The sequence below is a fragment of the Erinaceus europaeus genome, chromosome 12, assembly GCF_950295315.1.
Source record: "Erinaceus europaeus chromosome 12, mEriEur2.1, whole genome shotgun sequence".
In the NCBI taxonomy this organism is placed as follows: domain Eukaryota; kingdom Metazoa; phylum Chordata; class Mammalia; order Eulipotyphla; family Erinaceidae; genus Erinaceus; species Erinaceus europaeus.
This window is the reverse complement of record NC_080173.1, coordinates 96,212,976-96,282,851: the sequence shown is the minus strand read 5'-3', so window position 1 is coordinate 96,282,851 and position 69,876 is coordinate 96,212,976. Positions and strand designations below refer to the sequence as shown.

Sequence of the window (69,876 nt, the reverse complement as noted above, 5' to 3'; positions counted from 1 at the left end):
ACTTCTCTGTTCCAGTCTCTTGGAAACAGAGTTGGCAGTCAGATGAGGTAAAGAACAAACACCTCATCACAGACCCCTGCAAGCGTCCACCCGGCTTTGACCTAGCACGTTATGATTGGGCCCTCCTCAATCGCTATCGAACAGGCCATGGCCGGTGCGCCGCTATGTTCCATCGCTGGGGAGCCAGAGACAACCCGAACTGCCCCTGCGGCCACAGACAGACTATGACCCACATAGTCAACGACTGCCACCTCTCCAGATTCAAAGGAGGTCTCAAAACTTTACATCAGGCTCAACCTGACGCTGTTGACTGGCTACGGAAGAAGGGCAAACACTAGAAGAAGAAGAATAAACCTGTCCAACCTTTGCCCTGGAGGGAGATGATATCCTTATTGCACCAGATATTAAACAAATCTTCTAAGACTGATCATTAGAATAATCACTCTTGAAAGGATTGTTTGGAAAGGGAGCAGTTAGTGTCTCTGCCAGCACCTGTCTCCTAACTCCAGGCTGATGCTCCAAGGCCCCTCCACCCCAAATAGATGATTTATATTCAGGACTCCTGCTTCTGAACAAAGCACTCAGCAGGCATCCATGGATTTCTGATGTGTTTCCCCTCTAGATTTGCTCCGCAAATGGTGGAGGAAGAATTTTAGTTCTGGTTTTGTTTGTTTGTTTTGTTTTTTCACCTAGAATTGAAGCTGGTGAAGTGCTCTAAAGGACTCTGAGGGTTTAAGTATGGAACCTATCCAGAAATCCTGGTGGTTGCCTGAAATGGACTCACTTTTCCCCACAGATACGCAAATGACCAGTTCAGTGATAAATGTGATAAGGAGTGTTAACCTCACTGGAGACCCAGCCCGGTTCTAACACAGCATGACAAGCCCTAATGCCCACTCAAAACAAAACTATTCAAAGTCCACAGAAGTGAAGGGAGGTTATGAAGCTGCTTAAGGGTTTGTTGGATTTAAATGAGAATTGGGAAGGTTTATTTCTTTAAAAGTATTTCAAATAGTTAAGTAAAAATTAGTTTTACATCCTTTTGACCTAAAAATTGACAGTTCTCTGTAACTTATAATCTGTACTTGCCTTTTAGTTTTTTCTTTAAAACTAATTTTTGGCTACTTGAGAATCACTTTTTGGAATGTATTTAAAATACTTTAAATGTTTAAGTGCTCCCCACCTATTTTATTTTATTTTATTTTATTTATTTATTTTTTTTATAAATATATTTTTGATTTTTTTATATTTATTTTATTTATTTATTCCCTTTTGTTGCCCTTGTTGTTTTATTGTTGTAGTTATTATTGTTGTTGTCATTGTTGGATAGGACAGAGAGAAATGGAGAGAGGAGGGGAAGACAGAGAGGAGGAGAGAAAGATAGACACCTGCAGACCTGCTTCACCGCCTGTGAAGCGACTCCCCTGCAGGTGGGGAGCCGGGGTTCGAACCGGGATCCTTATGCCGGTCCTTGTGCTTTGCGCCACCTGCACCTATTTTATTTTATTGTGCTCTTTTTTAAACCATTACTGCCAATGGAATAATAGCTATGTGAAAATATTTATAATGCCAACATAATCAGTGGTTTTCCTACAATAAAAGTAAGAATAGTCAATGTTACAGAATAGATGTATAATGCCTTTTGAACCTAGGCTTGTCTTTCTTTGCTTTTCTTTTCTTTTTTCTCCAGGGTTATCACCTGGGCTCATTGCCTGCACTATGAATCCACTGCTCCTGTGGCCTTTTTTTCTTGATAGGACAAAGAAAAATTGAGAGGAGAGGGAAGACAGTAAGAAGAGAGAAAGATAGACACCTGCAGACCTGCTTCACTGCTTGTGAAGCGACCCCTCTGTAGGTGGGGAGCCGGGGGCTCGAACCGGGATCCTTGTACTTCTACTATGTGTGCTTAACCTGGTGCACCACCTCCCGCCCCCTGTCTTTATTTTCTTGCCCCCCTTTTTAAAATGTTTTTTAAATTATCTTTATTTGTTGGATAGAGACTACCAGAAATCAAGAGGGTGATAGAGAGGGAGAGAGACAGACAGAAACCTGCAGCACCACTTCACTACTCGCAAAGCTTTCCTCCCGCAGGTGGGCACCGAGGGCTTGAACCTGGGTCTTTGCGCATTGTCATACATGCGGTTAACCAGGTGCGCCACCACTCGGCCCCTATTTTCTTGCCCCTTAAACCTTGGGTTCATCAGTGGGTTCCTGGACTCATGACCAAGTCATTAAGCTCAGTCATCTCTGACGCGCGACTTACTCTTCTCCCTTCTTTCTTTCTCTTCTTCTTCTTCCTCCTCCTCCTCTTCCTCTTCCTCTTCCATAAAACACTGCTCAGTTCTGGGCTAGAGTGGTGCTGGGAATTGAACTTGGACTTCAGAGCCTCAGGCAACATAGTCTTTCGCTGATTCACTATGCCAGCCTCCCCACCCTCTAATATTTCTAAATTACTTTCAGATATATAAAGATTTTATATTTATAGATCTTGATTCTTATAAAAGTGTGTTTGCGGAATGAGAGAATAGAACATATTGTATTAGCAGTGTGTAGCTTGCTTTAAACTTTAAAAAAAATCTAGCGGGCCGGGTGGTAGTGCAGCGGGTTAAGCGCACGTGGGGCTAAGCGCAAGGACCAGCGAAAGGATCCCGGTTCGAGCCCCCGGCTCCCCACCTGCAGGGGAGTCACTTCACAGGCGGTGAAGCAGGTCTGCAGGTGTCTGTCTTTCTCTCCCCCTCTCTGTCTTCCCCTCCTCTCTTCATTTCTCTCTGTCCTATCCAACAACAACAACATCAGTAACAACAATAATAAAAATAACCACAACAACGACAAAAAAAAAAAAAAAAACTAGATTCGAGAGTCGGGCCCTAATGCAACAGGTTAAGTGCAAGTGGTGCAAAGCGCGAGGACCGGCAGAAGGATCCTGGTTTGAGCCCCTGGCTCCCCACCTGCAGGGGAGTCGCTTCACAAGTGGTGAAGCAGGTCTGCAGGTGTCTGTCTTTCTCTCCCCATCTGTCTTCCCCTCCTCTCTCCATTTCTCTCTGTCCTACCCAACAATGACGGCACTAATAACAACAATAATAACTGCAACAATAAAACAACAAGGGCAACAAAAGGAGATAAATAAATATATATATTTTTAAATCCAGATTCAATCCCTAGCACCACCAGAAACCAGAACTGAGCAGTGCTCTGGACTCTCTCTCTCTCACCCCCAATCCCCGTGTGTGTATCTGTCTCTTATTAAAACAAAATAAGTAGGGAGTTGGGCAGTAGCGCAGCAGGTTAAGCGCATGTGGCGCAAAGGACCCACATGGGGATCCTTGTTTGAGCCCCCGTCTCTTCACCTGCAGGGGAGTCGCTTCACAGGCGGTGAAGCAGTCTGCAGGTGTCTGTCTTTCTCTCCCCCTCTCTGTCTTCCCCTCCTCTCTCCATTTCTCTCTGTCCTAGCTAACAACGACGACATCAACAACAATAATAACTACAACAACAATCAAAAACAAGGGCAACAAAAGGGAAAATAAATAAATAAAATAAGTAAAATATTTATTTGTTATTTTTGCTTCCAGGTTTTTTGCTGGGGCTCAGAGCAAGCACTATGCAGGGGCTTTTGCTGAGATAAGAGCCAAAGAAAACGTGCTCCAAGGGGGAGTTGGAGAGGTGCGGTGAGACCTAAGCTGTGCTAAGAAAAAAAGATGCTAAAAAAAACCCCACCAAATCTACATACTTACTCCATACAATAGACCCATAAGGTAAGTGATAAGATCACTCCCATTATCAGAGGGGCCTCTTGTGAGAGGCCTCGTGACACAGATCATGGAGATTAAGTTCAGACCCACCTATGTCTCGGCACCAGCAGCCCCTGAAATCCCAGTGCAATGGAAAAACAAATGAACACAGAGCGCACACTCTCCTGATTCACCCTATGTAGGTATTTTAACCTCTGTGCCTGGTAGAAATTGGTATGTCCTCTGTGATATAGGGCCATTTAGCTTAAGTCTGTATTTCCTCTGTGCCTGATGGGTCTCACAACAATCAGTGACTGCAGCTACCTTACCGCCTCCCTCCACATTACTAAGCAGGACAGCTAGGGAGGAATCCAGCCTAGCTGGAATAGATAAGAACCCCGTTTCCAGGAGTCAGGCGGTAGCACAGTGGGTTAAGCGCAGGTGGTGCTAAGCGCATGGACCGACTAAGGATCCCGGTTCAAGCCCTCAGCTCCCCACCTGCAGGGGCTTCGCTTCACAGGCGGTGAAGCAGGTCTGCAGGTGTCTGTCTTTCTCTCCCCCTCTCTGTCTTCTCCTCCTCTCTCCATTTCTCTCTGTCCTATCCAACAAGGACATCATCAATAACAACAACAATAACTACAACAATAATAAAAAACAAGGAAAACAAAAAGGAAAATAAATAAATAAAATAAATAAGTTAAAAAAAGAACCCCGTTTCCAGCTAGCACCAGGGCCCAAGAGCATGTGCCTGCATTGTGCCAGTGTCTGCATTCTCTTTGCTCGGGGCAGAGAACTTCCTGGAGAGATCCAGATCTCTTACCTACCGGTGTATTAAACTCCTCTTATTCACCACACCCAGTTCTGGTCTCATGTTTGGGGGTGATTTCTGCAACACCAGGAGATGTGACCCATATCGTGCTTCTTCCCACTCAGGCTGTGTGGGCTCTGGGTTCAGTTCTTCCCATGCAAATTCTTTCCAGTCAAGGTCAACTTATCCTAGTTTGGGTGCCAGGGACGCTAAGTAACAGAGAATACAGCATTCCCACCCCCTGCCTGCCGCCTCAGGTCCCCAGAGAACTGGGGCTGCAGCGTGTATGGGCAGTGACAAGCCTTGTCCCTAGGCTGTCCCACCATCCTCCTGTAGGGCCCAGAGGATCTCTGTCATAGCCCAGACAGATGCTGGGTCTCAGCCTTTCGCAGCCCCAGGCAGACCCCTGAAGAGGGGCTGAGAGCCCCTCTCTCTCTAGCAGTTGGGGTTGGGGAGAACAGACTTGAAGCTGGATTCAGTGAGAGCCAAGGAGTCACCTAAGGGCATGAGGAGAGAGGCAGGTCTCTGCCTATCCTCTGTCCAGTCTCAGCCTCAGCCAGGGAGAGCCTCTGTTCCTATGGAGACAAGCAGGTGCTGAGTGTCCCAGGGCCACTTACCCACAAGCCAGGGAGGAGACCGATCTTACCTTCAAACCCCAGTCATTTCAAGCCCTTAATGATACTGCTCTTGGTGCTTTGAAAGGAAGACTAATAGCTACTCCCCCAGAAGTGGTGCTGGGCTCTAACTCAGACTCCAAGCCACACCCCTCACAGGGTCTCTAGGGGTCCCCAGGAGGCAGATGTAGACTCAGTACCCACCCACATGCAGACTCTCCTCTGGATTCTTCTAATGGGAAAACACTCCATCTTGCTCAAGGTCCTCACAGCTGGGCTATGCACAGGAATACCCTGATGGGGCTTGTGCCTTAGCTGTTCCTTTTCTCAAAAAAGATTTTATTTATTTATTTATTTATTTATTTATTTACTTACTTACTTATTATTAGATAGGGACAGAGAGAAATTGAGAGGGGAGGGAGAGATAGAAAGGGAGAGAGACAGAGAGACACCTGCAGACCTGCTTCACCACTTGTGAAGCTTTTCCCCTGCAGGTGGGGACCAGGGGCTTGAACCCAGGTCCTTGTACACTTAATGTGTGTGCTTAATCAGGTGCACCACCGCCTGGCCCCTCATACCTTCGCTGTTTTAAAGGGGAGACTCAGCAGGGGAAAGACTGGCCTGAAGGAGCAGCAGACACTCGGGCTCAGAGAGTGGGGCCAGGCATTGCTTATAACCTTCTGTCCTTCAAATCTCAGCATGCACCAGCCTGGACCATACACACTCAGGTCGAACACCCTCCTTTGACCGGATGCCCTCTCCCCTGCCCCTTGGCATGCATCCCCTTTCCCCCACCTTTTCTGCTTTTTCATTCTGTACCTGTCCCTGGGCTGGAAACTGAGTACCATAGAGGCCTGCTGGACGTGAGCCTACCCTGGCAGAGAGCTGGGGGGGGGGGGGGCGGTAACAAACTTGGTGCTGAGATAGGGGAGTCTAAGGAGGCACCTGAAGTAAGGGGGCTCCCAGGTGGCAAGGAACCAAGCTGAGGCCTCAGCAAGCCTCCCTCCTCTCCACCTATAAATCTCTCATCACTGCCTGACCCTTGAGCCTCACTCTTTTGAGTGGTCAAGAGATTCTAAGAAGTGTCCCCTTGTCCAGCAGTGCTGGTTTCAGGAATTGTCACAGCACTTTCTCAGGACCCTTTCTTAGAATGTCAGGCACCAGACTGACTGCAGGAATCTCATTGGACAGGCAATGAATGGATGCTTTGGGAGGGGCCTCTGCAGGGAGCAGGCACTGGGAGGTGGGCCCAGACTGCCAGCGGGGAGGGGATGCCACACTGGGTGGAGGACAGGAGCTCAGCGTACACACAAGAAGGCACTTGCTTCCCGCTAGCCAGGAGGCAGGCCAATACTTAGCAGAGCCTTCCTGAACACAGGAGGTTCAGGCCTGGAGTCCAGCTTGCTGCCCTCTGTCCTCTGTATCTCTCTCCCAGGACTCCAGGGTCCCATCTCCCAGGCAAATAGCAGGCCTTGCTCTAGTTGAGGGCAAGTCTTTCTCAGATAAGCTCCAGACCAATAGACCAGTGGGCAGGAAGGCAGGTCCTGAGAGGGGGAGAGGGAATGGGCCAGTCCTGAGGCCCTTGCAGGACAAGATGCTTTAATCGTCTTATAATTTCCCCCTGGCCTAATTAGGAGGGAGGAAGTAACCCCTCCCCCACCCTCCACCCTGACTAAGTTGGCAGAGAGGAGGTGGGGTTGAAGGTGATAGGTCTTGGTTTATGGTCAAGGACAGGGTCCAACTACCCTCAAGGTTACTGGACCTCCCTCTTGGGTGTGTCCTGTAGACCCGCCACCTCTGAGTTGGCACCAGGCCTGCTCACCCTTCTGGGACCTGCCAGATCAAGTTGAGTAACCAGTTCCTGAGAAGCGTTGAAGGCTGTTTGGTTTAAAATTAACTCCCCCGCTCCCTCCCTCCTCCCCAGCCTGTGGGCCTCCTCTGAGTTCTTGGAAGAGGCACTCTGCTCTTCCTGGGAAGAGGCCTCCAGCCGCAGCTGCTGCGGTTCTAGTGAAAACACCTCACCCGTGGGGGCAGGGATGTCCACGCCTCGCCTCTTTTGCCTTTTGCAAGGCCCAGGGACCCTCTTTGAGTCCAGCACCCTGAAGTTCATCCATTGATACTCAGAGGAGAAGTGGGGTGCCCACAGCCCCCATCGGGGCACTCACTGACTCTGGACAAGGAAGTAGCAGGCAGTAGAGACACTCTCCTGGACACACTGGACAGAAATTTGTCAGAGGGCTCTCCCCACACCCACGTGGGCCAGGCTGAGCCCTTCCTGTCCCCACTGCTGGCTGCTGCTCCTCCAGAGGTGAGGCTGTCCCCCAGAGGCTGGGGTGGGCCTGAGCTCTGTGGTCTGCCCACAGCAGTCCCAGTATCCTGTTGGCTTTGAGCCATGTGACTCCCAAAGCTAAAGTAGCCTGCGAGGGTGCACTGGGCTTTGCCCCCTGAAGCTCAGCCTGTCTCCTCACTGTCGCACGATGCTAACCTGGCAAGGACAGCCAAGGTGCAGCAGGCTGACCCTGAGTTGACAGTGCTCTGCTAGCTGGCCTGTCCTTGCTCTTAGCCACAGTCTAACTGCCCTACGTGTCAGCTCCTTCCGGACAAGCCCTCTTTTCTGCTGTCTCTTTGGGCTCCATGCCTCAGGGACATTGGAGGGAAAGTTTCCTGAGAACCTGCTCTCACAGCAGCTCCTCCCACCCGGAGTTGCTGAGAAAAACAAAGGAATGTTGGCCAAGTGGAAAGGTCAACGCGTATGCTTACACACACACACATGCACACGCACACACAATTTTGTTGCTCCACACTGGATCTGGTAGAGTGGGGAAAGGTACAGTTGCTTCTTGGGAGGAGACTGAGGGCTGAAAAGGAGTTTTAAGAACAAATCTTGGGGAGAGGGAGAGTCGGTGGCACATCCAGTTAAGCACACATAGTACTAAGCACAAGGACCTGTGCAAGGATCTGTGTTTAAGCCCTCACTCCCCACCTGCAGGGGGAAGCTTCACAGGCAGCAATGCAGGTCTGCAGGTGTCCACTTTTATCTCTCCTTCCCTCTCTCCCCCACTCCTCTCTCAATTTCTCTGTCCATTCTAATAAAATGGAAAAAATGGCCTCTAGGAGCAGTGAGTTTGTAGTGCTGGCACCGAGCCCCAGGGTTACATTGGAGATAAACAAACAAACAAACAAAAATACCCAAAATGAGCAAATATTGGGGAAGGGGTGAGGCGGGTAATGGTACACCTGGTTGAGTGCACAATTATTATTCACAAAGAGCCAGGTTGGAACCCCTGCTCCCCACCTGCGGGGTGGAGTTGGGGGGCTTCATGAACAGTAAAGCAGGTCTACAGGTGTCTTCTTCTGTCTCCCTGTCTGTCTTCTCCTCCCTCTCTCAATTTCTTTCTGTCCTATCAAATAAAAGAAGAAGGATGGGAGTCGGGTGGTAGAGAGTGGGTTAAGCGCACATGGCGCAAAGTGCAAGGACCGGCGTAAGGATCCTGGTTCGAGCTCCCAGCTCCCCACCTGCAGGGGAGTCGCTTCACAAGCGGTGAAGCAGGTCTGCAGGTGTCTGTCTTTCTCTGCCCCTCTCTGTCTTTTCCTCTTCTCTCCATTTCTTTCTGTCCTATCCAACAACAACGACATCAGTGATAATTACAACAATAAAACAAGGGCAACAAAAGAGAATAAATAAATATTTTGTTTTAAAAAAAGGAGGAGGAGGAGGAAGCCATGGCTACTAGGAGTGGTGGATTCATATTGCAGGCACTGAGCCCCAACAATAACCCTGGTAGCAAAAAAAATAAAAGCAAATCTTGAGTTCCGACTCTGAGTGCCAGCCCCACCCCTGATGGAGCAGGATCCCAATGCTGGGCACAGGCAGGGCCAGGCTGACTGTGGGGAGAGCCCCTGGAGCAGAGTTCTGCCTGGAGATGATTTTTTCTTTGTTGGGTTCTACTTCTCCTCCCACTTCACCCCGAGAGTCTGGTTCCACTGGTGTAGACTGGTGATAGAACAGTCCTAGAGGACTTCCCAGGGAATTGTGGCAGCCTCAAGTTTCCTCAGAGGTACCGCCTATGCTCTCAACCCTGTCTGCTCCACTCAGTCCAGGTTCATGGAAACAAGTGTCTTTCCATTGAGCATAAATATTAGAAAGACTGAGGCCACAACAGAAAGCCTGCTCTTGCCCTGGGTCTGCCACATCTCCTTGGCTCATAGATGACTGACAGCTTCTACTCACTCTGTGTTTCCCCACAGTCAGTCCTAGCTACTTTCCAACCACCTATAGTATGAACGTCAGTCACTGTCATCTCTGTCAGGTAGATGGGGAAACTGAGGCTCCACGAGGCTAAACTATTTGCCTGACATCTCTGAGTGGTATGAGGGGAAGCTGAGATTGGAATCCTGCTCAGGGGACTTTCATGGAAGGCATGATGTGTGTGCATTGAGAGAGAGAGAGAGAGAAAGAGAGAGAGAGAAGGAGAGAGAGAGAGAACAAGGTGGAAGAAAGGCAGGCAGTTTAGAATCTGTCATGGAAAGTGTCTTTTTTTCTCTCCAGGCTGGAGAGACCCGAGAGAACACAAGTTCTAGGGAAATTCCCCAGGGTAGGGTGGGTGTCTACAGGAGTTGTGACTAAATACTGGGGAAATTAGGGAGTGATTCTTAGAAAAACAATATTTGGGTTAGACTTTGCAGGCTGAGTAAGTATTTGCACTGGCAGAACTGAAGAAGACAAATCACACACAGTGTGTGTGTATGTGTGTATATATGCGTATATGTGTGTATGTGTGTATATGTGTGTGTATACACACATATATGTGTATATATGTGTATATGTGTGTATATATGTATGTGTATATATGTGTATGCATGTATGTGTATATATATGTATGTGTGTATATATGTGTATGCATATGTGTGTATATGTATATATATGTGTGTGTGTATATGTGTATGTGTGTGTGTTTGTATGTGTATGTGTGTGTGTTTGTATGTGTATGTGTGGTGGGATTTTTGGAGAGAAGCAGAGTGGGTTTGGAAGCTACACTCCACATACGCTACACTCCACATACACCAGAGTGCTATTCTGGTGTCTCTTCTGTGGTCTCTTTCTCTCTCTCTCCCTCCCTCCTCCCCTCCTTGCCTTGCTGTCTCTCATGAAATTTAAAAAAAATTAAAGGAGTACTCTTTTTAAATTTTTATTTACTTGTTCCCTTTTTTTGCCCTTGTTTTATGGTTGTAGTTATTAATGTCGTCGTTGTTGAATAGGACAGAGAAAAATGGAGAGAGGAGGAGAAGACAGAGAGGGGTAGAGAAAGACAGACACCTGCAGACCTGCCTTACTGCTTGTGAAGCGACTCCCCTGCAGGTGGGGGGGGGGAGCCGGGGACTCGAACCGGGATCCTTGCGCCAGTCCTTGTGCCACCTGTGCTTCACCCACTGCACTATCGCTCAACTCCCCTAAAGGAGTACTTTTAATGACAGCTGCAGCTTTAACAGACTGAGCCGTGTCACACCCTCCCTACCATGTCCCCTTGAGGGAGGCCCTGTCACTGTCCTTACGTCACAGTTGAAGGAATCTGCCTGAGTTCAGTGAGTCTGAAGGAAACTCCCCAGAATTGAGCAGTCCGGTCTGGAAGAAAGGTTGGGGAGAGTGGGGTGGGGCAGATGCTAAGTAGGATTAAACTTCAGATACCCCTTTAATCTTGAACCCCAGATAAAAGGCCCCGCCTCCACCCAGCCCTCCCCCACCCGTGCATGCTGCCCTAGAATGACCCTTGGGAGGTTGTGACACCGGCATAAGCTGAGGAGGGGACCCGGGCCCTGTGCTTGGGGCTGGAGAGTTCATGCTGGCAAAACCCAAACCTTTAAACTAAACTGGTTGAACAGGTCGGTGCCCAAGAGCTGCCCAGGCCTGCACACACACCCCACCCCGCCCCCAGGTCCTGCCTTTTTGCTCAGCCTTTTTTTAGGCCTCTTGCCTCTCCATGTCGCCTCGGACAGCTATGCGTGGTAGGAGGGTTGCCACCTGGGAAAGCAGCCAACCCTGCCAGGCCCCAGCCTCAGTCAGATTCATGCCCAGCACTGGTCCAGCAAGGTTTGCTCCCATTGGTGGAGTGAAAGCTGGTCTGTGAGCAAGGATTACAAAGATCCAGGGGATGTTGGGACACTCAGCGGTCATGGGTGAAGCAGTGAAGCAAGACCTCTCTCTGATGAGAGTCCTGGATGACCAAGTGGCATCTCTGGCCCAAGGTGGTTTCAGGAGAGCACTGTGAGCCCAGGGAGGGCCATCACACAGGATCAACCTCCAAACACGCCTCCCCATGTCCTAGAAAAATCTTCCAGGGTCTAGCCCCAGCAGCAGCCCCTTATCACCCTCTTGCAGAAAGTCCTCCGGCACCCCTCTCTCCTACTGCACACCTGTAGCAACTTGTCACCGGCCACCTAGAAATCAGGCACAACAGTGGTTACCAGATACAGCCTGTCTCTGCTCCCCACAGGCTCTGTGGCCCTGGGCAAGCCACCACTTATCTCTGATGACTCTGCCACTGTGCAGAGAACGCAGAGGGGCATCCCCCCCTCACCATGCTGTAGCTCTTGCCTCCTCTCCCTCCCCGCTCCACCCTTCTAGCTTTTTGCTCCTAAAACTATCCCCACCCAATTCAGGTTCACCCCTTAAAAATGAACATCAGATCACAGCGTTTCTCTGCTAGTCTCTGAAAAGTCATCCCACCATGTGAAGATCAAGCCCACAGCCCCGGTGGCCTCTGTGGCCTTCATCTGTCACTCAGCCCTCCCTGGCATCCAGTGCCAACTCCTCACTGGCCTTTGTGCTTGCCTCAGGGCTGTTGCACTTATGGTTCCTTCCACCTTCCTTTGCTTCCCTGAATTGTCTGTACAGCCAGCTTCCACTTTCTGCTCAGATGCCCAGTCCCTCCAGACCTCTCCCCAATCCTCCTGGCGGTGACAGTGTCCCTTGACCTAGGGCCACTCCTGACTCACCTGGCTTTCCTTTATGTACACTTCCCACACTTGTCCTGAGGGGCGGGGAGTGGCTCAGCAGTTTAGCACACTACTCTGTGCTTCAGGCTCTGGGTTCAAGCCCTAGCACCACAGGGGAGCACCATGGGTGGCTTGGAGCAGCTCCATGGATAGTGGAGTGGTGCTGTGACACTTCTCTCTGTCTCCATCTCCCTCAAAGAAATAAAAATTTGACCTGGGCACCTGTCTGTCCACTTGTTTCTCACCCAGAGACTCCCCACCCATCATCCAGAAGGGCATGATGCCTTGCTCGTTTTCTGCTTTGTCCTCAGGAGGGTCCACTAGTGCCCACGAAACAGCACTGACTACTGCTTGTCTGCCGTGCAGGGTCCTGTGCACCCAACACACGGCTCGTGTCCTTCTCCCTGACCGGTGCAGGCAGGGTAAGCCCCTTACTAACTCAGGACCAGCCTGGGGTGATTACTTAAGACCCGATTTTCTGCCAGGCTTGCGTCTCTGATTTGGGCCTGCAGCTGGTAACATGCCCTGTCTGATCCTTGTTTTTATTTAATCTTACTTTATTGCATGTTATTTTGAGAGGGAGAGAGAGACTGAGAGACCAGAGCACTGCTTAGCTCTTGTTTATGGTGGTGCTAGGGACTGAACTTGGGACTGAAGTGCCTCAGGCACGAAAGTCTTCGGAAGAACCATTATGCTGTTTTCCCAGCCCCCTAGCCCCCTTTAAAGACAGCACCGCACGCTACCCTGGTAGGGAGACTTACAGAGAAAATAGAAGCAGAAGTGTGAAATAGCTAGCAGTTCCCTCAGAGAGGCTGAGATAGACAGTGTCTGAGGCTCCCACCTCATTTGTCAGTCTAGCCTCAGATGGGCACCTCAGATTTAGCTCTGGAGCTCACTTCTTTAGTCAGTTCCTTGACCCTTCTGTACTTCCATTTCCCCATCTGAGAAGTATGGTTTATATTTTGACCTACTGCCCGGGCTGTTAGGTGCTAAGCCCTTGATCAGTGGCAGCACCCAGAGGGTTCCTGTGACCTCAGCCTCTCTGTGACAATAAAGACTTTCCTGGGCTTCCTCTTGCCACAGCAGTCTTTGATTTTTGCCTCCAGGGTTATTGCTGGCACTACAAATCCACTGTTCCTGGCGGCTATTTTTTCCTTTATTTATTTTTCTTCCTTTCATTCAATAGGGCAGAGAGATATGAGAAGGGAGGGTGAGTCCTTCCGCATACTACTCTGTGGGCTTAAGCCGGTTCAGTACCCCTTATGTCCACTTGCGTCCTCACTGGGTGACTCACACCTGGGAGTGGAGCAGATGGGTAGGAGATCACGTCAAGTATTTTGGGAGTCTCAAAGGGACTGAGACCCAGCCACAGGGATGTGGAACGGAGGAACTGCAGTCATCCCCTGGCAGGGTCATGGTGACCTGGAAGAGGTGTGCCATCAGGCCCTGCAGCCAGCAAAGGGAAGGTGCCAGGTTGGACAGCTGGGCCTGGACATCATGCCCAGTCAGGACTGTCCTTCTTCCCTCACCCACACCTTGCTCACTCCCACCCAACCCCAGCTCCATTCTCTGCCACGGCTACCCCTGTGCCCCCCATGTCCCGACCCCCCCTAGCTCTTGCCTCCTTTCCTGCCTCCCTGGATCAACACATCACTCCTCACATCTTCCTGCTCTGAACCTGCCAACATATCCCTCTTCTCATCGGCAACTACTGGCCGTCTGAGGCCGAGGGAAACAGGATGGTGAGAAGTAGCTTCAGATAAGGGTGAGAAGACTATTAATGAGGTTCAGAGGAATCTTCCTGTGAGGTATCCAAACCGAGGTACAGAAAACTCAATTAGTAGACAGAACTCCAAAGAGGCCCACTGAGGGATCCATACACGAAAAGTACACTTTTATTGTCATTACAGAAAAACCAGTGGAATAAAAAAGATGACCAAAAAAAATCTTTTTTTTTTTTTTTTTGGTTATATTAATTCCTCTTTCCCCAGACAGCTTCCTCCTTGGGGAGCAGACCCCGCAGAGATCAAGCAGCCCTGGAGCTAGCAATCCCTCCTGGTAAGCATGGGCTCCTGCAGGGTTTGCGCCACAGCGAGACCAGCTCTGTGCAGGCAGGGCCCCAGGCAGGCTCTGCTGGGAGCTGACTCTTTGGTTCCATTTCATTGTCCACTCATCTACTTTCCCAACCCAGGGCTGGGGGCACAAGACGGTGGACACATCCACGAAGTGTGTGTGTGTGGGGGAAGGGTCAGTGCCAAGACTGTCTTGGACCCTGGCCACATGTTTCAGGATGGGGCTCTCTGCAGGGAGGAACCAGACAAGCTAGGGGTCTCTGGTGCACTCAGGGTTCAGAGCAGAGAGTGGGGTTGGTTCACCCTGAGACCAACCCCAAAGAGAATAAATAAATAAATACTATCTAACTGTGTAGTCCCCAGTCTGGCCTGCTCCCCCACCTGGACACTGTCATTGTCAACCTCAGTTCTCTGGCTGCCATCTTCCCTGAGACAGAGGCTGGCTAGAAGGAGGGGGCCTGCCCCACCCTATGGGCCGAGAAACCAGGGTTGGGGAAGTCTACCTAGATTTAGGGAGACCAGGGCCTGCCTGTCTCCCCCTCATCTGACACATGGCTCACAGTGGAACCGCATGTGTGTGACCCCTCTCAGCCCTGCTCCTACTGGCTCTTGCTGGTCCAGCTGCCAGATGCACGCAGGTTTTAGGAGGGTGGGAGGAGGGGCAGCAGGAGCCCGAGTCCAGTTCATGTCCCCTCCAGGGTCTGGCTGAGTGAAGCTAGGAAGATGCTCAGCTGGCTCAGAGCTGGAAGGGATACTGTCGGAGGTAGTCAGCCATGCGCCGGGGCAGTGGCAGGCAGTCCACGTCAGCCACCAGGCGGTTGATGACGAGGCGGCACAGGTGCTGCAGGCTCCGGGCACTGCTTCTGCGCACAAAGGGCTGCACCAGCTTGAGGTGCACAGCAGTGGCTGCAGGGGCTGGCAGCGCAGGGTCCCCGGGAGCATCTTCCTTGGGGGTGGGCAGGGCTGGGGTGGGCGCAGGGTCAGGGCTGTCGGTTCGGGTGTCAGCAGCACAGGAGGTCACATAGTGCTGCACAAGGCTGACCACATCTGGGAAGGCCAGGATGCGTGGCCTGGACAGGCAGTTGGAGTCCAGCCGGAAGCTGGAGTCGGCGTACTCTATGCGCACGTTGGTTGGGCCGCGGGTGGTTTTGACGGACAGTGTGAACAGGTAGCTGGGGTGGGTGCTGTCACGAACTAGGAATGTGCCCTCTGGCATCTTCTGCAGGTGTTGTCGGGCTTCACTGGCCGTAATAGAACCCCAATACCAACCTAGGCAAGAGGAGGGGTGGGTGGAGAGACTGGTCACAGTGGAAATTAACTGGGGGCAGCCAACAGCCAGGGCTCTGCCTCCCTTCACACTTCACTGAGAAGGGCCATGCCTTCACCAGACTCTCCTAGGCAGGGCCATGCCTCTCAGGTCAGACTCTACTGGCAGAGCTGAGCTCCCCCCTCTCCCCCCCATCAGACTTCCTCGGAAAAAGTCCGCTTTCCTCCTCAGACTCACCAGACTCTCGAAGATAGGAGAAGGTCTTGGCTATGCAGAGCAGATCCTCCTCAGGGTCCAGCTCCTTGGACTCGCTCTCGGGCTGGGCTGGAGTCTCCTCTGCCACCTCCTCCAGCAAGGCCCCAGCAGGTAAAGGCTGCATCGCAGACTCAGGCGGCTCCAGGGACCGGGCCCACAGGGGCCGCTGCCCAGTCCTCTCCACAGCCAGCAAAGGACAAGGTCTAGAAGGAAGTGGATGGGCCATGAGCGAAGGCCCTGCAATCACCCCATTCCTAGCGCTTCTCTGTACTCCAAACCGGCTACCTGATCTCTGGTCAGTTCATCTGTCTATGAACCCCAATTTCTCCTCTGGCCACCCAGGGCAATGAGACCACAACCCCACGTTTCATTTGTCATGACAAAAGGCCCTTTGACTGCTTCCCCCATATGTGGGCCCTCTTTGGAAGGAGGCTTCTCTGTCCTCCTGCTTTTACTAAACAATAATTAATACTTTCCTCTGGCCACTCCCTTCTCCGCATTTCTAGCTCACAGCGGCTGACTGATATCCCCACCACACTGATAAGAGCCACTGCAAAGAAGCCTCACATTTACACTCTGCCTGCTGAGGTGGGCTGACTAAGTGGCTGAGCCATAGGGTGGGTCTGCATGGGGTCCACCAGAGAGGTATCAAGATTGCAGCAGGAGGTCTGAGGTCACAAGCTCCTGCCTCATGTGCAGAAATATTTGGTGGAGGAATCGGGGTGCATGCTGGTTAGGGCTGAGACTGGGACAATCCCACCAAATAGTGTGTGTGTGTGTGTGTGTGTGTGTGTGTGTGTGTGTGTGTGTGGTGTAACTAGGTTACATCATGCTAGGTTACTTTTTTTTCCCATTCAGACAAAGATACAGGGAGAGACAGGGATGTGGAAAGACACTACTGCACTGAACCTTCTTCCGTTGCCATAACACCTTCTGTGTGGTACTGGGGCTCAAACCTGGGTCACATATGTGGCAATGCAGTCAGCCTGCCCGGTGAGCTGTCTCTCTGGTTCTTCAGGCACCTTGTTTTCGCTGAGGGTCTGGGGTGACAATGGCCTCTAAAGGCACTAACAAGTCCCAACTGCCATCCACATTAGCTCCCATCAAAGGGTATTCATTTCAGATCCTTCTCTGGCAAGCCAGCCCTACTAGGCTCTGTGATATGCAAACATTTCTCTTCACCAGGCCTCAATTCCCTCCCCTCACCAAGGGGCTCTACCAGCCCAACACTGAGGGTTTGGGCCATATCATGTTCTTAGATGGCTAGGGATGGGCTGTAGCTTCCCTCAAAGGGAAGTCCAACCAGCATGGTGACCTTGGGCTTCCTGAGGATGAGGAGGGCAGGGTACGACCCTGGGTCCCATGGAACAGACAACTGGTCCTCCCTCAATCCTCACAAAGTCCATTCGCAGGTCTCAGTTCTGGCTCTAGCACACTACTGGGTCACAGGACACCAAGACAATGAAACCTTGGCCCTCAGGGAGAATTTATAACCTAAAGTCATGGAAGTTGAATACCAAGGAGGAATGCCTACTCCTGAACTAAGTCTGCCAGGCTAAAGAAAGGGATAGGCGGGAGGCATTTCAGCTGGAGATGCCAGCACGGGTCAACAGGGCCAGGTGTTGCAGATGAAGCAGAGAGAGAAGGGCAGGAACTGGCAGCAGGAACCAGGTCCAACAGCATAAGCTATCAGCGACCTTCAGAAGGTTCTAACCAATTAGTATCCCACAACTACTCAGAGCGAAGCCACAAAACCCTGGCTGCAACCTTCCTAAAACTCCATCACATCCACCCTGGCTGAAGTATAGGGAACCCCACTCACGGAGCTGGAGGCTCAGTTCCAAGGAACTGGCAGGTAGCCTGCCTTCTGGGGTTCAGAGCACAGCTCGGGACCAGGTGACATCCAGGAGCACAGTAAGCAGCTGGATGGACAGGTCAGAACCTCTGGTGGCCTGGCCAGACAACTTAGTAGGACACGTGTGGGCATGGGCATCTTTGGGGCGACGTGGTGTCTGGGTGTGGATGGATGTCTTGATCCCCACAAGCTCCTGGTGAGAGACTGTGTTTCTGGAGAATGGTGTGCCCATGCTGTGTCATCATCATGTGGGGGTGGTAGACAGGGTGTCTGAGTGTGAGTGGCCAGTGGAGCCCAACCCATGTATCTGCTATGAAACCAAACCCGTAAGTTCTACCTGGGGACACATGCCAGTGGGGCAAATTCAGTCTCAAGAGAGGACACCCTGCAGCACAGCCCAAACTCATAGTTGGGAAATTTTGTTCTTTACCCCCAGGAGGGCATCAGCTGGTCTGTGGAGGTCTTAGAAATCTTGCTTCTTGACAGCTAATACTGACTGGCCCTGAGGTGCTAAGGGGATTTTCAGCTGGAGCCTTAAAGTAAAAGAGAATGTAGGATCCGAGAATTGAGAGGGGTGGGAGGAGAGGCACTGAAGAGGGGTGATGGTTGGGGAGTTCTGAAACTCAGAGGCAGGATGTTAGAGACAGCCAGGGAAACACAAAGGAGTGTGATCTTCCTAGCACCTCTAGGTCTTTTGTCCAGGAGCAGGAGAGCTCAAAACAAGGGACATTTCAACCTTGTCCCACCTTCCACCTTCCCTCACTTGGAATCATGCAGGTTTGATTAACAGCAGTCACCAGGCCACCCAGTGCTCTCTGGTTACAGAGCACCCACTCACATCTCCTGTCTCCCCTCCTGGAGCTTTCTGAGCTGCTGTCAGGTTAGCCTGGAGAGCATCAGACTCGTGGGCTGGAGGGAACACTGAGCTGGGCTGAAGGAATGTGCCAAGAATGCTCAGCTGAAGCCAAGACACTGTCTCATCAGTTTCCACTCCATCCAGACAAGGCTTTGAGAGACTGGGAGAGCGGAAGCAGAACCCGAAGTCCCTCTCACAATGTAATCCCAGGCTGTGCGGAGAGGTGGGGGCGCAGAGGTCGGGAGGGGGGTACCCCAGTCCCCTCACAGACCAAACCCAGTCTCTCCCAAGAGCTACTCGTCAGCAGGCGCCGGCCTGAAGAGAGGCAGGGGAATCAGATCGGTTTCTTAAGAACAGCCTAGTCCCGGCAGGACAGAGAAGACTGAGCAGAGCAGAGGCTGGTCCAAGGTCACCAGCAGAACCGCAGGGACACGGACGAAGGCAGAGAGCTCGCTTCTCAGCCCTGGTCAAGGGGGGATCTGGGCACACGAGCCATGACTTGGAGGCGCACCGTCCAAGACCGGCCGCGTCCACCTGCTCCAGCCAGGACCCAGGCTCAGTCCACTGTCCGTTCCTTCCCTTGCCAAGCTTCCCCTAGTCTCCCGACCCACCTGGGAGCAGACAGGGGAACAGAGTCACCATTCCCAGTCGTCACTCCCGAGATCCTCGCCCCGCTCAGTCACCTCCATCCTGTGCAACCCCCTCACTCCCGGGCAGCCGTCCCGGGCGGGTACTGCCCAGAGTTGGGGGCGCAGAGGCCGGGCGGAGGCGGAGACCTGCGCTTACCCCTCAACGCAGAGGACCATGTCCCGGCAGCGAAGGCGGCAGCTCTGGAGCTAGGACTCGGCCGGACGGCGGCGGCTGCAGGGAGCCAAGGGGCGCGGACCCGTCCGTCCGTCCGTCTGTCCGTCCGTCCGTCCGTCCGCGGGGAAGGCCACCGGGGCGCACGGGCGGCGGGCGGCGACTGAGAAGCCGCGGCGAGGGCTCGGAGGGAGGGCGCAGGGGGCGGGCCGGGAGGGCGGGGCGGGGCGGGGCAAGCCGCCTAATCTTTTGTCCTCTGTGTCCCAGCCCTTCCAGGAAGCGAAGTCTTCCTAGAATTGCCGAGTGTGCAGCGAGGCTCGGGAGGGGGTCGGGAGGGGGCCTATGGCCCGAGTGTCTGGGGCAATCGCGCCGCTAAAGGAAACCCCTTTGACTGATTTCCAAGAACTTTCCAGGAAAGTAGGGCGGGGCCCGGAGCGCAAACCAATCGCAGTGAAGGAGGCGGGACCGAGTGGTCGGAAAAGACCAATCGCAGCGCAAGGACGGGAGGCTGACGCGCCAAGAGGGGCGGAGCTTATTCAAGAGACCTGGAGGGAAAGCTCTGGTTGGAGAAGGCCCGGCTGGAGCCCTGGAGACTTCCTTCCTGCGCTCATTTGTTTGTAGATAGACCAGGTGCTTATGCGAGGGCCAGGTCACCTGCTTTCCTCCCCTGTGCAAGCGCCCCCTGGGGGCCGCACTCTAGACCTCCACCCCCACTCTGCGGGAATTGGGGTGGGAGTGGAAGTGATGTTGGGGTTTGGCGGCTGGACGTGGGGGGTGCGGTGGGATAAGGTTCAGAGGGAGGCCCCAGCAGGTCTGCAGATATAATGAAACCTGAAGCCACTAGGATCCCTGTGAAAACGTTTTCTCTGAAAGAGTTTGAGGGGTGGTGTGGGTGGGTGGGTAATCAGGAAAGTCATCAAACTTGGACAGCAGGGAGGGAGGGAAAGTCAGCCCCAGCCGGTTCCGGACACAAACCACGGGTGTCTCCGGGTTGGTGGGTTTCCCAGAAGTGCCAGAAACTTGGCGCTCGAGATACACGAGAGATGAACTGAAGATAACGTAATCAGGTCAGAACACAGACACCCACTTCCATTCACAAGGAGCATTTACGACATACTGCCCCCAATATGCAGATGCGAAGGCAAGAGTTCTAGGGAACAAGATGCTTTCTTAGGAAATAACAGGGTCAGAGTTTGCAACCCAAGACTGAGTCAGAAGTCTGTGCTCCTCACCCAAACCTCCTCCCCACATCTTGAAAGACCACAGGGACTGTGCACAACCCCTAGTTCAGAAGAGGGTAGGGAGAGTCCATGCCCACTCCACCCCCACTGCCTGGTCTGTACCCCCAGTCTCCAGAAGGAAGGTGGCAGAGTTCAGAGAACTGAATAATACACAGGTCCAATAGTCTAGAGCTTGATTTACCTGGTACAGAGAAAACAAATTGGTCAAGATGAGAAATATCTTCAGGGGACCACTTCTCTATAAAGCCTTCTGAGGAGATCAGAAAATAGTTGCAGGGACGGGAATGGATTCATACTTAGGTCTCCCTGGGGCCCAAATCCCAAACTCTACCCCAAAATACTACTTCTTCCCTCTAACTATGAATACTTTACTATGTATCAGGTGTTCCCAGTAATTTCTAGCTTTAATTGGCTACTCACCACATGTTGTCCCCTCTTTATAGGTAAGGGGACAGGCACAGAGAGTTTGGAACCCTAGGCCCTGCTCCTACATACTTTCTTTCCAGGCCCATGGGACATGGAAGTCCCTGGATATTCTTCAGGTTCTAGGCTTTTTGCTTGTTTGTTTTGTTTTTGATTTCAGAGAGAGTGAGGGAGAGTCGGAGAGTCCATAGCACCACTTTAATGTGGTGAGGGTCCAGCTTAACCTGGGCCAGACACAAGACGATACTGTGTCCTTTGGGATAAAATGGATGGGATTGGAGGTGAGTGAGTATACTTGGAAAAATAAGTAAAGAGATGAAAAGCAACTACCAGATGGTTTCACACATGTGTAGAATGCAGAGAATTGATACACATGAACTCCACACACACACAAGCGAGCCAACTATTTCTAAGACTTGTGGGAACTATGGTGGTTATCTTTGGGAGATGGGAAAGTGGGGACACAGGGCTTTGGTGGCGGGTAGCAACACACTACCTAGGTGAGCTATTCTGCCAGCCCCTTAGGTTCTTGTTTTAAGGTCCTCAGGGAAACTTCCATGTCCCCATGTCCATCAGTATCAGAGCACCATGAGTTTGATATCCCTGGGAAATTTGTGAAGTTTTCCCTGTAGGTTTTACTCCTCAGCCTTCTTATGTGAATATGACCTCCGGTACGCCTTTCCCACACGCTGTAGTGTGCCTTGCCTCACTCCATATTGTAGCTCCCGTTGGACTTCTCATTATCACCTCTTCTGCCCTGGCTGCTTCCCATGAGCCTCTGCTCTGATTGTTGATCCACACCGCCACCCACTGGCAATTCCTCTGGTGGTCTCACTTGCCAAATCATCATAGATTCTTTCTTTTAGACTACTTCCTCTGAACCCCAGGGAATGACTTCCCTGCCCCTCCCCAATCATGACAGTCACAAAAATTCACAGCAGGGCCTTTCTCAAAGTCTAACTCATTTAGTCTTTGTACTCTCACCATATGCAATCTCTCCTCTCCCCTCCTCCGAGGAAGTCAATGAGTGTGTGTGTGTGTGTATTGGGGGGAGAGGTCAGCACATGCACATCCCCAGTATTCCGTCACTGTATACTGTTCCAAAGGTCTTGATCCCTTTACTCCCGGAATCTGACACTCTGAACTCAGCCCAGCCCCCAATACAGGACTCTCACATCAGTGTGCAAGTGGATATGGCAGATGGTTGATGGAGCCAAGGGAAATTGTGTACTGTTACTCTCCTGGGTAACTGAGCAGCCACAAGATATTTATCTGTGATGCATCCATGTAGAGAATAGTGTGCTTGCATAAGCCCTGGAATTGATTATGGAAACTAGTACTTATTGATTATTGAAGAGAGGCATTGCTATTGATTTTTAAAATTTATTTATTTATTATTGAGAGAGGTAGGAAGACAAGAAGAAAAGAGAGAACCAGACACCACGCTGGTACATGAGCTTCTGAGGATCTAACTCAGGACCTCATGTTTGAGAATCCCCACACTTGGGGGCTGAGCAGTGGCACTCAATTAAGGACTTGTAATACTAAGCACAAGGACCCATGCAAGGTTCCTGGTTTGAGATCCTGGTCCCCACTTGCAGGAGGTGGGTCACTGGCACTTCACAAATGGTGAAGCAGATCTGCAGGTGTCTGTCTTTCTCCCTCTCTATCTTTCCCCCTTCCTTCTCAATTCCTCTCTGTTCTATCCGATAGATAGATGTATATATATATATATATACACATATATATATGTATATACATATGTATATATGTATATATACATATATATAGATATATATGTATATATGTATATGTATATATATATACATATATATATGTACATATATATATATATATATATATATAGAGAGAGAGAGAGAGAGAGAGAGAGAGAGATAATCCAACAGTTTACCCACTACTCCACCTCCTGGAACACTTCTTTTTAAAAAAAATTCTGTGTGGTCTGAATTTATTAAAACATAGCAACTTTTTAAAAATGCATTTGACAATTTAGCAAGAGTTCATTTAAAAAAATGCAATAGTTTAGGGAGTCGGGCGGTAGCGCAGTGGGTTAGGCGCACATAGCGCAAAGCGCAAGGATGGGCATAAGGATCCCGGTTCAAGCCCCCGACTCCCCACCTGCAGGGAAGTCGCTTCACAAGCAGTGAAGCAGGTCTCTGCAGGTGTCTGTCTTTCTCTCCTCCTCTCTGTCTTCCCCTCCTCTCTCCATTTCTCTCTGTCCTATCCAACAACGACATCAATAACAACAATAAAAACTACAACAATACAAAAACAACAAGGGCAACAAAAGTGAATAAATAAAGATTAAAAAATGCAATAGTTTAAAAGTAACCTGAAGGAGATAGGTCAGAGTCTCTGCACCCTCACCAAAGTCAGTGCCTGCACACAGCAGCTCATCCTCCAGCAGTGACTGCTGCTTTGAAGAGCGTGAACCCGCACCCCAAGTATCCAAGCGCTTGTGTACTGGGGTATGGTGACTGAAGCCTCAGTGCCTGCAGTCCTGTCTATGGACTGTAGATGGCAGCAGAAGTCCGTTGCAGGGATCCTGTCCGACGTCAGCAATTTTCCAGTTACAACTGAACTATGACATTTGGGTCTCTCAACCTAGGATGGGGGTGGGAATGGGGGGATTACAGAGGTAGTGAAGATTTTTCCACGGAGATAACAACATCTCTGTGATTCTAGACAAGTTTCTTTCAGGAGACTTCAGTTTCCTTGTCTGTTAAATAGGAGCCTGGGAAAACGGACTCACTCAAAAGACCAACACAAACTAGAAATTTGCGTGCGTGTGGGGTGTGTGTGTGTGTGTGTGTGTGTGTGTGTGTGTGTCTGTGTGTCTGTGTGTCTGTGTGTGTCTGTGTGTGTGTAATCTCTGTTACTGTCACTGGGGTGGGAGGAGGAACCTCAAAACACGACACCAAATGCCCAGATCATAAAAAGTTGATGGATTTAACCTAATGGGAAGTTTCTGGTGCAGAATGGAGGAGAGAGCATAATGGTTATGCAAAAAGATGCTCATGCCTGAGGCTCTGAAGTCCCAGGTTCAATCCCCTGCACCACCATAAACCAGAGTTGAGCAGTGCTCTGGTAAAGTAAAGTAAATAAATAAACAAATAAATAGTCTTTGTGTGTGGCACTAGGTTCCTGTGAACCATGGACCAGGTGCAGTCTGCTGTAGCAAAGTCCAGCACAGGGGTGGGGGCTGGGGTGCGTGTTAAGAGGCCACTGGGGACCCAATGCGACATGGTGGAGAAGGACTTTAGCTGGTGGCAGGAGTGGTATGCAGGCACCTATCACGGGGAGATAAGAAACTGTATTCATGTGACAATAACAATCTTGTAAATTATTATTAGTTCTCTTCTTCTTCTAACGTTTGCCCTTCTTCCGTAGCCAGTCAACAGCGTCAGGTTGAGCCTGATGTAAAGTTTCGAGACCTCCTTTGAATCTGGAGAGGTGGCAGTCGTTGACTATGTGGGTCATAGTCTGTCTGGAGCCGCAGGGGCAGTTCGGGTCGTCTCTGGCTCCCCAGCGATGGAACATAGCGGCGCACCGGCCATGGCCTGTTCGATAGCGATTGAGGAGGGCCCAATCATAACGTGCTAGGTCAAAGCCGGGTGGACGCTTGCAGGGGGTCTGTGTTAGTTCTCTAATAAAACAATTTTGGGAAGAAAAAAAAAACCAAAAAACCCCAAACACCTTGGAAGTCTCAGGAGTAATGCTGGAGGGTCCTTGGCAGAGTGCAGAGAACACACGCGGGTGGCAGCCCAAACTTTCAAAAGAAACCAGACTTCTCACGGGGTCCCCCTGCCACCCCCAGGCAGCCACGCTCCCGTACTGTCCCGGCGGCGTGACCGAACCTGCTGGGGCCGCCTGGCCCTTTAAGGCTGACCCGGCCCTGCCCCTCGGCCGGATTAGGGGGAGGGGGCAGTCACGTGGGTCGCCTTGGTCCCCGCCCCTCGCGCCCAGCAGCCGGTGCACGGCGGCCAGGTAGGGCTCCCCGCCCCCGCGCGCGCCCCCGCCCCGCCCTGAGCCCCAGCCCCAGGCTCGGGCCGCGCGCCCCCAGTCCCGCGTGGTCGCCACCCGCCGCCCAGTCCGGCTCCGGGGCGCAGGGCTGGGTGTGTCTGGCAGCCGGGCGGGACTCGCTCTGCCCCTCTCCCCCAGGTGGCCCTGAGCGCGCCAGGCTGGGGCGGCTGCTGAGCGCCCCGCGGGGGCCATGGACGAAGACCCGGCAGAGGAACCGGGGGTCCCCGCGGCCCCGCCAGGTGCACCCTGCGGACTTGGCCCTGAGGGCGCCACAGCCCTCGGGGGGCGGAGGGAGCCCAAGAAGTATGCGGTGACCGATGACTACCAGTTGTCCAAGCAGGTGCTGGGTCTGGGTGTGAACGGCAAGGTGCTGGAGTGCTTTCACCGGCGCACGGGGCAGAAGTGTGCCCTAAAGGTCAGTGACCCCTGCGGGGACTCCCTGTCATCTCCCCCCAAGCTCCTCAAACTCAGCATCGCCTCCCGGTGTATGCACGCGGAAACCAGGGCTTAGCCGAGCTGAACTCAGGATGTCCCAGGGAACTAGAGGTGGAGGCTTTCTGAACAAGTGGTGAAGCTTGAAGTAGCCGCTAGTGGCTCCTGGCTCCTGGGTCCTGGCAGGGCCTTACTGGTCAGGTCCTCTGTCTATCTGACTGCCCCTTCCATGAGGAACTCTCCTGACTCCAGTGAGTCCGAGTCTCACTCCTTATGAGGTTCAGTCCCACTAAGTCTTAGGTTGGGGCTTCTTCATCCTTCATCTTACCTACCTGGAGGGGAGCAGAGGGAATTTGGAGGTGGGGGGGACTGACTTAGTGCCAAGCAAGTCAAATAGTCATCTCAGTTGTGGGAGTGGGAGGCTACTCATGGGCTCTGAGTCATTAGCCCCATGTTGAAAGGGGCAGGAGCTGTTCCAAGCATGACCCACCCTGGTTCCTGGGCAGAAGGCCAGTCATCAAAACATGTCACCCCATGTGCTCCATGGAGACATGGCTGAGCCCTCACTCAAACAGGTCTAATCCTGGGAGTTCTTTGGAGCTAGCTGATGTAGCCATGCAGATCTGACTTAGGGTACATCAGTCTGGGCCCCAGAACCTGGCCCACACTCAGAATCTCTTGAATCTGTCATCACTGGGAACTTGACACAACTGAAGTTCGTGCCACTGGCCAACTGGATGAGTTTAGCATGGAAAGAAGGGTGACTCTCAGAGGTTAGAATACAGCAAAGGATTTTCCCATCTCGTAGGCATTGCAGTTACTAGCCAGAAGAGTCCAAGACATGTGCTCTAGTCATCAGCCTGAATTTGCCAGCTCCATGACCTTAGACTCTTGAGACCGTGTGTCTGTCTCTGTTCAGGGAGAAAGAGCTGTCAGCTCCGGATGAGGTGGTGCACATAGGGTGATAGGTATGGGGGCACGGGCCTGAAGCGGTGACCACACTTGTTTAGGGCATAAAGTCCGAATTATTGAGCAGGGACCTAGTCCTATCTTTCTCGGGGCTCCCAGGGTGGATAGAAAGGATCTGGCTCCCCAGGGTGTTTTCAGAGGGGCACCGTGAAGACAGATGTAGGGAGAGTCAGAGCTGGGCTGGTGAGGCCATGTGTCAGGCATGGCTCTTCCACATAGGAACCCACAAGAGAGTGCAGGTGGGGTTCTGTGAAGCCCTGATGGGTGTTTCTTTTTTTAAAAAAAATTCTCTTCCACTTCCTTTTTCTTTAATCAAACAAATACTTTTTTTTTTTAATTTAAGAAAGGATTAATTAACAAAACCATAAGGTAGGAGGGGTACAACTCCACACAATTCCCACCACCCAATCTCCATATCCCACCCCCTCCCCTGATAGCTTTTCCACTCTCTATCCCTCTGGGAGCATGGACCCAGGGTCGTTGAGGGTTGCAGAAGGTGGAAGGTCTGGCTTCTGTAATTGCTTCCCCACTTAACATGGGCGTTGACTGGTCGGTCCATACTCCCAGTCTGCCTCTCTCTTTCCCTAGTAGGGTGTGTCTCTGGGGAAGCGGAGCTCCAGGACACATTGGTGGGGTCTTCAATCCAGGGAAGCCTGGCCAGCATCCTGGTGGCATCTGGAACCTGGTGATTGAAAAGAGAGTTAACATACGAAGCCAAACAAATTGCTGAGCATCAAACAAATACTTTTAAAATTTTTATTATTAGTGACTTAATGATGAGTAACAAGATTGAAAGATAACAGAGGGTTACTTCCACATAGTTCCCACCACCAGAGTTCTGTGTCCCATCCCCTCCACTGGAAACTTCCCTAGTCTTTATCCCTCTGGGAATATAGACCAAACTTTATTATTTTTATTTTTGATTTTTTTTATTATTAGTGATTTAACATTGATTTACAAAATTAAAAGGTAACAGGGGTATAACTCCACACCATTCCCACTACCAGAGTTCTGAATCTCCAATCTACAGCAGTTCTCCTAAGGTTGCAGATATGGGCTAACTATTATTTCTACAACTATCTGTCAATATTTGTATAGATTTGCCCTATTTAAACTTATTTGTATTTATTTTTATTTTATTTGGCTCCAGGGTAATCACTGGGGCTCAGTGCCTGCACTCGAATCCACTGCTCCTGGAGGCCATTTTTCCCTTTTGTTGCCCTTGTTGTTTATCATTATTATTGTTGTTATTGCTGTCATTGTTGTTGGATATAACAGAGAGAAATGGAAAGAAGAAGGGAGGACAGAGAGGAGGAGAGAAAGATAGACACCTGCAGCCCTGCTTCACCACTTGCAAAGCTTTCCCCCTGCAGGTGGGGACTGGGGGCTCAAACTCAGGTCCTTGCTCATTGTAATGTGTCGCTTAACCAGGTGCGCTACCACCCAGCCCCTGCCCATTTTTTTAAAGGTCCCATCTTCTCCTCCTTTCCAAGCTACACATACACCTGTTACTACATCCATGTATCCTTCCCACTTTCCCCTTCTCTCTCTGGGTCCTGATGGAATTGGAATTCAGAGCCTTCTGGTCATCTATCATTTCTCTCTCACAGGGAGTACGGATCAAAATTCTTTATGGAGGCAGAAGGTGGGAGTTCTGGCTTCTGTAGCTGCTTCTCCACTGGACATTGGCATTGGCAGGTTGATCCATACCCCCAGCCTGTCTCTACCAGGTGGGGGTTTCTCTGGGTCCTTCAGGGGAAAGGTGACTCTCCTGAGGGGTATCGGGTGAAGAGGGAAGAAGTGAGAATTTCTGTCCTCTCAGCAACTGGCCCTTTCTCCTGAGTTGAGGTCAGGAGGCCATCTGAGTAGGTGAGGAACAACTGAAGTCAGACAGCCCCTTCTCAATACCAAGACTTCCACCTTGTAAAGCCAGGAATGAGCTCCCAGAACTCCCTGTGCTGTTCCTGATCAGTGAGGCAGGGATGGAGTGGGAGACCAGAGTTTGCTGGCCCAGACAGCCCTGGTTTTAAGTAGGGCTGGGCCTTGGCTCTTTCCCAGAGGTACTTGTTTGATAAATAACTGCAACAATTTGCAAAGCTCCTCCTCTTGAATCTAGAACCTTAGAGCTTTCTGTGTTCTAAACTAAGAACTGGGGAAAGCTTAGAATAGATTCTTCTGGGGAAGCAATTACAGAAGCCAGACCTTCTACCTTCTGCAACCCACAACGACCCTGGGTCCATGCTCCCAGAGGGATAGAGAATGGGAAAGCTATCAGAGGAGGGGGTGGGATATGGAGATTGGGTGGTGGGAATTGTGTGGAACTGTACCCCTCCTACCCTATGGTTTTGTTAATTAATCCTTTCTTAAATAATAATAATAAAAAGAATAGATTCTTCTGCTGTACTCCACTAGGCTTCAAGGTGAGCATCGCTGGGGCTACTGGCCTGCGGTCTTCAGAACCTGACCCTATGTTGGCCCTCAAGGAACGCATGACTTATCTGTTCCCTCCCACCCCACCCAGCACCTTCCTGTTCTAACACCCCCTCCTCCCATTGCACCTCAAAGTAACCAAGCTATGCAAGTTCCTTCTCATCTAGGTGAGACCTCACCATTTTCCAAGATGAGACTAGTACAATCTCTGGCACATTTTTTAAAATGTCATTAATTCACTTATAAAAAAAAATCAATAAAACCATAGATAAGAGGGGTAGAATTCCACACAGTTTCCACCACCAGAGTTCCATATCCCATCCCCTCCCTTGAACGCTTTCCTACTCTTTATCCCTCTGGGAGCACGGACCCAGGGTCATTATGGGAGGCAGAAGGTGGCAGGTCTGGCTTCTGTAGTTGCTTCTTCACTGAACATGGGTGTTAGCAGGTCGACCCATACTCCCAGCCTGTCCCTATCTTTCCGTAGTGGAGAGGTGCGGTTCCAGGGAACACTGGTGAGGTCCTCTGTCCGGGGAATTCAGGTTGGCATTGTGGTAACATCTGCAACTTGGTGTCTGAAAAAGCACTAAGATAGAAAGCAGAACAAATTGTTTAATAGTCAGGAACGCAAAGGCAAGAACAGAGCAGATGAGTTTTGGGGCTTCCATTTTGGAAAAAGCTAGTAGGTCTATTTTAGTTATATTCCAAGGGGCCTGTGACTTTACTGATTTTTTGATCTCTGGCACATTTTATCTATACTGTGAGTGGTAGCTCTAGCTGTGAGGAGGGAGGTAGCATTTCTCTGCTTGTAGCCTCTGCTGTCTGCCCTGACAACCAAGACCCCAGGATCTCAGCACATGGGCAGGTCTGGACCTGGCCAGGTAGCTCTGCCAGTGTACGTAAATCCGAGCCCTCTCTCTGCTTGGTCCTCTCTTTGTCCCAGGTCAGTCTGGGTGAAGGTCCAGCATTCTGTATCTTACTGCCTTCCCTACTCCATCCCCAGATTTTCCAGCTGGTCTGTCCTCATCCTGTAGCTTGGATGTATTCAGATTCTCTCTCCTTCTTGGTGGTTCAGGTTAAGCACCTTGGGTTTTCTCCATGCTATTCTCCACCTGTTCCTCCTCTTTCTCCTCTTCCTTCTCCTTCTTTCTCCTCCTCCTCTCCCTCCTTTTCTTCTTTCATCCTGCCCATCTTCTCGGTTTTGCTGCCCAAGATGGCAGACAGTGCTCAGCACGAAGTCTGGAATGCAACAAGGACTCATGAAACAGGAAGAACTGTGGTTGCTGTCCCTGTAGCTGCTGCTATTTTATGAGAGCCTTAAAGGAGCAGGCTTCTTTCAAAGGAACTGGGCCTCTTCCCCTTTCCCTCAGCCACTGCTTACTGGGTCCGTTTTGGTCTTGTCCACACTTAGCAGCTTCCTCCCAAGGCCAGCTTCTGCATCTAGTAGGGTCACTCCTCTCTTGATTCAATCTTAAGCTTTCAGGGTTGCATCCTTGGCAGGAACTGGAGAATTACTTGCCAACTGGTTAATTGGCACCCTGGGTTTCATTTCTGCTGGGCACAGCCCTGCAGATCTGTCCCCTGCCAGTCATACTACTACATCAAAGGTCCAGATATCTGAAAATTGGAACCCAGAGGTAGTGGTTAGAATTGGACTATTACACACTGCCAGGCTGGAGTAGTGGCTCTGCCTGTGGACTCTGAGACCGACAGACAAGAGTTTTCAGGTTCAAAACTTGTCCTTCGGGAGTCGGGCTGTAATGCAGCGGGTTAAGTGCATGTGGCGCAAAGCGTAAGGACTGGCGTAAGGATCCTAGTTCGAGCCCCCGGCTTCCCACCTGTAGGGGAGTTGCTTCACAGGCAGTGAAGCAGGTCTACAAGTGTCTTATCTTTCAACCCCCCTCTCTGTCTTCCCCTCCTCTCTCCTTTTCTCTCTGTCCTATCCAACAATGACAACAATAATAATAAGTACAATAAAAAAGGGCAACAGAAGGGAATAAATAAATAAATATTAAAAAAAAAGAAATTCCTAAAAAAAAAAAAAAAAAAACCTGTCCTTCCCAGAAGAAGCTGGTAATTCACTAGAAAAAAAAAAAAAACTCATTCAACAAAGGCAACAAAAAGGAAATAAATAAATACTTTTTTAAAAGAATTGGACTATTAATAACAAGTAAAAAAATTATAAAACTAAATACACAAAAGCAAAGAAAAAATAGAATTGGGGTGATTCTAGCAGAGGCCAGAATCCCTTCCCCTTGTGACTTCCTGCCCAGCCCACTTGTGGTCCTTGACTTCCTGGCAAGCACAAGAGACCATGGCACTTGGATGAATGAAAGCAGTAGCAGATCTCAGGGAGACAGAGACCCTCTGCACATGGGCACAGAGGTGAAGGTTTCTTGCCTCTGCTTTCTGGGCAGTTGGACTGGGGACCCTCATCTCTGCCTCTGACCACTGGAGCATGTTGGAGGCCCCCGGGGGGCATTCTTTCCGTCTTGGTCAAGGAGAGTGAAGGGATGGGGTGCTGTATATACGTGCCCAGGAGATCCTGCCTCGCTCATGGGTGGGGTTGGCCTGTCGGAGCTGGTGCTGCCAAGCTGGATTTGAGGCTGGGTGGGGCTGTCAGGCTGGCCAGGTACTTTCTCACTTAGTACTTCTCAGCCGCCACCCCCTCACTTATCTCCAGACCGGTCAGATCAGTCACTTGGTACCAAGTCAACAAATAGCAAAGAGTGTGGAGGGCTTCGTATACTTGTAGGGAAGTTTCCAACAGTGGTTGCACTGTCCCACCTCACCCCCATCCCCCCAGGTTTCACACCCTGCCTAGTGGGCCTTACTTGCGGCTTTAGAAACTGCATTCCAAACCTACTGTAAGGATCCCCTCTCCTGGGACTGCCAGGCGCTGAAGCCAGCTCTCTAGCCTTCAAGCACTCGCGATATGGCTTCCAACACTTCTGTAAATGGCTAACAGGTCTCCAGAGCACTCTGGCAGGCTCTGTCCGCAGTGCACAGCACAGTGTAACCTTACCTAATTCCTTACCTAACTCCCATTATCTGGATGAAGACCTTGATGTTCAGAGTGGTGGATGACTTAACCAAGGAGCACAGCTGGTGAGTAGCGTGGCTGGGATGAGTCCAAGCAGTGTGATTCCTTGGCCTTAGTACTGAAGTCTCTTCAACCCTCCTGGAAGTCTGTGGGTATATGAGAGGGTCTTAGAGTTTTTCTGCTTGTTTGTTTTTGAAGAATGCTGGCATCAGCCTCTGTGGTTCTGCTAGGAGCCCTGACAGGTCCAGGTGGGCCTCCAGTGACGCTGCTGTTGTTTGCCCGCCGCTGTCAGCTCTCCTCACTGCACAAAACTCTGTACCTAGGAATGAATGAATGGTCTAGCCCAGCATACAAGGACTAAGAGTTGGGGCCACTTAATATTAAGTTTGTGTGATTCATTATAAGCCTTGTGAGTTTCTAATAAACCCAAACTCTCCGCCTCACCCCATCCCACCCAGGAGTCCAGAGTGCCACAGGTAGGAAGTCAGGTTGGCTTGTGGAAAAGAAGAAATGGTATATCACCTGGGCCAGTCAGGGGACCCTTTCAGAAAGAAATTGGCAGCTTTCACCCATGTCTCTGAGAAGGACGTGAATGAGAGAGGAGGACTCAGGGTATGTATGACAATACGCCTGGTGTGTTGAGCTCAGCACCTGCTGTGGGTACCATTTCCTGCCGCACGGTCTGAGGTCCTGGCGGGATGTGGCTGTTCTCAGTGGGGCTAGTGGCCAGGCCCTCACAAACCCTGGGCAGCCATGGCGAGGATGAAGGGCTCTGTGGTGGAAGGAGCGTTTGCATAGGGCGTTGAAGGACAAGGAGAAAAGCCGGCAGTGACTCTCCCTGTTCATCTGCCCACAGCTGAGATTCCTATCTTACCCCCAACAGAAGCCTTTGTCTGTCTTTGGCCCCCCTTGCACTAGGTTTGAAAATTCTCTCTTCTGCCAGAACCATCCTTATGTATTTTCATTTTCCTTCCCTTTTTTTTCTTCACCAGAGCACTGCTCAGCTCTGGTTTATGGTGATAGGGATTGAGGAATTGAACCTGGGACTTTAGAGCCTCAGGCTTGAGAGTCTCTTTGCATAATGATTATGCTATCTACCACCACCTGCTCATTTCCTTTCTTTCTTTCTTCCTTCCTTCCTTCCTTCCTTCCTTTCTGTTCTGGGGAAGGAGCGCAGGGCCTCCTCATGCATGCATAATGCCACCATGGAGTGACCTCAGTACAATTTTTTCTTCTTTTTTTTTAATTTTTATTTATTTTATTTTATTTATTTATTCCCTTTTATTGCCCTTGTTGTTTTTATTGTTGTAGTTATTATTGTTGTTGTCGTTGTTGGATAGGACAGAGAGAAATGGAGAGAGGGAGGGGAAGACAGAGAGGGGGAGAGAAAGACAGACACCTGCAGACCTGCTTCACCACCTGTGAAGCGACTCCCCTGCAGGTGGGGAGCCGGGGTTCGAACCGGGATCCTTATGCCGGTCCTTGTGCTTTGCGCCACCTGCGCTTAGCCCGCTGCGCTACAGCCCGACTCCCGGTGTTCCTCTTTTCTACAGCTGTCCTTCTCCCATCTCAGAAATAAAGAAGAAAAAATTGGGGAGTCGGGCTGTAGTGCAGTGTGTTAAGCGCAGGTGGCGCAAAGCACAAGGACCGGCATAAGGATCCCGGTTCGAACCTCGGCTCCCCACCTGCAGGGGAGTCGCTTCACAGGCGGTGAAGCAGGTCTGCAGGTGTCTGTCTTTCTCTCCTCCTCTCTGTCTTCCCCTCCCTCTCTCCATTTCTCTCTGTCCTATCCAACAACAACAATAATAACGACAACAATAAAAACAACAAGGGCAATAAAAGGGAATAAATAAATAAAATAAATATTAAAAAAGAGAGAGAGAGAAACACCACAGAGCCTTTCCTCCACCCATTGTCATTTTTTGCCGGGCTGGCTTCGCGGGCGGGAGACAGAGATGACCAGAGACTCATGGCTGAGCTGAGAACGCAGTTCAATCTTTATTCATGAGCGGGGATGCAGTCCAAAAAAAACTAATCTAATCACAACCCAATTCTGCCCTCCATCTCTCTTCGCTCCTCTGGAGGCCGAGTCAGGAACCAAGGGAAATATGTACGATAGGGGGGCGGGGACAAGGAAAAAGCTCCAACCAGCGAGGACTAAACCAGTGTCCCAGAGGCAGGGGGAGGAGACCAAACCAATATCCCGGAGGCAGGGGGTGCCCAGCCAGCAGTGGACGTGCAAACAGAACACATAGCAAGCAACACAAGCGCACCCAATGTGATGATCAAATCAGAAGGCTTCACAAGCAGAATCCCAACCATCCACGGAGCTCCTCCCGTTGCATCCACAGTGCTTCCGTACGCTGCCAGGGTTCAAACCCAGGGCCGCACACTCAGCAAGGCATGCACTCTGCTCGATGAGCTGTCTCCCTATACCTCAGGGCTTTCTTTGAAAGCACCACCAGCACCTCTGTGGAGCACTCTTTCTGGGCCTTTCTGTGGAGGCTTCTGTGTCCTGTGGGCTGTTACTGTTCCGGTCAGGTTGTAGAAGGGTCTGGTTTCCCTGATAACAGAGATCTGTACTTCTCTGCTGAGCTTTGCACCCGGGGAAGCTGTTCCCCTACTTGGACCCCTGCCTCCCTCTGCCTGGCCTCCCTGGGACATCACCACGGGGGAGACCTCTGTGGAGACAGCAGCAGGTGGGACATCTGACTCCGCAGTCCCATGGCTTTCCTCGGTCCCAGCTTGGTGGCTGAGTGTGTCTGAAGTTCACATTACCTGGCAAGGGCTGAGAGTGGTGGCCGACCCTAGTGAGAGGTGCTCCCAGGACACTTGGGTCAAGTCCTCTGTGGATGCATGTCTGCTGCTGTCAGGAAGGGAGACCACAGTGCCCACACACTCTTGCACCCGTCTGTCTGTCTGGGATCTTTTGTGGTCCTGCATGGGAGACTGGCTGAGGTGGAGAGAGGAGAGTGAAGCTTGGTTTGAGGCTCAAAATCCTGCTGCTCTCGCCCCAAGTGGCTTTGGATAGCAGGCAAGTTTAGATTCTTCTGTAAAACATCGTCTTGGTGGTACCATTGCGCCCTGGGTTTGAACATATGGTAGATATGAGCAGACTTCAACTGTGGTGGCCAGAGCCATTCCCAGGTCTGTACTCTGTGACAGCACAAAGCAGCAGACAGACCCCTTGAGTGTGTGTGTGGGGGGTGAAGCTCTCTGGGGGCAGTGTAGTTGCAGACACACACCCCCTGTCCCCCCACCCCCCACACATACATTGGCCTTTATGAAGAGTTATGCTGGGCTCTTCCTGCACGGGGAAGCCAGCCCCTTGTGGGGAGGGAAAGGAGCCCTGCAGTTTCCAACCCACTCTCTTACCCTTTTGAAACTAAGTGGATTAGGCCTTGTGTGATTGTGATTAAAATCCTGCTGTGTGGAGCTTTTGCTTAGAGCTGGAATGTGAGGTCTCTGGGGAGTGGGGGTGAACCCCAGGAGGCCTTCTGTTCTAGCCAGATCAGAGATTCTGGGAATACTGATTTTTGTATTGGGAGGGGGTTTACTATCTGGGTTGCCTTTTTCTTTAGACAAGGGCTTTATCCTTCCAGCCTTTGCTCTATTTCTTTTTGTTCCTCTCACTTCTTCTTTGCAGTCTGTTTCTCCTCTCTTGAACCTTGTCGCTCTTTGTCTGTCTTCTGGGTTTCAGTCTTGGCTGTGCCTCTTCTCCGTAGCCTGGCAGGCTGAAGGCAGGTGGAAAACAAATGGGGCTGTCAGGGCAAGGGTGGGCAGGAGGGAGGAGTACTTGGTTGTAACTGTGACAAGGCTCCTCTTGCTGTTAGTCTTGACCAGGATCGTGGTCTTGGCAGCTGGAGTGGTGGAGTCAGGAACATTTGGGCCAGGCTGTAACCTGAGGACTCCCCTGTGGAGTGTGGCAGCTGCCTCTCTTCTCTTGTCTCCTTTTATAGCTCAGTGGGCTGAGATGTTTTCATGGGACACAGGATGGGACCAAGGAGCATTATGACTCCCAAGGGTTCTCTGTCTAAGCCTGGGGGGAGAAGGGGTTGGGGTCTGCCTGAGCTGGGTAGAGCCTGTTGAGGGAGCCTTAGAGGACTGGCTGGTATGTGCGGTGCTGACTGCCTCCGTTTAATAGAGGGAAAAACTGCGTGCGCACTGCCCCCTCCGTTCCTGGTTGAGGACCCCATAGTGACCAAGCCTCTCCCTGTACTCTTTACCTGCGCCCCCCTCACTGGATTGAAGTTGAAAGGTTATTTTCATGGTTGTGAGGGAGCAGAAGCTTGACTTGTCACACCTGTGACTCTTTTTAAAAAGTTATTATTGGGAGTCGGGCTGTAGCGCAGCGGGTTAAGCGCAGGTGGCACAAAGCACAAGGACCGGCATAAGGATCCCGGTTCGAACCCCGGCTCCCCACCTGCAGGGGAGTCGCTTCACAGGCGGTGAAGCAGGTCTGCAGGTGTCTATCTTTCTCTCCCCTCTCTGTCTTCCCCTCCTCTCCATTTCTCTCTGTCCTATCCAACGACAACAACAATAATAACTACAACAATAAAACAACAAGGGCAACAAAAGGGAATAAATAAATATTAACAAAATTAATAAAAAAGTTATTATTATTTATTTTCCCTTTTGTTGTCCTTGTTGTTTTATTGTTGTTGTAGTTACTGTTGTTGTTGATGTCGTCATTGTTGGATAGGACGGAAAGAAATGGAGAGAGGAGGGGGAGAGAAAGACAGACACCTGCAGACCTGCTTCACTGCTTGTGAAGTGACTCCCCTGCAGGTGGGGAGCCTGGGGCTTGAACCGGGATCTTTATGCTGGTCCTTGAGCTTTGCACCACGTGCGCTTAACCTGCTGCGCTACCACCTGACCCCCGTGACTCCATGTCTTAAGGCTCATCCTCCATGAGGGACTCATGGCTTGTTGTGTACATCTCTGCGTCATGAATAAGCCCCTCTGTCTGTGTGCCAGGGGGACTGGCAGGCGTTCTCCATGCTCTCTGCATTAAGTATTGCCACCTGGATGTGGAGGGGGAGATAGAGAGGGAGAAAGACAGACACCTGCAGACCTACTTCACTGTTTGTGTAAGTGACCCCTTACAGGTGGGGAGCCGGGGGCTTGAACTGGGACCCTTGCACTGTCCTTGTGCTTTGTACTGTGTGCTCTTAACCTGGTGTGCCACTGCCCAACCCTCACATTTTTCTTTTTGGTAGAGACAGAGATAAATTGAGAGGGGAGGGGGAAGCAGAGAGGAAGAGAGAAGCAGAGACATCTGCAGTACTGTTTCATGGCTCATGAAGCTTCCCCCTTGCAGGTAGGGACCAGAGGCTTGAACCTGGGTCCTTGTGCATGGTGATGTATGTGCCCTACTGAGTGCACCACTGGCCAGCTCCCTCTCCACACTCTCTGGCAGGCAGTAGCACGGAGTGGGGAGGACGATAAGAATAATCACTTGGGGGTGGGGGGCGTACTGGGCTGTTGCGCACCAGGTTAAGCACATGTTGTACAAAGCACAGGGACCCACTCAGGGACCCTGGTTCGAGCCCCTGGCTCCCCACCCGCATGGGGGTCACTTCACAAGCAGTGAAGCAGGTCTGCAGGTGTCTGTCTTTCCCTCTCCTTTTCTGTCCCCCATCACTCTCAGTGTCTCTCTCCTATCCACTAAAATGGAAAAAATAGCCACCAGGAGCCATGGATTCACAGTGCAGGCACCGAGCCCCAGTGATAACCCTGGTGGCGAAAACCAACCAACAAATCAAACACAAGCACACAGCCCTTCAGCACTTCCTTATATGGTGAGCACAAGGAGGCAGTGTCAGGGTGACTGGCTGACATGTCCAGGTCACAGATGCAGACAGTTCAGACAGAGTAACTGGCTCAGGGTCACAAGTAGTGGAGGCTAGTCTCAGCCACCCCTTCCTGCGAGCCCGGCTCAGGCAGACCACTCTCATAGACTGTAAGGCGTAGGACTCAGCCCTCTGCCTGACAATAACCCCCTTTAGGACAATGACAGACTCTTAAGATATCGGTGACAGCTCAGCCAGCGAAGAGCATGCGTTACCACAGCTGAGGGAGACCCTGTGCTTGCTGGCAGGCACCGCGGACAGCACCAGGGGAACTTCTTAGATGGTAGAATGGCATTTGGTGTCTGTCCCTCTCCCCTTCTCCTTCCAGAAATAGAAGAAATGAGTTAAGTGGGGACTCCGTGATATGGCATGTGCACACGACCCTGGGTTCATTTGAGAACAACACAGACACACACACAGACACACACACACACACACACAGACACACACACACACACACACACACACACACACACACCCTTCAGTGGTAAGCAGTTGTGGGCAGAACCTGGGAAGCAGACAGTTGGGGCTTACCTTGCCTCTTGCTGAGTCAGTTTTTTAAAAAATTGGGTGAGGAGGTTAATGTTTAGAGTGTAGTCTTTGACACAGAGGCATAACCCCTCATGTCCTATGATGGGTGTGTAGGTGTCTGGGAGACATTCGCTCCTCCAACCTAGGGCCTCTTCCCCCATCGTACACCCCAGTGTCCCTTCATCTCATCCGATTCCCTCCTTCCCCAGCGTCTTTTACTTTGATGTCATATACCATACCCTGCCCAAGGTTCACCTTATATTTTACCTTACTGTCCTTTTTCTTAGGTTCTATCTATGAGTAAGATCACTCAGTATTAGTCTTTCTCTTTCCAGTTTATCTCAGTCAATACGATACCTTCAAATTCTGACCAAGACATTGCAAAGGAGACGGCCTTATCTTTTTTAATGGCCACACAGCATTCCACCGTGTAGATACACCACAACTTTCTTTGCTACTCATCTGCCATCGGACATCTGGATTGCTTCCAAATTTGGGCCATTACAGACTGTGCTGCTGTGAACATAGGTGTGCACAGGTCTTTTCAGATAGCTGTTTCTGTTCACCCTGGGTACATTCCCAGGAGAAGGATTGCTGGGTTATAAGGTGGGTCAACATCTTGCATTCTGATGAATTTCCAGACTGTTCCCGCAGGGATTGGAAAACATTCCCTCCAGCACTGTGGGCGAGTCCCTTTCCCCCCACAGCCTCTCCAGTAGTTGTTGTTTCTGTCCTTTTAAATGGATGACATACAGGTATAAAATGGTATTTCATTGTTGCTTTCATTCACATTTTCCTGCTCATCAGTGACTGAGTATTTCTCATGTGTCTGTTGGCCATTTGGACCTCTTCTTTGGAGAAGACTCTGCCCATGTCATACTCCCCCCCCATCTCCATTTTTCAATGGGGTTGTCTGTCCTTTTACTGTTGAGTTTGGTGAGCTGTGTATATTTTGTTATTAGCCCTCTTCTGTCTGATGTATAACGCATGAAGATTTGCTCCTCCTCCACGGGGAGTCTTGCTGGTATGGTGGTGTTTCCTTTTGCATGCAGAGCTTTTCAGTTTGATGTAGTCTGGGTTGCTCTTACCAGTGTGGCTGTTGTCTAGTGGGTGCCCTCAGATGTTTCTCCTAAAGTGGTTTGCAAATGCTGTGGCTTAGGGATCAGTCAGCTGTGGTCTGCCTTGCTAGGGACAGGAGCTCCAAAATTATGCCTTAGGCTTGGAGATGCCTCTGTATTGTACTCCATAGCCCAGCTCAGTCCTTGAATCGGGCTGAACCTCTTTCTTCTAGGAAGACTTGGGGTGAGTCACTGCGGCCAATTCCTATGCTAGGGGTGTCCCTCAGTGCTGCCAAGCCACCACTCTGATGGCCCAGAAGGAAAGGCCTTCCTGTCTCCCCAGCCCCCCCCCCCACTTGCCTTTCCTCACGACTGTGGCTCCATGGCCTGATCAGAGAACAGGAGAGTCACCCAGGAGACGCCTATAGACGCCCAGACCTGGGAGCCCTGTAGATGAACAGAAGCAGGGGCCTGGGGTCAAGGGTTGCTGGGAGCCTCGACAATCAGTGTCCAGGCCTGCACTGGGAAGAGCCTGAGTAGGATGGTGGCTGTCTGTGCTCTGCCAGACCTGTGTGGGGAGCTGCAGAAACGCAGATGAAGCCAAGGGGAGTTGGAGAGACTGAACAGATATTTTGGTTTGGGAAAGAACAGGTCTGGAGTCTGGGAATCAGAAGGTTCCTGAAGATCTCTGCCTGCCCTAAATCAGTCTGTTCTCCTGTAACTCCATTCTTATTTCCTTTTTTTTTTTTTTTAAAGCAATTTATTTATTTATTTATTTATTTATTTATTATTTTGGCCTCCGGGGTTATTGGTGGGGTTTGGTGCCGACACTACAAATCCACTGCTCCTGGCAACCATCTTTTTTCCGTTTTTGTTGTTATTGGATAGAACAGAGAAGTTGAGAGAGGAGCGATAGACAGAGAGGGAGAGAGAAAAACAGACACCTGCAGACCTGCTTCACCACTTGCGAAATGACCCCCATGCAGGTGGGGAGCCGGGGGCTCAAACCAGGATCCTGTGTGTGTCTTTGTGCTTTGGGCCATGTGTGCTATGTGTGCTTAACTCAGTGTGCTACCACCCGACCCCTGACCCCCACTTCTTATTTCTTTGTCATTTTTGTTACGTTTCCTCCAGGGGGGGAAGGCCAGCTGTCATTCTGCTGATTACTTCCTGTTGTTAAAATTCGGAGGCTCCAGCTGGCCGGGCTAGCTTCACGGGTGGGTAACAGAGACGACCAGAGACATACGGCTGGGCAGGGAAGCTGTATATATTTATTCAGGAACAACGATTCATAAACTAAACCAAACTAATCACCAAACAGAACTCTGCTGCCTCTTTCCCCCGCGACGGCGCCAAGCACTCTCTAACTCTCGAACTCTGGAACTCTGGAACCCTCTCGGGGTTCCTAGGGGCGGGGCCAAGCGGGCCTCGAAACTAGCAGGACTGATCCAATTTTCTTGGCGGGGGAGAGCTAGAACAACCCAATGTAAAGCATACAACACTTCCTGTCCTGTCAGGCCTCTCAGCAGAGCTGGCCAGAGGCAGGGTCTGCTAGGTACCGCCACAGGGGGTGCTAGAGCATGACCAGATGGTGCCCACTCCCTGCTCAGAAAAGGTAGTTTTGCCCTCTGTGGCCTGCGATGGCTGCATGAGGATCACTGTGGCACAGCCAGCCAGTTGGGGACACAGACTTCATGGCTCTGCTGGAGGTCTTTTCACAAAGAAGGAGGGATTACTGAAGGAACATCGTTTTTGAGATTAGGACAAAAGACTTGCATTTGCTAAAAATTTCCAGTCTTGTGATGAATGTGTCCTATTTTTATACTGTGGTAGAAGAATCAGAACCAGGAAAATGTTTCACCAATTATATAGCTCATTTTGACAAAAAACAAACAAATAAAACCAAACTCCTTTCCCCCCCTCACCACTTAAAGGAGGATAGCAGGTTTGTACCCCCCAAATATGCACTTGGGGTTCCCTGGGCACCTGCATGGCTTCTCCTTTGCCCCCTAGAAGTCTTTGCCTGGAATGTTATATCTGCCACCTGTCTGAGGCCGAAGGAGGTCTGATCCTGAAGTTTCTGAGGGGAGGGGAGGTCTCACAGTCTTCTGAGCCTCTTTCCTGACTGTAAAGCAGACACTGAGAGCCCCGAATCTGCCTGCCCACCTGCAGTACTGCTATGTGGGAGGAGAGAGCACACCAGCTTCACAGATGAGGAGCTGGTGCTCCCAGAGGATTCACGGACACCAACCACTTTGCAGTAGGAGACATGGGTTCATAAGAGGCCTGAAGATTTGATGAGTGTTTGCCGCCTGAGTGAGTGGGGGCTGCCATGGGTAAGTGGGAATGCACCCCCTTCTCCAGTGACAGAAGTGAGAGCTGGCCTCGTTCGTCCCTCGTTGGGCCCCAGATTGCATTCTTGCTTCCTACTCCCACTACTCCCAGGGCCGTTCCCTGACATTGACCGTATCATCCTCCCACCTCTGAAGGGGCTACCTCCTTCTCACTGAGCCTTTTGCAGCAAAACAGGATCCACAGATTATTGATTTTTTATTTATTTTTTGCAAAGCTTCATCTGATCCCACTCTTCTTAGAATTTGAGACCATTTCCCATGATCCTCTTTATTGGAAGAGGTCTGCCTCCCCCAGGTGCCAGAAGCTGTGCCTGGCATTCCTCATTCTCTGGGGGGGGGAAGGGGGAAGAGGTGGTAAGAAGTATGAAGCCACCTTAGGGCAACATCCTGGGGACTCCTGAAGTCATGAACCCCCTAGTAAACCTCAAAGTTCATTTCCATTGATAGCATAACAGTCTTTCAGTAAACTCAGGATAAGTTTGGTACTGCACCAATCTGATCTCCTTTTTTAAAAATATTTATTTATTCCCTTTTGTTGCCCTTGTTTTATTGTTGTAGTTACTATTGTTGTTATTGATGTCGTTGTTGTTGGATAGGACAAAGAGAAATGGAGAGAGGAGGGGAAGACAGAGAGGGGGAGAGAAAGATAGACACCTACAGACCTGCTTCACCACTTGTGAAGCAACTCCCCTGCAGGTGGGGAGCCGGGGGCTTGAACCAGAATCCTTATGCTGGTCCTTGCACTCTGCGCCACCTGCGCTTAACTCTGATCTCCTTTTATGTTCTCATTCCATCCTCATGGCCACTTGGGAACATGGGTACTGTCACTGTCCCCATTATCCAGATTGGACCAGTGAGACTCAGAGAGGTTGAGTGGCCTGCCCAGTGCCATGTCACAAATGAATGGAGAGTGGGACTGGCCACTGCATCTAATATCCAAGTCTGTTTGGCCTAAAACCCTGTGGCCACAGCTGATTATTCACAGTACATTGTCCCCAACCTGGGGCACTGAGATCTCCCCTCACTCCAGCCCTGAGTCTGTCATAATGTATCAGCTGCCTTACCACCCCCCCTCCCCATGAAACTCCCTGATGTTGGCCTAGAAGGGGAGCAGCTCTTTGGGGCATTCCTTGCTCCTGGGTTCTCTCAGAAGAACTGGCTTCCTTCAGTTTGTCTTCTCTGCAAGGTTCTAGTTCTGGAAAGAAAAAAAAAAAAAAAAAGGATAAGCCAGGACCAGTTCTGCAGAGCCTATGGCCTCACAAAGCATTCCTGGTGAAAGTAATTCCTCTTTACCAAAGCACTACTCAACTCTGGTTTATGGTGGTGTGGGGGATTGAACCTGGGACTTTGGAGCCTCAGGCACAAGAATCTGTTTGCATAACCATTATGTTTTCTACCCCCACCCACTGTTTGCATAACCATTATGCTATCTACCTCCACCACTAAGTAATTCTTTAGTGAGGAAAGAGTGCCTGTGAGGGTAGTTTCAGCCCCAGCTCTGGACCTGGCTTCTAGGTAGGACCAGAACCTTTTTTTTTTTTTTTTCACCAGAGCACTGCTCAGCTCTGTTTTATGGTGGTGCAGGGGGATTGAACCTGGGACTTTGGAATCTCAGGCATGAGAGTCTCTTTGCATAACTATTATACTATCTACCCCCGCCCAACCAGTACCTTTTTGCAGAAATCAGGAAGGAATCTGTAAAATGGGCAGGTTTCCTTGGTTATGAAGGTTGAATCCTGGTTCTCAGAGGCATCTGAACGCAGCAGTGGCCCTGTGTAAATCATGTGATCCAGAGAAGTCACATGTTCCCCCTGAGCCCCAGTCTGCTCAGCTGAGAGTGATGGTTAGTGGTGTGGTTGTGTGAGAGCTGATGGATTAACTTGCCAGGTACATGACAGGGGCTCCAGGAACTTCAACCGTTGTTGGAATAACCACGAAGTTGCAGAGGCCAGTCTAGACCAGGCATGGTGGGGCCAGATTCCTGAATGCTGATGGCATCCAGACAGGTGTCACCTGCATATACAAGAGACCAAGAGAATATTTTCATGAGCCCCCCCCCCCCCCACACACACACACACACAGGTCTGGGGTCTCAGGATCTAGCTGTGTGACTTTTAGCGGCCACTTAACCTTCCAGAGTCAGTGTCCCCCATGATACAAGGATGATGTTGGTTCTAGCTGGGTAAGCTTCCCGTGAGGAGGTGTCTGTGGTTAGCACAACACTGGCCGAACACCACTTATGAGGGGGAGCACAGGACTGACCTCACTCCATTGGTTCCTGAGTATCCAGCCTGTGTCTGGGCATTTGGGGTCAATGGGATCGTGGAAGCTGACCTCCTTGCCATCTAGTCTCTGAGGAGGAGGAGAGGCACATGGATGGGCCAAGGTGGAGGACAGGATCTGGTCAGAAGTAATGAGGCAAAGCTCTGATCTGGCATTAGGCCAGCTAGTCCATAGCTGCAAAATTGGTTCCATTAGCTCCCTTAATGAGCTATGAAAGCTGGAAAATGAGTGTGTGAGAGAATAATGGCACATGTCTGAAACTCTAATTTGAAACTGTGGCTAAAAAGTTAGATTTGACGCTACTGGCAGCTCTCCAAATAGCATCAGGGCCCTTGGGGGAACAAGGGTACTGGAGGCAGTGAGGCAGGGGATGACTGTAGCTTTATAAGATGAGAATATGGCCTTCAGAAGGAAATTCCTGCTTCTGAACCCTGGCCGGTAGCGTCCCATCCCTGCCGTCTCCTCCCTGAACAAAGTCAGAGCCTCTGGACCCTGCTCAGCAAGGATAGCACCGGTTGGCCAGAGGCCAAGGTAAAGTGTGAGAATAGCTCTCATCACTACTAACAGCACTCAGGAGGGGGTCTCAGAAAGTGGCTGCAGAATGAATCCTGCTATTCCAGTGGTGTCTCATAAAATTGGCGGTGTGTCTTGAGGAGGGAAATAATTGCAAATAACCCCAGAACTGGGAGGATAAAAGAATCTTAGCAGGGATGAGTATTGTCAAGGAGGTTGTGTGTCAAGGAGGCTGCAGGTTAATTGTCTGAGAGTGGAGGTCCAGGTGGGGTGAGTTGGGGAAAGCTGTCTGTCCAGGCTGATGGCCCTGGGGCTTTGTGTGTGTGTGTGTGTGTGTGTGTGTGTGTGTGTGTGTGTGTGTGTGTGTGTGAGAGAGAGAGAGAGAGAGAGAGAGAGAGAGGCTGGGGTTTGCTAAAATGAAAATCTTGTGCGAGTTGTGACATTCTGTTGGTTTCTGCTGCCTGAGCACTTGGCCATGAGCAAACACACTGCATTTAATCGCCAGCTGGGCAGTGCCATTCTTCAACATCTGCCCTGCCCTGGCCTGAGGCTGTGATGAACTCTCTTCCCTCTCCACCCTCCCACCCCCTACCCCCCACAACTCACAGGTGGGAGAAAAGGTGTTGGGGGACATTCCAGTCTTTCCTGCATCTCCCATCTCCATTCTGTATCATAAAGTAAAGCGGGAGCCCCCACAATGTGAAGGGTCTGGTGGTATATCTTGGTCCTTCTGGAGGGTATGCTGGGCTGCACTGCTGTCCGAGGGCCTCTGTCTTTCTGGGAGAAGCCATACTAGGTGTGAGAGGTATTCATTTGAATCCATTTATATTTTTTGCAAAATCGCTATGGAAGATGTTACCAGAAGGCTGCACTTTTTCCCTTCATAGAAGGTGTGCAAAGGGGCTGGGGAAACAGCATAATGGTTCTGCAAAAGACTTTCCTGCCTGAGGCTCTGAGGTCCCAGGTTCAGTCCCCAGCACCACCATAAGCCAAAGCTGCAGCAGTGCTCTGGTCTCTCTCTTTAGCTCTATTTGTCTTTCTCTCATTAAAAAAAAAAAGTGCATATGTATATATTAAAAGTTTTGCTAGGAAATCCTTTTTAGACTTTGATCTTGGGGAAGTCAAGTGAGTTTCTTGTTTTCATGGGGTGATAAAAGCAGCAGGACCTACTAGGTTTATCTATTTACCAAAACTTTCAGGAAGCTATTTATTTTCATTCTAAAGAGAATCCTAAGCTGTTTTTTGTTTGTTTTATTCAACTTCTGTCATGCTTTAGAATTATAAAATATCAGGAACCCTAACGATCAGGAGTGGGGAACAGATACGTCCTGCAAAATCATCTGGACTGGTCCTGCCAAGGCAGCTGGAGCTTTTTTTCATAGCAACAGTATTGCTATTTTTTAATTTAATTATTTCATATGACCTGAAATGATGCTATAAATAGCAAAGTGGGGGTCGGGCGGTAGTACAACGGGTTAAGCGCACATGGCACAAAGCGCAAGGACTGGCGCAAGGATCCCAGTTCGAGCCCCCAGCTCCCCACCTGCAGGGGAGTCACTTCACAAGTGGTGAAGCAGGTCTGCAGGTGTCTATCTTTCTCTCCCCCTCTCTGTCTTCCCCTCCTGTCTCCATTTTTCTCTGTCCTATCCAACAACAACAACGACAAATAACAATAATAATAACCACAACAATAAAACAATTCTTCTTCTTCTAGCGTTTGTCAATAAAACAATAAGGACAACCAAAGGAAGAAAAATAGTCTCTAGGAGCAGTGGATTCGTGGTGTAGGCACCGAGCCCCAGCAATAACCCTGGACTCAAAGAAAATAATAAATAATAAATATCGAAGTGACAGAAAAAAAATGTCACACACACACACCCCACACACACACACACACGCACACACACTATAGACAGTGAGCAGAGCTTGTGGAAAAATGGGCTTTGAAGTAGCCTATAGGGTGTGAAAGGTTGTCTTTGCTTCAGAATGATGTGTCTCAGACTACGTGTTTTATGATATCCTTGTGCTTTGCGCCATGTGTGCTTAACACGCTGCACTACCATCTGACTACCATCCGACTCCTGAGTTCACGTTTCCTAATTTGCTACTGCCTCACTGACACGAGGGATGACAAGCAGATGTGTTCCTGCAGAGGCCAACGGGCTGTCTATCCAGGCTGATGGCCTTGGGGCCGTGTGTGTGTGTGTGTGTGTGTGTGTGTGTGTGTGTGTGTGTGTGTGAGAGAGAGAGAGAGAGAGAGAGAGAGAGAGAGGGAGAGGGAGAGGGAGAGGGAGAGGGAGAGAGAGAGAGAGAGAGAGATTGATCTTGACTGACTGATGGAGATACTATGAACACTTTATAACTTATGAAAAGCCCAACCCTGGGTTGAGCTGGGTGTGGATACTGGGTATGTGGGTAGGATACGGGTCTGGATAGGTGGACCTTCCTAGACTCTAGATTACTAGAGAAGGACATTCAGTGTTGCTTCCAATTATTTATTTATTTATTTATTTATTTATTTACCAGACCACTCACTGCTCAGTTCTGGCTTATGGTGGTGTGAGAGATTGAACCTGGGAACTTGGAGCCTCAGGCATGAGAGTCATTTGCATAACCATTATGCTATTCCTCCTGCCCCAGCCATTATATTTTTACTTTTTTTTTTTTTAAATCTAAATCATTTTATTGGGGGATTACTGGTTCACAGTATGGCTATTCACACATAGGGACAGCATCTCCTCTCCCTATGACATCTGTCTACAAAACGCTGTCATGTTCCACATAGGTCTCTTTCCATCATCATGCACCAGGACCCCAAGACCCTCTCACCCTTCCTTCCCCTTCTTCCCCAGAATCCTCTGCTTTGGTGAAATATACCACACCCAGTCCAAGTTTTACTCTGTTTCCCCTCTCTGTCCTTGTTTCTTAAACTCCACCTATGAATGAGATCACAAAGTATTTGTCCCTCTTTTTTTTTACCTTATCTCACTTAACATGATTTTTTTCAAGTTCCATCCAAAATGAGACAAAGGAGATGGCTTCATGATCTTTCACAGCAGAGTATTATTTCATTATATACATAAACCACAGCTTGCTTTCTTTTTATTTTATTCCTCCAGGGTTATTGCTGGGGCTCGGTGCCTGCACCATGAATATACTGCTCCTGGAGGCTATATTTTTCCCTTTAGTTGCCCTTGTTGTTTTATCATTGTCATTGTTATTTATTTTATTGTTGTTGTGGTTATTATTATTGTTGTTATTGATATCATTGTTGGATAGGACAGAAAGAAATAGGAGAGAGGAGGGGAAGACAGAGAGAGGGAGAGAAAGATAGATACCTACAGACCTCTTCACCATTCGTGAAGCGACCCTCCCCCTGCAGGTGGGGAGCTGTGCCGGGATAGCCTGAGGGTGCTTCTTCCCGAGCTAGTGCTCTCTGGGTTGGAGAGAACTCAACTGGAGCTGATCTAGGCTGCTGCGTGGGAGAGGGATCAGGAACTCGTGCCGCACTAACTTCGCAGGAGATACACTCTGGAACTCTCGGAGCCGGAAAGCAATTTCCAAGTGTCTTTAATCAGAAGAGCAGCTGTTTTTATACTCTCCAAGTAGGGTGGAAACAGGATGTGACATAGAGAGGGTGGAGCAAAAAGTGACTGGTGGAAGATCAGGGTGTGACAAGGAGAGGATCAGGGTGTGACAAGGAGAGGGGGTGGAGCAGGTGAGAATTCTACCACTAAACCACCAATGAATGCCCTGGAGGGAGTGTGGTGCTTTATGTAAATATAAAAGTGATTTATGTAAATAGACCAAAGCTTTGAATGGGATCAGATCAATCCCTATATAGGCATATGGTTAAGCAGAAGCCAGGGGGAGCTGGCATACTACCCAACAGAGCTGGGGTGGGGGCTCTAACTGGGATCTTTCCCCGGTCCTTGCGCTTAGCGCCATGTACGCTTAACCTGCTGTGCTACTACCTGACTCCCTAACCACAACTTCCTTAGTCACTCATCTGTATGTCCATCTCTTTGGATGGCTATCTCTGCTTCCTTTGGATAGAGCCCCAGGAGTGAACTGGCTAGCTCAGAAAGCTAGAAGCAGTTCCATTATCTTTAGAGAATAACTGCAAATATCTTGTCTCTGATGCTTTAGGAAGACAGACAATACATAGGTTTTATAGCCCTGGGCAGTGAGCTGTGATGAGGAGAGGAGGTCTGAGTGCAGGGATCAAGGATTGGTCACCGGCTTTGACAAAACTATGACGGGGTGGGGGGCAGGTATGGCACACCTGGTTGAGTGCACATGTTACATGGTGCACAAGGACCCAGGTTTGAGCCCCAGGTCCCCACCTGCAGGGGGAAAGCTCCACAAGTGGTGAATCAGGGCTGCAGGTGTCTCTTAGATAATAGTGGGTGGATAAATGGACAGATGGATTGATCTCCTTTCCTGGGAGTTTAAAGTCAGTATCACAGAGACTGTGACAAAATGCTCCAAGGCCCACATGCTCATACACATCTTCCACCCCCATACTCCCTACAGCCACCCATATCCATGTACACACCCCTGTTCATGCATGTATCTGTGTCCCCAAACACACATGCACCCACACACACCCTGCTCTGGCACACACCCATACACCTATGCGCACATTTAGCCCGAACAAGTTCCCCAAGTCTTGAGCAAGTTGGAGTTGTGGTCCCGTCCTCTCCAACTCGAGGCCACCTCCTCCTCTCATTTCCCCCCAGGGAAGGGTAGTCTGGGTGCTTGTGAGAGCCCGGTTCTCCCTGTTTCAGGCTTGCCACTCTCCGACCTGGTGCCCCAGGGTAATGACTTCATCCTCCTGAACTTCTCCGTCCTCAATTTGTAAATTAGGGCTGCTGCCCACCCCCTCCCCACCCTGCTTGCCTCATAGGGTGGCACTCATGACATTCCCATGAGATAAGGTGAAGGAGAGGGTTTTGCAAACTGAAAATTGTTTTCCAAACAAGCAAATGCTGCTGTTGTTCCCCCAGCCAATGACCTCAAGGATTTCTGCACCTCCGTGTAACCCATATTGTGGGTAGGAAGCACATAGCGTGGTGACAGTAAGGTGCCTGGCCAGTTCCGAGACCGCCATTATATTCCATGATGCCGGAGGGCTTGACAGATGTCTGTGTGAGGGTCTCTGCCCTCAACCTTTGTGAGGCCCATTCTGGTGGGCTTGGGAGGGGTCTTGGCTCTCTGGGGGGGGGGGCAGGTAAGAGAATTTCACAAAGGAGAGTGAGGGGCAGAGAGAGAGGCGTGGAGATCACTTTGTCAAAACTGAAGCCAGGGAAGTATTGTCTATGCCAGGAGATGCCTCAGGTGTGATGTTTGTGGAGCTTCAGTGGGAACGCACACCTCCAGCGCAGCTGGGATCCCCTCCTCAGCAGAAAGCCAGGCTTCCTTCCCTCAGGTGTGTTCGTGTGGGCTCCTGTCTGTCACTAGCTGGATCTGTGAAGATGCCCAGGAGCTGTCACTAGAATCTCTGGCTTTGGTGGATTCGAGGGGCAGAGCATGTGTATTTTGTGTGGATTGGGGTTCCATGGGTTATCAGAATGCCACCCATGTTTTTCCCTCCTAGCTGTGGTTGGTAACCAAGATACCAGGTGGTTTCCTTTGGATTCAGACATTGGGATACAAGGAACCTGGAGATGCAGGAAATACTTCGTGGAGGCAGTAATGTGTGTGTGGCTACAGTTGGTACTTTTCAAGGAGTCCCTGCCCACAAGTCCTCCCCCAGCCCTCACCCCCCAGAATCTAAATCAAGCCCCACAGCTTAACATTGGAAAGCAGAAATCCCGAGAGGTTAAGTCCCAGACCAAGGTCACAGTTAGCATCGGGGCAGAACTTGGGCTACCTGTTTGTTTCCTAGCCCCATGCTCACCCCCTTGCTGAAATAAAGGGGCTTTTCTTGGGGATTTTTATGAAAGACAGTGGGAAGCCATTACCTGCCTGAGTGAAGCCAGCTTGTGTCAGTGGCCTTGTAGACTGAAGCAGTCAAGAGGGGCTTCTTGGAAGAGAGGGCTCTCCAGAGAGATTGTGCATGAGGTGCACAGCCGGGAGCCAATTGTCATGCCTTTCATTTGAGTCTTTCAGGGTCTCCTCAATTTAATCTTGTTCTGTCCTTATGATGACTTATAAGTGCCCCGCCACACCCCCATATGTCTACAAACATCTGAACCAGGGTGCCAGGGCCTGTGCTACATCCCAGAGGTGACTAGGCAGAATGGCCTTGCTCTTGTAGGGGAACAGCTACGCGGTATAACTAGCCATTCCTTTCCGGGCTTCAATTTCTCAGATAAAGAAAAGTTCTAATGAGGACCATTGAAGTTGCACAGTGGTAGGGCACCAGCCTTGCATATTCCCTGGCATCTGGGTTCACTCCCTGAAGCAACAGGAGAAAGAGGACAATGGTGGAGTGGTACTTTACTCTCCCTCCCTCCACCTCTTTCTTTCCATCTCTCTTTCCGCTCTAAAGATGGAGAAAGGGCTGGGCCAGAGAGGTGGCTCCTCAGGAGAGGAGATGCATGAGACCCCGAGTTTTCTCTCAGCGCTACATAAAAAAAATGTAATAATGAAACACACCCAGTAGAGAGTATGCCTCACATGCGAGCCTACATTTAAGCCACGACACCACATGGAATCACCATGCGTGGCACCGGGGAGCTCCATGAATGGTGTGGTCTCTCTCTCCTCTCTTTCTTTCTCTCTCAAATAAAGAATGAAGATAAATTAGCCTGGGGAGGTTGCTCAGTGGTGGTATCAAATATGAGTGAAAGGCTCTGATATTGTGAATAAAATAAAGAAAAAAGTGGCAGTCGGGGCCAGGATATGGGTCGCCTCTGCAGAGCACACGTTTACCTTGCCTGAGGACCTGGGTTCAAGCACGTGGCCACCACATGGGCACATCATACACAGGGAAAGTTTCATAAGCGGTGAAGTAGGGCTGTAGTGCCTCTTTTCTCTTGATTCTCTCTTCCTCTCTGCCCTCCTTCTGGGGGAAAAAAAAAAAAAAGCGCAAGACAAGCAAAAAGAATAGATTCCACCAGAAACAGTGGAGCTCTGGCAGCAAGTAAAGAATGATGGTAATGAAGTCCCTGCCTCCTAATATTTATAAAGTGCTCAGATCAGAGCCAGAGCCAGGCACACAGAAAGCACAGTATCTGTATGTATGTGTTTGTTTAAAGACTTATCAGAGGAACAAGCTAATTGTAGGTTATGAGCTCGTGCTGCATGGGTTGGGGGAAGGGTTATGACGCAGGAGCTTTCTGGGGAGCTGGAAATGTTTTCTCTCTTGATGGGGGGTGTGGGAGGGGTGTGTGCAATTGTCAGGACTCCTTGAACCAGGCTCTTGAAACCTGTGCCTTTCACTTTAGGTAAAGCAGACCCCAGTGAAGACAGCGTGTGTATAAAGAAAGGGGGGGGAGTAAGAGGAGGACAAGGAAGGCTCAGGGTCCCGATAGACAGAGTGGGAGGGTAGGGAGGACTTCTTAGAGAATGTGACATTGGGGGACTCCTGGAAGGAGAGGAGAGAGATGAAGCTCAAGGTCCACGTAAAGGTCAAGTATGGCAGTACAGGCTCATTCTTCCCTCCCCCTTTCTTTCCTCTACCCTCTACCCCACTTTTTTTTTGTTTTTTTTTTTTGGTGGAGCCTGGGCCTCACACATGCACAATTTCACTGCTCCTATGCTGAGTTTTTTATTTTTCCTTCAAATATAGACAGAGGGAGAAACAGACTATGCTTTCCTTGGTACCATTGTACTACCATGTGATGCCAGGGTTTGAACCAAAGATACACATCCTACTATGTGTACTTTCCCTGGTCCATCCTGCAGGCTGTTTCTTGGCAGCTGGACCCACATGGGCCTAGCTTCTGGACTTAGGCCTTTGTGACGTCTGTCCCTTGCAGAAAGGTCAGTGCAGTACTTACGGTATTTGCTGGGGGCAGCCACCAACCTTCCCCTGTGCCTGTTCTGGGGCTCAGGCACTCAGAGAAGGGCTATCCTGCTCTGTGTGGGAAGTGCTCCTAACTCGGGTGAATGTGGTGGGAAGCACTGAGGAGGCTCCAGCCCAGGACAGTTCACCTGCTCCTCTGCTCAGCATAACCCAGGGAGCAGGCCCAGGCCCAGGCCCGGGCCCAGGCTCTGCAGCCCTCCTCAGCCATCCATCGCCCTCCTCCCCTCCTGCTCGCATCTCCTGTCTCCTTCTAGGCCACCTCCTATTCTGTTTAGCTGGGGGCATATGTTCTCTGCTAGGCCCCAGCCAGGGACCCCTGACTTAGCCACACCTGCTTTTGCTCTTAAGCTGCTTCCAGCTGGATGGGGTGGGGTGGGGGGTGGGGGGAGTACAGAAGCAGAAATTACTGGAGAAGATGCTGTGAGAACTTGCCAGGAACACAGCTAATGTTCCCACTGGTCTCTTTGCAAGAGATACCACTGGAGCCAGAACCCTGATGTAGCCGTTACCCAGACTGAACCCAGAAGCTACATCAAAAAGATGGAGTTGACCCAGTTGAGAAGGAGACAGGACAAGCATGCATGTGGCCTAGGCATAGAGATTTGAGAGAGTGAGGTCTGTCTGGGACCAGAATATATCATTCTGGCCAAAACTGAAGTATTTGGGGGCCCAAGGCAGCAGAGAATGAGGTAGGAGAGGAAGACAAGTTCTCCTGCCAGGAAGGAAATGACCTTTATCGAGGAAGGGCGCAGAGGGGCAGGTGAAGAAGATGGTGGTGTGGGGGAGAGGTGGGGCTGAGACCCCACCTAACACATTCCAGCTATGGACTTGGGATTTTATGAGAGAAAAGAGAGGACTTTGATGCAGGTATAAGATGACAAACAGTGGTCCAGGAGGTGGTGCAGTGAGTAAAGCATTGGACTCTCAAGTGTGAGGTCCCAAGTTCAATTCCTGGCAGCACATGTACCAGAGCGATATCTGGCTCTTACTCTCTCCTCCTATCTTTATCGTTAATAAATAAATAAAATAGTTAAAAAAAAAAAAAGATGACAAACACTGGCCAGAGACAGTGTGGGGGCCCGAAGGCCAGGGAAGTGGATGCAGCCTTAAGGGTTAGGATGCAGGACATACAGTGGGGGAAACAGGACAGAGCGGGCAGGGAGGGTTCTTGGTTCCTGAGCCTCAAGACTGTGGCGCCCTCCTGACTGGAGCCACTTCAGGGCACAATGGGGGTGAGCTGGTGCAGTGAATGAGGGTGACTGAGACTCTGCTACCAGTGCAGTGAGTAAGAAGCCAGCACCCAGGGATGTGTGGGGTATGCTGGGAGGCAAAGGCAGCATGAGTAAGGGATCCACTCAGTTTCCGGCTGAGTGTGTGTGTCCATAGCAGCCTGCAGCCACACCCCAAGCCTGATCTGGATAATGGGGGCTGGGGACAGAGTTGTTGGGAGCTGGCCCAGCCTCTAAGGTAAAGGCCAGCAGCGCCAGAGATGGAGTTTCAGCCAAGGGAAACAAATGTGGGAGCTCACCACTTTGCTTTCTCCTCCTTGAGACACTGTCCCACTCCGCTTTGCCTTTGCCTGGAGAACTTGGCCCCAGGGCCTGTACCACACAATACCCACAGTCTCTCCATCCTGCAGAAGAGAAAACCAAGGCCGGGGTAACCCAGGGCCCCACAGAAACTGAGCAAGCTGAAGCTGATCTGAACCCTAGTTCTGACCATCAAGGCTGGTCTTCAGCACTGCTCAACTTGGAAATAAAAGCAATTGAACCTTAGGTGAGCAGCCTTGTGGGTGGATGGCTTGTCTCTGCTTTTTCCATTCTGGGTCACCTCCCCTTGTGTGCTAATTTCTTAGCCTCCCCCAACACCACTTCCTCTATATGCAAGACCCCTTCAGGGCCTTGTTCATTGCCTATGATTAGCCTCAGGGTAGTCAGCTGTATCCCAGGGCTCCTGTAATCTGAGCAAGAATCCTGATACCCACCCTCCACCCCCAATGCCTGGCTTGCTGTGACACATTCTAGGGGAGTGATTTTGTCATTACTTCTTTTTTTTTTTTTTTTTTGTCGTTACTTCATTTTACAGAGCTGTGGGCTGTGGCTTAGAGCTAAGAATGTTTGCCTGACAGAGTCACTGGAAGAATTCAGTCCCAATCCCAGATCTTACTCATGTTACCATGCCCTCACCTCCCTCAATTAGTATTCTCCATACCACATAATTTACCTCTTAGCTCACACCTTTTGTGCTATAGGTTGAAGGCCAGCAGTGAGAGTCTAACCTAGGCAGTCGTGCCATCCATTGCTGTCTCTCCCCTGCCGAGGAGGGTAGTATTGCTGCTCTGACCCTACATGGTGGTCCCACGATGTTGCAGAGTTTCTTAGAAGTTTGTGTGTGTGTGTTTGTGTGTGTGTGTGCGCTCGCGCGCGTGCGTGCACACTCGTATTTATCTGTCTGACTTGGTGGTCATGATCAACTAATTCATTTTAGAACCATTTTACTTAATTTTTTTTTTTTTTTTGTCTCCAGGTTTATTGCTGGAGCTGGGTACTAACACTGTGAATCCACTGCTCCTGGAGACCACTTTTTTTTTTCTGCCTCCAGGGTTATCACTGAGGCTCAGTGCCAGGACTATGAATCCACTGATCCTGGAGGCTATTTTTCCCATTTTGTTGCCCTTGTCGTTGCCTTTGTTGTGGTTGTTATCGTTATTGTTGTTATAGCCATTGTTGTTGTTGGATAGGACAGAGAAATCGAGAGAAAGACAGACACCTGCAGACCTGCCTCACCGCTTGTAAAGTGACTCCCCTGCAGGTGGGGAACTGGGGGCCTGAACTGAGATCCTTATGCCGGTCCTTGGCACCAGTCATTGCACTTTGTGTCATGTGCGCTTAACCCACTGAGCTACTGCCCAGCCCCTTGGAGGCCACTTTTCCCCCATTTTTGTTGTCCTTGTTGCTTTTGTTGTTGTCATTATTGTTGCTGTTGCTATCGATACCATTGTTGCTGAAAAGGACAGAAATGGAGAGAGGAGTGGAAGACAGAGGGGGAGAGAAAGACACCTGCAGACCTGCTTCACCACCTGTGAAGCGACCCCCTGAAGGTAGGGAGCCAGGGGACTTAATTTTTTAAATCACTGATTTACTGATTTAGAAGATTTCAGAGGAGGAGTTGGGCAGTAGCAGCGGGTTAAGCGCGCGTGGCGCAAAGCGCAAGGATCAGCCTGAGGGTCCCAGTTCGAGCCCCCGGCTCCCCACCTGCAGGGGAGTCACTTCACAGGTGGTGAAGCATGTCTGCAGGTGTCGATCTTTCTCTCCCCATCTCTGTCTTCCCCATCTCTCTCCATTTCTCTCTGTCCTATCCAACAGCAATGACATCAACAACAATAACAACTACAAGAATAAAAACAAGGGCAACAAAAAGGAAAATAAATAAATAAATAAATATTAAAAAAAACCTGGGAGGAAAAAGATTTCAGAGGTAGAATTTTGTACCTACACATGTGTGTACAACCTAACACACTTACCATCAAGGTTCTTGTCCTCCTCTCCTGATAACCACCATAGATTCTTTACAATGTCTAAGAGACAGTTTGTTACTGTTTGTTTGCTTTAGTTGTGTATATTGCACATGAGTGGAAACCATTCAGGGGGTTGGATGGTGGAGCACCCAGTTAAGCGCACATAGTACCAAGTGTAAGGATCCGGGTTTGAGCCCCCCCCCCAACTCCCCCTCAGGGGGAGAAGCATCACAAGCAGTGAAGCAGGTCTGTAGGTGTCTATCTTTACCTCTGCCTGGCTATTTCCATCTCCCTCTCAGTTTCCCTCTGTCCTATTCAATAAAATGGAAAAAATGGCTGCCAGGAGCAGTGGATTCATACTGCAGGCACCAAGCCCCAGCAATAACCTTGGAGGCAAAAAAGAAAATAAAAAAAAGAGATCATTCAGTAATTGTCTGTTCCTCTTTACTTAGTTCACTTAGCACGACCACCTGCAGTTCTAACCTGAAAGATACAATTTCTTTTCTTTTCTTTTCTTTCCTTTTCTTTCTTCCTTCCTTCCTTCCTTTTTTTTTTTTAATTGCAGAGTAGTATTCTCTTGGGTATCTGTCCCCCAACTTCTTTTTCCAGTTTTCTGTAGCTGGGCATTTAGGTTGGTGCTGTGTTTTGGTTGTTGTGGGTACTGCAGTTATGAACATATGGGCGCATATATCCCTTCCAATTTGTGTTTTCATGTCCTCTGGATATATGCGTAGGTGTAGTTTTTCTGGATCATAGGGTATTTCCATTTTTATTTGTTTAAGTCTTTTTAAAAAAGATTTATTTGTTTTTCCACAAGAAAGAGAAAGAGAGAAACCAGAGTTCTGTACCAGCGTATGCGATGCCAAGGGCCCAAACTGGGGTTGTGCACGTGCTTAGATCTACCTGCTGCTACTGGCATTTTTCCTGATAGTGACTTTTATCTCTGTACTAGCTTTTTTTTTTTTAAATAATTTTTTTATTATTTTATTTATTTATTTATTCCCTTTTGTTGTTTTATTGTTGTAGTTATTATTATTGTTGTCGTTGTTGGATAGGACAGAGAGAAATGGAGAGAGGAGGGGAAGACAGAGAGGAGGAGAGAAAGACAGACACCTGCAGACCTGCCTCACCGCCTGTGAAGCAACTCCCCTGCAGGTGGGGAGCCGGGGTTCAAACCGGGATGTACTAGCTTTTGTGGGAGTGTGGTCTTGGCTCCTTCACTCTGGTCCTCACCCATGGATGTGGGGCAGACTGACAGACACAGGCCTTGGCCCCTCTAGAGGAAAATAGTCCTTAGGCTCCAACAACCTCTTGGTTGTGCTGAGGGCTATAGGCTAGATCGGGTCAGCTACCCCACCGGCACTGCCCTCTCATGTAGGGGTATGAGAGGAGGCTCTCGGGTGGGCCCCAGAGTGGGGCTCACTCTGCATTCACAATTCCCAATCCTGGTGACAACAATTATACAAATAAAGCTCAAGGGATATTTACTCTTGTAGCCTGGATTATCCCCCCCACACACACACAACCCACTTTCTTTGCTGCCTTGAAGGGAGATAGGGGCTTCTCTGATCTCTGATCCCTTGTAAACTGTCAGCCACCTCCCAAGACCTCCCTGAGCTAAATAAAGCAAGCTGCCTAAGGCTAACTGCTTAATGCTTATCCAATCCCGAGACTCATTGGACCCTAAGTCAGGGAAATAGGGATTTGAATCTTCTTTCTGTCTCTTTATAAGCCATGTGACCTTGGGGAGGGCACTCTCTGGGTGGCTCCTGGGGGAGTGGGCTGTGATCTGACACTCTGTGTGTCCACCTGTCCGCAGCTCCTGTACGACAGCCCGAAGGCGCGACAGGAGGTGGAACACCACTGGCAGGCCTCAGGGGGCCCCCACATTGTGCGCATCCTCGATGTATATGAGAACATGCATCACAGCAAGCGGTGTCTCCTCATCATCATGGAATGGTATGCCCACCCACCTGCTTTGGAACTACCCCCCCCCCTTCCTGAAGTCCTCCTCTGTTCTTCAGACAGCAGCTCTAGGAGGCACTCTAGCCCTGTAGCTGTGGTAGAAGGGGGACTGTTACAGGTCCTGTCTGTGGAGTTGTGTCCCCACGAGGGCATTAGGGTGTTCTCACAGAGGCTCCGTCCTGGCCACCCGGAGTCTCTCCCATTCTGTGAGAAGGGGTTGGAAGTCCTCAAGTTCTACGAGTTGTCAAGCCTTAAATATTAGCAGAGTGGAGATCTGAGGACTAACAGGACATAACATTGTCCTCTCAGTGTTTTCCTTCTGACTGGCTTGTTGCATTCGGGCTCCCACCGGAAGCTAGATGATCAGGGTCTAGAACCAGGAGCTAGCAGCCTCCTCTAATCTGGACTTGTCCCGCTACCACTGTGACGCAGCCGCTAGCCTTCCTCAGACCCTGAGACTCCGTTTATCCAGACTACCTTTCAACTTGCTTCTCATTTCCCAGGATAGCCAGTTCTTGAGTCAGGTTTGACGTTAAATGCTGGTTCTGCTACCCACAAGGTGTGTAACCTTGGGCAACTGCTAAACGCTGCAGCTCTTGTTACTCGGTTGTAAAAGTAGAGGGAGGTTTTTTTTTTTTCCCTCCAGGGTTATTGCTGGGCTCGGTGCCTGCACCATGAATCCACCGCTCCTGGAGGCCATTTTTCCCCCCTTTTGTTGCCCTTGTTGTTGTAGCCTTGCTGTGGTTATTATTGTTATAGTTGATGTCATTGTTGTTGGATAGGACAGAGAGAATTGGAGAGAGGAGGGGACGACAGAGAGGGGGAGAGAAAGACAGACACCTGCAGACCTGCTTCACTGCACTGTGAAGTGACTCCCCTGCAGGTGGGGATCCGGGGGCTCGAACCGGGATCCTTGTGCCAGTCCTTGCGCTTTGCACCACATGCGCTTAACCCACTGCGCCACGGCGCGATCCCTGGAGGAAGATTTTAATGTAACATTTGCCTTGGACTTGACTCCTTTCTAAGTGCTCCATGTGTATTGCATATTCATCCTTACCCTTCTGTGAGGGTAGTGCTGCAACTTCCATTTTTACAAAAGAGGAAACTGAAGCAGAGTGGGAAAGGGGCCAACCCATGGCCACACAGCCGTACCCATAAGGAAATTTTCCAGGGCACAGTACACAGCAGTCCCTCAGAAAACTGTGGTTGTGATGATGATAACTGATGTCTCATTCCACAGCTGGGAAAACTGAAGTTTGGATGGACAGGTGGCTACCCCGGCCCCAGCCAGGTCGAAACAAAGCCAATGGGAACACAAGGTCCTCCTGGTGAGGATCTGTTCCATACCCTCCCCTAGTTCTACGAATACAATTGAGTCAGAGTCAGAGTCAGAACCAGCAGCCCACTGCACACTAGGTTCCACAAGGCATGGACTGTGTTCCCGGGGAAGACAGCAGGGCCTCAGGCCTGGACCCCTGACTCAGGGCAGGGGCAGGCTGACACGATTCTCCCACTTACTGCTCACAGTTATCTTCTCTTATAGCATGGAAGGCGGTGAGTTGTTTAGCAGGATTCAGGAACGCGGTGACCAGGCTTTCACTGAAAGAGGTATGTTCATGTTGCTGAGCCAGTGGAGACTGTTGGGCTGGGACAGAACAGAATTGCTGTGCAATGCTAGGCCAGGCCCTGCTCTTCTCTGTGCCTCCATCTCTGTTCCTCATGTGTAAAAGTAGAGGGAGATTTTAATGTCAGAGAGATAGATGTTCCTTAGCCTTGGGGTAGGGAGGTCTCAAAGGTTCTTGGTGCCAACCAGAGCTGAGCTAAGGAGGTAGTCCAAGCCTAAGCAAGGAGGCCTAGGCAGGCTGGGGTCACTGAGTTGGGGGGTTGCCCAGGGGGATCCTGGATGGCAAAAGGGCTGTCATTCTCTTGTGGTGCCCATGTAGAGTTGACAGCTTGGGGTGCCAGGCCATCTGCCTTTTGACAGGCATCACTAACCACCTCCTCTGTCTGCAGAAGCTGCAGAAATCATGCGGGATATTGGCACCGCCATCCAGTTTCTGCACAGCCAGAACATCGCCCACAGAGATGTCAAGGTGAGGCCCTAGACCCAACATGAGAGACTGGAAAAGCGTTACTGTTCACAACCCTTGGTGACTCCCAGTACCCACTGGTTAGAGGGCACATTCTCTGGTCAGCATTCAAGGCCTCTGTCCACTGGTCTGGTCTGTTCTTCTCAGCCTTTCATCCCTTGGTTCTACCATATTCCTTTCTGCTCTCGACAGGTGGCTCTCCCTGTTTTCATCAAACACTAAATAACCTGAAAAGCAAGAAGAACTGAGCACCTGCCTCAAGCCAATCGCCCTGCAAAGCATCTCATTCACATACTGCCCACCCCCCACCCCCATTCTCACCTCTGGATACCTTGATTCATTTTACAGATGAGGGGGGCCGGGCTCAGAGAGAGATGAAGTTTTTGCCCAAGGCTGTGCAGTTGCTGTGCGGAAATTCATTCATTTAGGATTTTTATTTCATTTTTTTTTTATCACTACTAGACCTTCACTGCTCTATATTGACTTTCTCAAATAGAAACAGAGAGACAGAAGGAGAGAAGGAAAGATGCCCCAGCACCAAAGTTTCCTCCAGTGTTCTGGGGGGCCAAGCTTGAACTTAGTTGGTGTGCATGGCAAAGCAGGTGCACTATTCAAATGGTCTATCTTGCTGGCCCTCAGCAAGGATTTTTGTGTACGTTCAACATGCCTGGTCAAGAGCTGCCTGATATTTTGGGGGCTTCTGTAAAATAACAGATGTAGATTTGATAGATTAGACTCTCTAGTGCCAGCAAATCAAAGGAAAGAGGCCATCTGCTGGGCAGTGGCAGAAGAAACAGAGGTAGTCCCAGTTACTGGCCCCGGTTGCCCTCTCAATGGTCTTTTTTTAATTTTAATTTTTTTTTCCAATGGTATTTTTTTTTTTAATTATCTATGTTTATTGGATAGAGACAGTCAGACATGGAAAGGAAGAGGAAGATAGGGAGAGAGAGAGAGAGACACCTGCAGCCCTGCTTCACCACTTGAGAAGCTTTCCTCTTGCAGGTGGAGACTGAGGAATTGAACCTGGGTCCTTGTACACTGTGACATGTCTGCTTAATCAGGTGGACCACCACCTGTCTCCCCTTTTCAGTTGTCTTGAGAGATGTTTTGGAGACTCTTGAAATTTCCTGTCCAGGGAAAGCAGGTTCTTAAGGCCATCTGATCAGATGGATAAATTGTAAAACAAGGTAGGCCCACACACATGTACACACACTCACAAATGTGTAGTGACCATCAGAGCAGAATCTGCCATTCCTGGACCTTCTATTCAACATTTAGAAAGTTCCCCCTCCTTGGCTTATTTCTCACTGAGACTAAGCAAAAGATATTTGCTGTGTCAGGTACTTCCTCTGGCCGAGGACTGCCGATTCAGGCAATTGTCCTCTGATGCTGGATACAGCTGGAGTCAACAACAGACTCATTTTCAACCCTTGCTTCATTTTGGTCTTGGTTTTCTTTTTTTCCCCATCAAAGGCAGAAAATTCTTCTTTAAAGAAAGTTCCCTTGTATAGATCAAACCTGCTTCTCCATCCCCCCCCTTTTTTTTTTTCAATCTCAATCTGAAGTCAGACCATCTCAAATAGAATCTGAGAAATAGCTTTCACTGGCTCCAAAATGGTGTCCATTTCACACCCCGCCTGTTTACCCCAGCTCTGTTTAGGGTACCTCCTGCTCTTCTCTGTGAGTCTCAGTCCTACCCAGTCATTGACAGGACTGCCTCCTCCACTGTGCTTCCTCACTGCCCTCATCTCTCAATCTTCTCTGTGCTCTGTGACCAAGAGAAGGCCCTTCTATAGCTTCCAGGACCTAAGCCAAGGGAGCTATCTCCTTGAGAAACCTCAAGTGGGTTTCCTGCTGGTTTGTCGCTGCAGGATGTGCTTGACAACACTGGCTAAAGGCATCCTGCTGCTGCACCTCCATTTTGGTACTCAGGCTCAGAAGTCCCCATTTCTGGGGGCTCTTTGGGGCTCTTAGTTGTCCATATCCTCAACTGAGCTCATGCCTCACTTTCTTCTCTGCAAGTGAAGGTGTCATCATTTTTAAAGCCATCATTAATTTCTCCATATTTATCCCATGTTGTTGGTAGCAAAGATCCAGGTTGTTGTTGTTGTTTTTTTTTTTTTTTTTGCTTTTTAATTTTTATGAGGTGGTCTTGATTTCTCTTGCATTGGGACCAGGGAGGAAGACTGACCGGACATCACCTTGAGGCTCAGCCTCCAACTGGTCCCTAACTCCAGACCCATGCTTTCTCTTGGTCCAGCCTGAAAACCTGCTGTACACATCAAAGGAGAGAGATGCTGTGCTCAAGCTCACAGATTTCGGCTTTGCCAAGGAAACCACCCAGAATGCCCTACAGACACCTTGCTATACTCCCTATTACGTGGGTGAGTCCTGAGGATGTGGCTTGTATGCCAGACTCTGCTGTGGTGCGGGGCAGCTGGTGGGGTGCAGAGATCAAAGTGTTAAAGCCCAGTTAAGGAGGGAGAGGAAGGATTCTATCTGCATGCAGGTAGTGACGTGACGGCCGGAGGCTGCAAAAATATTCTCCCAAACTTGAGCTTCTGCTTTTGAAAATAGATCCAGGAAAATTCTGGCTGTGGCCTGTGAGCTGAATCACATCACAGGAGCTCTAAATATATATGTGATAAAAGGCTGCCATCAGCTCGGAATGAAGCCCAACTATGGTTGTTTTTCTCCAGTTTTTCTCTTCCTGGGATTCATATTCAGAAAGTGGGAAGGTCTTTCTTTCCTCCTACACTAGAGGGATACAGGGCACCAGCCACCTGTCATGTGCAAGAGGGTCCCTTAGACATGGGGTGGGGTGGGTTCTGGGGGTGTGCACATATTCATGCTTGCTGGAAAATTTCCCAGCTTCCCTGTGAACGGGCAGCCCCCAGATCTGGAACAATCTGACTGAAAGTGCCCTTTACCTGAGACTGGGACAGTAGTTCCCTCTAGTTAGGGCTCTTCTCCCTCAGAAGCCTTCCCAGAAAGTTGCCACTGAAAGGGAGGGAAACCCTGAGCCAATTGAAATGGCAGTTCGCTTACCAGGATGTACTTTAACGCAGAAACCTGACCGAGTCACCTTGTTGCAGACAGAAGACCAGGACTCTGTGGGATGGTAACTGAGCTGACAGTAGAAGCCAGAACCCTGTGCTTCTTGGTTTTTGACCTAACTGTGTGTTCATAGAGGCTGTAAAACCCAACACATTTAGTGGGCTGAGCCCCTCTTGCTTAGGGCAAGACTCTATTCAGCCCAGGAGTGGTCGTCTTCCTTTACAAAGGCTGAGGTTGACAGAGTGGCTCAGGGCCCGAAGGAACTAGGAGGCTAGCATTCCCTACAGCCCAGACTAAAACCCAGTTATTTTCCTGGGAGCTAGTCTTTCCTCCTCCAAATTCACACATATGCTGCTTTCCCCGAAGGTGCCAGACACCAGTCTGCTCTGCCTACCCCCAGCCCTCCCCCAACCCCTGCCCCCAAATTGGGGCACCTTCTCCATACCTTGCCCAGAATTCAGGTTCCCACTCAGGCTCTAAGATACTTTGGACTGAAACCCATCCTGTTTCCTCTGCCCTGGTAGCCCCGGAGGTCCTGGGTCCAGAGAAGTATGACAAGTCATGTGACATGTGGTCCCTGGGCGTGATCATGTACATCCTGTGAGTACCTCGCGCTCCATCTCTTGCTGCCCTCAGTATCACTTCTGCTCCCTGCACACGCTTGGTGAGGCTCCGATGTGAGCCACTGCTCATCGAAGCCGCCCTTCCCTTTTTCAGGGAGCACCCTTCCTTCTGCCTGCCTGAAGCCCTCCCCATGCCAAAGGCGGGTGGAATTCCTAGGCTGTGTCTAGGTGTTAGTGCCCCGGTGTCTGGCTGCCTGGGTAGGGGCAGGAAGGGGAGCAGTCACCCCGGCACTTCCCCCCTTACTTGTGCCGTATGACCTCGCCCTCCCCCAGCTTGTGTGGCTTCCCACCCTTCTACTCCAACACGGGCCAGGCCATCTCCCCAGGAATGAAGAGGAGGATCCGCCAGGGCCAGTACGGGTTTCCCAATCCTGAGTGGTCAGAGGTCTCTGAGGACGGTGAGTCAACCCCTCTGCCCTAGCTTGCCCTACCTGGCCCCTCAAGCTTTATTCCAGGGGACAGGACTTGGCTGTCAAACCCACTTGTTCAAATCCTACAGCCGAGCCACAAGACCCAGTGTAAGATACCCAGTCTTCTTGAACCTCAGTTTCTACATCTCCCAGAGCAGGCAGGAAACTTGTCTGCTTAAAACTCCTCTAGCTTCTGTCCCTGTTCATACTTTGCCTTTCGGGGACCTCAAACAAGCCTTCCCTTCACTAGTTAACTATTGCTGCCTAACAAATTAAGTGGCTTAAAACAAGTGGTTACTAGCTCACATGGCTGGTGGTTTACGGGCAGGTGTGGCGGGAGGCTGCTCTGGGAGCTCTGTAGCTTGGCCGCCTCCCTCTCTTCCCTAGCCAAGCAGTTGATCCGTCTCCTGCTGAAGACAGACCCCACAGAGAGGTTGACCATTGCACAGTTCATGAACCACCCCTGGATCAATGTGAGTGGCTCCCCCCACAGCCCCCCGTGACAGGATGATGATCTGGAGTGAGCAAGAGGACGGTGGCTCTGGAGGGCCTGCCACAGGCCACAGATGTGTGGTGGTGCCCCGCCTACAGCTGGACTTTGCCACTACTCCACTTAGACCCTTTCACCTTGAGCCTCAGTTTCCCCATCTGAGACTGGGAGAAAGGGGGTAGGGTGGGGGAGGCAGTGCTATCCTGGGTACCTGAGGGTTCTAATGAAAGGACTTGGGGCTCTTTCCAGCAATCAATGGTGGTGCCGCAGACCCCACTCCATACAGCCCGAGTGCTGCAGGAGGATAGAGACCACTGGGATGAAGTGAAGGTGGGTGGACTGTACTTCTGTCTCCTTGGAGGTCTGAGGGTTTTGGAGCAGGGGACTCCAGGGTTGTGACAGTCCAGTCTGGGTGTTTGGCTCCTCCCCCATCCCCACTCCAGGCCTAGAGCACAGGGTGTCAGTTACTGTGCAGACATGTCTCAGCACACTGCATTTCTCTGCCCAGGTAGGTGCCCTAGCTCCTGGCTAATTCCCTCAGTAAAAGGGGGCTTCAGGCTACAGCATCAGTCCAGTTGCTTTGACCCCAAGCTTTGGCCATAACCTCTCAGAGTGAACAGCACTTAGTTTGATTCAGGAGAAGCAAGCTTTGAGCAATCTAGACAGCAGTTTCTGGACACCAAGGACACAGTCTTTACGGTCTCATGTCCTGGGTACATAGCAGGATAGTGCCTCCTACAGGCCTGTGACATTGCTCCAGATCATGGTCCTACATACCCTTGGCGTGGTCCCAGGGAGTCCGTCTGTGCTTTGGCAGATAAGTTCAGGGTCTCCACAAAGCTCTGGTGAGGATTATGTGACACAAAGGGGTGGGCCCAGCGCTGGGCACACAGGAGGCTCTCGGGCAGCAGAGGTAGTCACTGCCGGCACTGCCACAGCTGGAGGACGGCGATAACCTCGGCGTGCGGGTGACGGCTCTTGAGGTCAGGGCATTCTGACTGCCACCCCACTCCCTGTCTGCCCCCAGGAAGAGATGACCAGTGCCCTGGCAACCATGAGGGTGGACTACGACCAAGTGACGATCAAGGACTTGAAGACCTCCAACAACCGACTCCTCAACAAACGGAGAAAGAAGCAGGCAGGCAGCTCCTTGGCTTCACAGGGCTGCAACAACCAGTAGCTCACAGCATTCTGGCAGAGCCTGGCCTCCCAGCCTGGAGAGCAGACTAGCGTGCACTGAGGCCCCGAGCCATAGGGCCCAGGGGCCTTGTGTTTTCTATTTTATTTTTTAACAAATGGATTATAATTTTTGTGTGTTTAATTTGTAACTTAGAACTTCAGGATGGGAGAGCCTAGCTCCAAACCTTCAGGTCCCCAGCCAGGAGGGGGCAGATCTTGAAGGGCAGGGCAGCTGCCACTGGGAATTATGACTGGGCTTCCCTCCTGCCACAGAGAAACACCCCCCCCACACACACACACACACACACACACATATCCTGCACCCAGGGTTGGCAGAGGGGCCTAGCCTTGGGGAAAGACATCTGGCTGTTGGTTGCCATGGTGATTAGGGAAGGTGTTTCTATCTATGGAGTGCTCAGTGAATGAGTTAGGGAGGGAGAGGGGAAACTGAGGGCCTGCCTCTGCATTCTTAGGGAGTCTGGTCTTCCTCACACATCTTGCCTTTCTCAGCCCTCTTTGGTCTTCTGGACGTCTCAGGGGAGAGTCTGTTTGCTTTCCTGGGTGTATCCCAGCCCTAGTCTCGCTAGATCCCTGTTTCATGGGACTCCCTCCAAGAATCCCTGGACCCTGTTGCCCTGGTAGATGTAAAGGTACAATCACCCCTCCTCCAAGGAGTGGCCTCATACCTTAATTGGTGGTATTTTTTTAAAACACTTTTCTGTTTTGGAAAATGTCACTGTGACAAAAGCTTGTACAGTCCCTCTTACCCCACTGGCTCTTCAGACCTCATGTAGGAAACCCTCTCTCCCTAAGGGTTCATTCTCCATCCTATTGGGTGATAACAAGGGATGTTTCTTGGTGTATTTTTGTGTAGGTAGATGTCTGGGGGCAGGGGAAGGGCTTCCCAATAATCTGGGGTCTCTTTCTATACTCCAGGTCAGACCGGAGATGGTAGAGGGCTACTGAATGATGCTTAGAAGGTCTGGTCCTTGCTTCTGCCTGAGCTGGAACACAGAGGGTCCCTTTCTCCCTCTAATACCCAGAATAACCTTTGGGTGCTGAGTGCCTGGTTTGGGCCTGATAAGTGCCTGACACCCAGTTTGGCTCCTGACTCCTCTTTCACTGACTGGGAAATCCTCCATCATGTTAGATAGGACATTGCTGGCTTTTGCCTTCAGATTTTAATAAACACCATTTGGGCATTTCTCCCTGGTTCCTGAGTTTCCTCTGTCTCTATGAGTGAATGAAAGTGACCCAAGATCAGCTGTTCACACTCACTACTGATGTCTCTCCTACCAGAGAGTGTTCCTAAGACCCAGTACACATGCCAGTCTAACTCCAGGTGCGGATAGCTCACAAGAGTTGAAGGAGGGCCACTGCCCTGTGCCCTCAACTCTGTGCCACCCCGGTGTGCTGTGTGTGTGACACCCCCTTCCCAGCCTTGTGTTCGCCTGCGTCTGCCCACAGTGGCCACCCCCAGCTGTGTGCCAGCCTGCTGAAGGGCGGGCAGAGCGCCCACTGCAGCACTGAGCTATTTTCAGAAGCTGCCAGATTTCATTTGGCAGCAAGAATGTCAGGGAGGGGCGGGGGCGGGACGCTGGAAGACTGTCTTTTGACTACTCCAGCAACAGAGCACCCTCAACCCTTGGGAACCCTTGCGGGCAGCCTCGAGAAGGCCCCTGACGATGACGAAGGCCCCCCGTTCAGCTCCTCTCCAAACCTCCCAGTTTTTCAAGAACTCATCTGGCACCCGCAGAGCTCCCTCCCTCACCCCCTCTCTAGCTGTGGGGGAGGGGACAGGGATGTAAGAAGGCTGGGACAATGGCACAAAGCGCAGGGACTGCCGTAAGGATCCCGGTTCGAGCCCCCGGCTCCCCACCTGCCGGGGGTCGCTTCTCAAGGGGTGAAGCAGGTCTGCAGGTGTCTGTCTTTCACTCCTCCCCTCTGTCTTCCCCTCCCCTCTCCATTTCTCTCTGTCCTATCCAACAACAACAGCTATGACGACAGTAACCACTACAACAAGCACAACAACAAGGGCAATAAAATGGGAAAAATAGCCTCCAGGAGCAGTGGATTCATAGTGCAGGCACCGAGCCCCAACGATAACCCTGGAGGCAAAAAAAAAAAAAAAAAAAAAAAAGAAAGAAAAAGAAGGTTGGGACAAGCAAGCTCTCAGAGATGTGTGTTGCTTCCCAGTTGGCGACCTTGGGCAGGTCCTCTCGCTTTCCCCTCAGTTTCCTTAGTTTTAATGGGGATGACAGTGTACACCATGTGGAGTTGCCTGAGGGATCTGGACGAATGTGTGTGAAGTCCTTGGTGGAGTGCCTGGCGCACAGGTCATGCCCAGCACCTGTTTGCCACTCCACCATCCGGAGGTGTCAGAAAGGAGAAACGTACCTGCAGCTTGTTGTTCAAAGGAAAAACTGCTCAGCCCCAAATCTCCCTCTGGGACTCTCCACCCAGACATCCAGACCTTTTCTACTCAAGGGATCTCTCTCCAGAGCAGCATCATGTGGGCCCCCTGGACCCTGGTTGGAGAGAGGGCTTACTCTTCAGAAGGGCCCTTGGACTCCCCAGATGATTTCTAGGTCCTTCCCAAGCCTGTCGTTAAGATCAGACTCTAGTGTACTATGTCTAGTGAGATCCTAGTTAGATGCAAAGCTGGGCTCTGAAGACAGGACCCTTCATTCGACTGGTCCCTCACTGTGCCTGTGACCTGTGCTAGGGGCATGGAAGACAGCAGTGAAAGCTGCCGACAAGGGCCCCACGCAGGCAGTTTATCCTTGGAAGGACAAAATGTCACACAAATAAATATTGAATCACAGGCTTAACATGGTCTGTGGAGACAGGACTTGACTTGAGAAAGAGATACCACGGGGCTGTTTAAACCAAGGAGGAATTTGTCCACTACACTCACTAGCAGGGGTGGTGGGTATGCCTGGTGGGCAGAGCTGCTGGAGGTTGCACTGCAGGGGCAAGGGCTGTCAGGACAGAGCAACTCTGTATGACTCTTAGCTCTGCCTATTCATACTTCTCCTGGGAGATGGCCTTGATCCTCTGCCTGCCTGGTCTTGTGCACATTGAGAGTGTGGCTGCAGCAGTCCCGGTGGGGAGGCAGTTACTCAGGTAGGTGTCTGCCTGCCAGTCCCAGGTAAGGATGGTTATTGGCCATCCCTGGCATATTACTGTTGAGTGCTGCGGAGGAGAGATGGCAGGATTGACACCAAAGTGCCCGTGTTTGCTTGGCTTCTCAAAGGACCCATGGGGAGCCTGGTCTAGTGACAAGTCCAGTGAAGGGCCTGGCCCCCAGGCCTCTGGCATCAGGTGTAGCTGGTCCCAACGCAGGGTTGGAGTCTGGATGCCCTGTTAAGTCAGGCATCATTTTGGACTTTAGTGTGATCGTAAATGGGAGTAAATACTTGGTAGGTCAGCTGGCATCTGCTGAGCTAAGAAGTCAAGGGGCCACATGTTCACATCAGTTAGTTCAGGCATGCATCAAAACAGGCTTCTGGGTAGTTTCCCTAGGAGCTTTTTAATATATATATATATATATTAAAATATATATATATATTATATATATATATATATATATTTATTTTTCCTTTTTTTGCCCTTGTTTTTTTTTATTGTTGTTGTAGATGTTGTTATTGATGTCATTATTGTTGGATAGGACAGCGAGAAATGGAGAGGAGGGGGAGAGAAAGATAGGCACCTGCAGACTTGCTTCACTACCTGTGAAGCGACTCCCCTGCAGGTGGGGAGCCGGGGGCTCGAACCAGGATTCTTACGCCAGTCCTTGCGCTTTGCCCCACCTGCGCTTAACCCACTGCGCTACCATCCGACTCTGCCCCCCCCCCCCAGGAGCTTTTAATAAAGAATCAAAAGGAGGGCTGGCAAGACAGCTCATCTGCTTAGTGTGCCTGCTTTTTCATGCACAGGACTAGTTGTCTGGCTCCCACTGCACTAGAAGAAACTTCAGTACTGTGGTGTCTTTCCCTCTCCCCTGTGTCTCTGTCTGGGGAAAAAAAAGTCATCTTAGAACAGCGAAGCTCCAGTAGTGACAGCACCAACAAAATCCAAAGACGTGTATACACACACATGTGCCTGTGTGAGTGTGTGAGTACACGTGATGTGTAGGGCATTTCTTC

The 69,876-nt window shown here is 50.4% G+C and overlaps 2 protein-coding genes across 5 annotated transcripts; one reads left to right on the top strand and one right to left on the bottom strand.

The window, feature by feature from the left end:
• Positions 1–14,009: 14,009 nt before the first annotated feature.
• CISH (cytokine inducible SH2 containing protein) lies at positions 14,010–19,433 on the bottom strand. Of its 3 annotated transcripts, none has more exons than XM_007527295.3 (3): positions 19,235–19,433; positions 15,720–15,940; positions 14,010–15,484 (listed from the first exon to the last, which is right to left on the bottom strand). In XM_007527295.3, the coding sequence occupies exons 1-3, from the start codon at positions 19,252–19,254 to the stop codon at positions 14,952–14,954; spliced, it is 774 nt and encodes a 257-aa protein (XP_007527357.1). In that variant the 5' UTR covers positions 19,255–19,433; the 3' UTR covers positions 14,010–14,951. The 3 variants fall into 3 exon arrangements, with proteins under 3 accessions (XP_007527357.1, XP_060060573.1, XP_007527356.1); XM_060204590.1 differs by lacking the exon at positions 19,235–19,433 and adding an exon at positions 19,060–19,213; XM_007527294.3 differs by lacking the exon at positions 19,235–19,433 and having other exon boundaries at positions 15,720–15,978.
• Positions 19,434–24,917: 5,484 nt separating this feature from the next.
• Positions 24,918–66,934, top strand: MAPKAPK3 (MAPK activated protein kinase 3). Of its 2 annotated transcripts, XM_016190083.2 has the most exons (11): positions 24,918–25,372; positions 57,734–57,873; positions 59,423–59,487; positions 59,893–59,972; positions 62,230–62,353; positions 63,551–63,626; positions 63,923–64,047; positions 64,447–64,532; positions 64,799–64,879; positions 65,577–65,687; positions 66,665–66,934. In XM_016190083.2, exons 1-11 carry the CDS (start codon positions 25,148–25,150, stop codon positions 66,692–66,694), a joined length of 1,143 nt encoding a protein of 380 aa, XP_016045569.1. In that variant the 5' UTR covers positions 24,918–25,147; the 3' UTR covers positions 66,695–66,934. The 2 variants fall into 2 exon arrangements, with proteins under 2 accessions (XP_016045569.1, XP_007527358.1); XM_007527296.3 differs by having other exon boundaries at positions 65,577–66,934.
• Positions 66,935–69,876: the final 2,942 nt, after the last annotated feature.

Bases quoted from the DNA above. Each gene is read 5' to 3' on its own strand.
- CISH (XM_007527294.3), bottom strand. From the start codon at position 15,963: ATGGCCCATCCACTTCCTTCTAGACCTTGTCCTTTGCTGGCTGTGGAG. The intron at 15,485-15,719 runs GTGAGTCTGAGG...CCTCTTGCCTAG, and splicing joins CTCCTATCTTCGAGAGTCTG to GTTGGTATTGGGGTTCTATT.
- MAPKAPK3 (XM_007527296.3), top strand. From the start codon at position 25,148: ATGGACGAAGACCCGGCAGAGGAACCGGGGGTCCCCGCGGCCCCGCCA. The intron at 25,373-57,733 runs GTCAGTGACCCC...ACCTGTCCGCAG, and splicing joins GGCAGAAGTGTGCCCTAAAG to CTCCTGTACGACAGCCCGAA. The intron at 57,874-59,422 runs GTATGCCCACCC...CTTCTCTTATAG, and splicing joins CTCCTCATCATCATGGAATG to CATGGAAGGCGGTGAGTTGT.